The following is a 68379-nucleotide window of genomic DNA, read 5'->3' on the forward strand; positions in this document are numbered from 1 at the left end:
ATATACTTTAGGCTCATATTTGTTTCAAAACATTCCCACCAAAGGCTAAGTATCACATCGCTTAGCCTACATGCTAACTTCACCCACTTTATATATAAGACTATTTATTATCCTTTAACCTCGCTTTTAGTGGTTATGCCTTCACGCTGCAGACTCCAAGGGTGCAAATTTCGTGTTTCGATCGAAATTCGAACTTACGATACAGCATGGTGCGATACACGAATGCACTCGTGATTTATGCGCAGCCACGCAAAACCCTAACCCGCTCGCAAAATAACCGCAAAAGTGCCGAATTTGTTCTTAAAAAGCAAGGCTTGCACGCCTCAGTCATCCCGTTCTTGCTTCTGCTATGCATAATCTAGTGGTGTGTCATGCCAAATTAAAATACTTTCATTATTACAACTTTGGAAAATTATCAAAAAACTTGGTAATCCCATTACCACTAAAATAGGTGGCTATGTTAGATTACCAAGTAGATGGTAATTTGAAACATTTTTTTTGACACATATGCCCTTTATTTAAAAATAATAATTTTCATATTTTATTTGTTGGATAAAAAAATTAAATTTGAATAACATTATTTTTCGAATATATTCAACTTTGAATTTTTTTTATCCAAAATTTTATTTTGCTTTAAATTTAAACTTGCACAAAATGATAAACACAAAGGTATTTTGGAAAATTTAAAACATTACTAAGTAATATCAGTTTCCAACCAACATGATTATTATAAATTATCACAATATTTTTGGACATATAACATTCCCAATCTTATTACCACGGTAATCTTATTACGTAGTATTATGTCATTACCGGGAAACAAATTACTCCAAAATGCTATAATCAACCACCAATGCACTTCATTGTTAGAAAAATTAAATTAATCGAAAATTGTATAAACATATATATATATATATTGGCATTGTATATGACTATGTAGAAAAGAATAAATGTTGGTTATTTCCAATCAGCTAATTGTTAGGCTTAAATATTCTATAAATAAAATTAGGATTATTGCCTTAAAACGTCGTTAAATTTGATTTAAGGAAAAGAAAACAAAAGATAATTTTAAATGTAGGCGACTCCACTGGGGATCGAACCCAGAATCTCTGGTTCCGTAGACCAGCGCCTTATCCATTGGGCCATGGAGTCACGCACCTTCTTAGTGTTCTTTATTCAAATTTTTAATCAAATTTAAAAGGTCCAAGTTGCACAAAAAAACTAAAAGTTTTATAAGCATCTTAAAGTTGCTACCCATTTCAACGGTAGTGGCAAACCCAGAAACTACTTTTTTTGGTGTGTTTTTTTAAGGCCCATACATTTACCATGCTTAATCATATATAATTACTTTTTATCCTTGTACTGTTTTTTTTCTTTATTATATCTCCTCTAGCAAGCTCATCACCATGGTTGGCCAAAGTCGCTATCCAATTTTTGGCAAACATAAGGCCGTGCAAGAGCCATATGTGTGATTTGTCAGGGTACAACCTCAGCCAAGCTTGCCTAAACCATAATAAACCACTTGTATGGCTTGCCAAACTTAATTTGGTTGAGTTTTCGGAATCTCTCTCAATTAGGGACGGAACCAGGATTTGATGGTAGAGGGGGCTGAAGCCTAAAGGCAAAACAAAAAAATAAAAAGTAAAAAAATAATCTACAAAATAATTATTTTAAATGAAGAATAATGTGCTAATCTAACCAAAATTTGAATACACGTATTAAAAAAATATAAAGTATAATTTAAAATTTTGTTATTACCGATAGAAAATATATGAGATTTTTCGATAATTCAACTAATAAGAATACATCTCGAAATTTGATAAATATGGTAAAATTGATCCTCCTCACTACTAAATAACCAAACTACATGCTTTATAAAAAAACAACTTTTGTTGTTTTCACTCTAGCAGATATATAGTGACATTATAACATATATGTATATATATTAGCTCTCATGATCGATTCAAACTTTTTTAAATTAGTAAAATTTGTATATAAGATTTATTTTTATTAAAATTTTGAAATAATAGTAATTTTTTTAATTTTTAAAAATAAAATGTGAAAAAAAAAAATGCAAAAATTTGTATATAACATTTATTTTTATTAAAATTTTGAAATAATAGTAATTTTTTTAAATTAAAAAAACTAAAATGTGAAAAATTGCACTGAAAGTGATTTGAAGTTGGGTGGATCAAAAGATCCACAAACCCTATAAATAAACCCACTAACCACTCAAACGACATCCTCACTGCAGATTTTATATGTCCAAATATCAGTATTTTTACGTGAAATTAAGTATAGAAAAAAATCGAAAACTACCGAATGTTATATTGTTTTAAAAAAAGATTTTTTCCGTGCTGGGGAGCTTTATGCCCTAGCTCTCTCTTGGTTCCGCCTCCTACTCTCAATTATGTGCTAAACTCGTCCTACTAGACTTAAACTGTAAACTCACTCAATTATACATAAAAAAATTAATTTTTTTCTTTTTAAAAAAATTAAATTAGATAACTTTAAGTCCATATCTTAGTGACTCGCTCAAAATGGACGAGCATGGACAACCTGTGTTACTTGTCAATATTAACAAAATTAGATAGTTTATTTATAACACATTCAATCAACCAATCAACCATGGTTTACAACTAGCTTAACTAATGCTTTCAAGCAACAAAAACCCAAAGAGTTTTATAATTTAATTATAAAGTTTATGACTTCTACAGGGGCCTATTTGCAAAATTTGACAAATATTTTCAAAATAAAGTACTAAAATGCACAACATTTCAGTTAAAGACAATTACGATAACAATTTAATTAATATTATTTAATTAAAAATACTAATGATCCATGCCACGCATGCCTTAATTACAATTAAAAAAAATTAATTAATTAAATAAATCACCGGCCAAGTCAAATTAATGCTTATCCACGACATCTAAAATTGACAGGAACCTTCCAGAACTTCTAACAAATCTGAAACTAAACCCAAATTCACCACAAATGAAACCCAGATTCACTTCCAGCCAATCACAGCGCTGCATTTGATAGACCCTCTATCCACCACAAACTCTTGATGCTCTCGGACACGTGTCGTTGCCTCACCCACCCCACTCCACGTGGGTCCCACTAACCCAACTACGTCTTGACACGTGTCCATCTCCTCACCATCCACCCATTTTACTCTCTTTCTCTCTCTTTGAGAGTGCGCTTCTGGAAACCTCCGCAGCCCCCGATTTCTCGCCGAAAAGGGTGAAAGATCGCATTTTTTTTGGGAGAGAAGCGAAGACGACGACGTTGTTCGAGGGATTTAGGGTTTGGCTTTTGGATTTTTTTAGGGGTTTGAGATGTTAAGCTTGGATCGTGAGCGGTCTGAAGGTTCAGCGTTGGAGATCATTTGCCGCTTTGAAGATGTTTGATTGGAACGAGGACCGGGTGATCTTTCTTTTTTTCCTCAGTTTTTTTATTTTTTTATTTTTTTCTTGTGGGTTTTTGCGTCGTTTTTGGGATTGATGTGGTTTTTTGATCCTTGTGGGATTGGGGAGTGAGATTGGTGGTTTATTTAGTGTTTTGCTTGTTTGAAATTTGATGGTTTCTTATATTTTGAGCTAGATCGAAGGAGAAATTAGGGGTTTATAGATCATCCGAAGTTAGAACTCGGACTTGGGCTTTGATTGAATTGAAGATAGATGCTTGTTTATTTTTTGTTTTCATTCTTTTTTCTTTATCCTAAGAGACCCAATTGATAAGGTGGACCAAAGACTCAGTTTTGGATTCTTTTTGTGGTTTTTTTAATTTGATTCTAGGTTTTCTAAGTAGATTTATAAAAGGAAGTCTTGGCTGCCTGTTGATGAACAGTTAAATTTTCTTATATAATTTCTTTTGCTCATAGTCCTTGGTTGAATTCTTCTGGGCACAAATTAGTGAACTCTCAACTGAAATGAATCAATCTAATTGCTAATGTTATTGAAATCAGCCTCGTTTGCATCCTCTTTAATTTCAGGAAGGAAACTAACTAACCTGGTTATTTGATAATTTTTGTAATTTGAATCTACAACTCCTTCAGTCTATTGATATCATAAGATAAGTGGTATCAATTCAAAGGAGAATTCATTTTCTGTTGTCAGTGGTAAGTGGTAAATGGTAAGTGGTAAGTGGTAAGTGGTAACTATGGTTAGACTATAAGGGAAGGCATGAGGAGGTTCGGATGAGATTAGTACATCTTCTAGACTCCTAGTTCAATGAATTCTTCTTTCTCTTGGTGTTATGTGCTAGGTGACTAGGCAACCTTTTATCTATATCCATATATATATATATATATAGTTACTAAGGGATATATGTAAATGTGGTCTTTGTATCATATGATTTTATGCTTTGTAGATATACATAGTATCTATGTCTAGAAAATATAATCATATGATCCAAATATTTTAGTTACCACATATTCTTTTCAATCCTAATGGATGTATAATTTAAATATATGACCTTAGTTATGATAAAATGTATTAAAATAAAATTCTATTGGTTTTGCAAAATAGAGAATAGATAAGGTATATTTCAAGGTTCTGATTAACCATACCGCCATGAAGCCGAGACATGGAGTAATAGGATTGTGGGAAAGTGGAAAACATTTTATAAAATCAGGTTTTGAACGTTATCTAGAAACAGGAAAAAGTGTCATGTTTTTCGGAACATTGTTTTCTAAAATGAGTGTGCAAACATGTTTTCCAAAAAAAATTTCATTTTAATTGAAAAAGAAAATGAAAAATATGCTTGACACACAAGCCTTAATTTTATCTTTTCTTGTTATCCTGATTCACTCAACATCCTAAATTCTGCTCTTATATCAAACCCTAATTTATTGATTCCAGCCTGCCTGGAGAGAGTAAACAACTTGTTATAGAAGTCACACGACAAGGGTGTATTCTGCTCTCTATAGGACCCATACCTCTGATGTGGACAAGAAAGTCCATGTTTCTAGCTGATTGCAAATACATTTCTGAACTTCTAAATCTTAGTTCGCAAATCATTTTCTGCTAAAATTTTCAAAACCCTTATTAGAAATAGTAGCCAGCTTTCTGAACCTATGCCCTGTGTTTTTTTTTGCCTTGATCATTCTACCTAATACAAGTAAATCAATTGCACTTTCAACTACTGAGAAAATTTGATTCATGCCTTGCATCATTTTGGCACTAGTAACTGTTCTCTACTTTCATTTTCCAACTGTGCTCTACAAATTTCAGTGGGTACACGAACAATGCACAATATGGCATGCATAACAACTTAAAACATTATCTCACTACCAACTATTGTCACAGTATAGTTCCTTCAATATTAAGGTGTTTATGATATCAAGAATTGTGGCCTATCATCAGGCTCATCTTCTGATGAGCAGATCCATGGCTATAGTGAAATGATCATATTTAATAAACAAATGGCCCAGTGAGAGTGTTTCATAAGATAGTAGCAAAACCTCATTTTGTTCAAATTTTTCAATTTATAGAGAACCCACCATATCGCGATAATGTATTATTTGTTATGCTCAAAAGCATGTATGTGTCTGTTATTCTAATCATCAATTGGATAGAGTGTTTAATTTTGTTGGAACAACTCATTCTAAACATAGATATATATCCAAATATTTCTTCACTTCATGGCAGTTGAAATGCTATTGTGACCATTTGACTAAAGAGAAATTATATTTTGTTCTACATAAATATAAAGCTATATTACTAACCGGTAGAATACCATTCTTACCTTAGTAGTTTTGAACTTCCTCTTAAATATATTTCTTCAACACCAAAACAAAGTCATGCATGGAGAGCAGCACGAGAAGATCAGATTGAAGACAGAAGGAGAAGACTGTGGTGCATCAGGCTTGGGGTGTTTTGGTTTTTCCTCGTGTTTGTTAATTTCATTGGGGCATTACAATGCCATTAGCTGCATTATTAAATTACGCAAGAAATTGTAATTTATTCATGCCTGATGGTATGTATTATTGCCAACTTCTTTGTCCCACAGCTCGCACTATGGCTGCACCCGGCTGTACTCCTGAAGTGCTTATCCAGATTGAATAATGGACATTTTTTCTCTCATGGCTGGCTAACACATGGACCATATTAATTGATTATTCATGTAAACTTTTTGGAGAAGATTTGCCAGGTTTTGGCCACTCATTCAATATTTAGATTTATGAAAATAGATATAAATGATTAGATAGTTAATGGCATGTAAAATATTGTCAAGGATTTGCTAAGTTATATGAAAAGGTTTTTTTCACGCTCTGAGATAACCATGAAATTTAACTGGTTTTGTTGTTATGTTTTTGGTCTTTCATCTTGAAGTAAGTATTTATTACGATGTCTTGCTCTTCCCTTTCAGGTCGGGGACACAATATGGGGTGAATTTAGTGAGAGTGAAGACCATATTGTGCCTTATCCTAAAGAAGGTGAAGAGGACACATTGCTTATTTGTCATGATTTTGGCAAAAAGCAGAAGAACGAAGGGAGCACAACTGATATAAAGTCTGCACAACAAACTTCTGAAGACAAAAGGGATTTACCTGGATGTGATTTTGAAAACAGTTCTAGTTGCAATGCAAATAAAGAGTTTTCTGCTCCAAGGCTTGACTTGGACTCATGGCCTGATTTACCTTCCATAAGTGCTGCACTTAGTAAAGGGTACAATGATGAAAATAATGAGAGCTCATTGCAGGCTGGATTAATGGACTTTTCTGAAGCATCTAACTTAAACAGTGTTAGAGGTAACACAAGAATTTTTGCGATTATGTTTTGTAATCATCATACGATCTATTTATCTCTAAAAGAATCATGTAGTTTCTCAACTCGTGGTACAGTGCAGCTAGAGGGCAATCATGAACTCTTCAATAATGAGCATGATGATAGGGAGGATGACAGTTTTCTTGATTGTGATTGGGCTAATATGGGAGACTTCGACGATCTTGATAAAATATTTAGGTAATGAATTCTGCCTTCCAACTTTATCAACAAAATGCTTATGTTTGCCTAAAAGGTATCTGCGGCTATTTTCTTGTAGTCTAAAAACCTTAACAATGTATTTTGAGCACTTCATCCTCACAAGTTATGATGTTGCAGAAGCAATGACTCCATATTTGGACATGATATTGGCAGTAATGCAGATGAATTTCTATCTTCATCTGCAGATGTTATTAGTGGCACTGCACAGTCAATTCCTATGCCAGTAAGTCACCCAATCAGAAACTAATATATTATGGCAGCAGGACAAACTTTAATGAATTTTCATGGAAAATGTTACTTTCTTTACCAGTGACAAATAATGCTAGTTCATGTGGTCTACAGGATATTCCTATGAGCAGGGACCAGCCGTCTGATCAAGAATTTCCATATGCTTTTAGTGAACATTCTGATGGGATTAGAAAGCCAGAAGAGAAAGATGCAGCTTATTTATACTGTTACATGAAGTGTTCTAAGATGTTCATCCACAGTCTACATTTCCTTATCATCTTTGGCAGACATCTGATATTACTGTGAAAACTGAAGAGCAAATGGTATCTTCATCCAATCTGACTAATCACTCTTCTGGGATTCAAACTCAGCCATCAGACAAGGTATGCATTTAGATATTGCTGGTAATGTGATGTCATAAAGATGGGAAGAAGATTGCAAGTCTGTAAGCTCTTATGAGCTAGATGCTAATAAACCAAAGACCACCTTAGAATGTTCCAAAAAGGTGTTCTAGAAGGGTAGGGGTTTGGTTTTATTGAGGCTTTAGGGTTTTCCTTAAGAGCCCAACATCATTATTGGCAACATTATAGTTTAAGGTTTCCACTGCAATCACATGTTTCTTTTTGATAACTTGAATTCAGATTAAGATATAATTTTTATGAAACAAAATTCATGAGAAGCCCTCTTTTTCTTCTTTTGGCTATCTTCTTTGTGTTTGAAACATTTATCTTTTGATGGAAACATAATACAAAATCTGCAGAAAAATTGTGTGCATATTCCATAAACCTCTTATTATTTACAAGACTATATATATATTGGGCACGAACTCAACGAAGTAACTTATTAGTTAATGAATCAAACTAACTAGATAAGGATAAGGTATTGAATTATATAGTTGAACTTCAATGTCATATTTTCTTAAACTAGCACTGCATGTTGGTTATACAACCCTGACAACTTTGCTCTGTTTTCTGTTGCAACTTCATTTGTTGTTATTTGTATGATGCTTCTGAAATGCTATTTCAGTGATACTCCACACTTGGACCTCATTATTTCAGTTTTAAAAAGTGTCACATGTTTATGTAAGATATTTTTGGTAAGGATTTGTGTTGTTTTTTTACTTGTTCTCATGACACAAAAGTGCAATATATGTTTTCAGGCGGGTAAGCAATCAAAACAGGTGAAGCCTCGCAAAAAAGCAGAGGATAGAAGCAAGAATAATTTTTCACAGAACCTGAACGGTGCTTGGTCCAATAGAATCAGCCAAAGCCAACAATTTCCAAGTCCAAAAGCGCATCCTTCTCTGTTAACTTCTGTGCAAACTTTCCAGCATCCAGCTATCAGTCAGCAAAGGCAGGGCGAGTCTGAACATATGGGGTACCCAATCTCGTCCAGTCAGTTTATGTTTTCTGGATATGGATTTCCGGCCTACTCATTTCCGGCGATTCCTGTGCTTCCATGTGCGCCAGCTGAAAGGAACCAGATGGCACCAGTAGTTGTTGGTTACAAATCTAATGTGGATCAATCTAAAGGTCCCAATAGTTCAGATAAACTGCCAGATAGCTCAAAACCATTGACCATGACACCTCAAGAAAAGATAGAAAAACTAAGACGACGGCAGCAGATGCAAGCAATGCTTGCTATTCAGCAGCAACAGCAGCAATTTGGTAAGCAAATCAGTGGTTCAGACAGTCTGGCCTCTCAAGCTTGTTCGCAGAAGAATCAAAATCAGGATGCTTCAACAAGTACTATTGGAGTTGAAGAAAGTGCAAATAAGATACTGTCATCAGAAATAGAGCATGCTTGGTGAACTGGATGAATCGAATAGGGATATCCTTGTTGATTGATGATCAGTCCCTTGAGGAAACAATTTTTTTATCAGCTTCAAGATGCTCTGAGAAAGGTTATAGTCAATTATTTACGTAAAATTTGTTTTTGTTAGAATTTGAAATCCATTTTTCTTATATAGAAAAATGAAGTTTTATACTTCAATGCAGCTTGACACAAGAGTAAAACTTGGCATTAGAGATAGCTTGTTTCGTCTGGCCAAAAGTGCTATGGAAAGACAAAGTGCAAGTGATAGAAGCAGTACTAACAAAATCAACAGAGAAGATGATGAGGTTGCTGCAAAAATATAGATGGGAATGGTCAAGACAGGTTTGTTTATACAACATTTATTTTTTGTTTTCTCGCCACTCTAAATGCATCTGAAGCCATGCAGCACCACTTCTCTTATGGATTGTTCTCAAGCTACATTCACCATCATAAATCCTGGAACCTTTATGACATGCAATTCTAGACCGATTGAAGTTTAATTATGTGCATATGGTTATGGTTATATGTAGCATATGCTATTTATGTTTGCAGATACTTTTATGACTTTTCTGGCATTTGTTTGCCCAATCAATCGATGCAGCTGTCATGAAATTGAATAACATGCTGTATAAGTAATGCTGGTATTTAGATAGATAGAGTAATGAGTGAATAATCATGGTAAACAAAAAAGGTTTTATTTAATAGAAAAATATGTTTGTGCAAACTTAAGGGACTAGAGATAGTTTTATTAGGGCTGAGTTAGTTGAGTTGATGTGCATGAGCTAATTAGTATCTAAAGTTGCAAGCTTATATTTGTAGTTCAGCCTAGGATTTCTTGCCCTTAATTTGTTAAATTTCCTCAACCAACTTTTGTAAATGAATTATTTGTTCAACCTTCATCTATAAGCTAGGTAAGCTTTGAACTCCTCTTGTTTGTTCTAGAAGAACGTTAGACCTTTAGCCATCCTCGTTACATTCTTCAGAGCTACCTTGAGAAAGCTCTAATTTCTTCAAATTTTGGTATTATGTTGTTGCAGTGAAGGTGTCTACCATTTGCTGTTGTAGACATATTGAATAAGATGATGACATGAAGTGCTCTTCATGCCATCTATCAACTTTGGCCCGATAGTCTGCGTATATATAACCTTGATTCATCAGTAGGCTTGTAATGTGTACCATTCAATTATGTTCTTTATAAATGCCTTGGAATTCTCTTTACTGCTTAAAATTTGGACACTGCATGAATTGGCAGCAAACTTGTGTTATTATTCCAGCTTTGCATGAATCACACCGAGCATGCTTTCAATTAGACTTTTGTAGAGATTACCATCTGCTGCTTTAGGTCCAGTTTTTCTTTTTGGATCTTTAGTTACCAACCAGGGACCTATAACTTTTTGTTCATTCCTTTTGAACTTCTTTTGTGTTAAATGAACTCCAAAGACAGCAGCAATGAAGAGGAGTCGAGGAGAACCTCGCTCATTCACATTTTTAGAAACTCAAAATCACAGTTCATCGATTACAATAGAGTCTGTTATCTCAAGAAAGAAGAAGATGGTTAGTGTTACCAACATAACTTGAAAAACATTATTTAGTGATAAAAAACAAAAGTGCCTTAATTATTCAACATTTTTATCTGGGTGTTTAATATTTTGAAAGCTGCTCTTTGTGACCCCTTAAATGTAAATTTTATTTCTTAGTTCTTGTGTGGGAGTAGTTCACTAAATCAAAAATCATTCATCTCAAATTTCATCATAATATCACCTTTCCACCATTTCTTGTATGATTAGATCATCAACTTATAAAGAAATGGGGAAAGGTGTTGCTAACTTGGGTAATGATGTTTATAGTTGTTCAACTTTTGTGGCTCTTGTGCCGTAGAACTATGAAGTATTTCCCATGTCATGGTGCTTGCTTTTTAACCCGTAGAGTGTTCTCCTTAAGATGTAGTTCTTTGTCTTTGTCGTGCATAACAAATCCTCGTGGTTGCTCTGCATAAATCTCTTCTTTAAAAATACTGCTTTGGGAATGCCAACTCACATCTGGTTTACATATTCTACTCTTTCTAAACTGGTTCTGCTGGTTCTCTTTTAGAGCCAAACAGTGCAATCGGAATAAAGTGTCATCAGAGCTCTTGTCCATGGTGGTTACCTTGTGCGACTAATGTCTTTTTGCTTTTTGTATGGCGTCTTTAGGATTAAGCCTGTCTTGGAGACCCATTTGACTGCAATGGTCTTGCATTCACCGCTTGTTTGTGTATAGTGGACACACATGCATTACCACGCATGTGTGTGTGTTCTTATTCCTTTGTGTAGTGCTCTTTTCCAATCTTTTTCTTTAGAAGAAACTTTATAAATTAATTTTTATTTTTCCTTCTGTTTTCCCTTTTACCAATTCTGAATCATCAAACTCCATGTGATGGTTGGTTATGTTTTTCTTGCGGTTGAAATTGTTGTTAACTTGATACAATCGCCCTGACTGATACAGTCCAAGATTCGCCCCTTTTCCTACTCTTCAAGATTTATTCTTTTTGGTATGGAAAAATGAATATAACATATTGAGTGGAAGGCATTATGATGGTTTTAGTTGAAAGTTTTTCACTTCAATCCTGTTCATGAACCTTGTTCTGAAAAACTTTATTGGCCATTCATCGAGTATATAATTCTGTGTTGTGATAGATGATTGGAATATTTTGGGAAGTCTTTCCACGTTTAGGATGTACCTGTCATCTCTCCATTTTGTCCAATCTTTTTTTTTTTTAGCTCATAATTCTTCTATGGAGAACTTTGTAGCATCTTTTTCTAATAAGATTCCTGAATTTCTTTGAAATTTTGAAAAATCTCTGAAATTCTTACATAAAGTGCCAGCCAAGTTGTCCTTGAATAATTGTTGCTGTAGAGAATGAACTGTCTGTTTTACTTGATTTGAGGAGTCCTTATTGGCTCAGAAGGACGTATGAACCATCTGTCGCAGTTCTTTTGACTCACCCGATGTTCATACTGGATTGCTTTTGTTTTCTCTGACAACTTGGCAACCTTCACCCCAATTTACTATCTTTGATTCCTTGACATGGTGACTATATTTTATTGATAAAGATCCAGATTGTCTGCAACCTTTTATTTCCATCAGAGCTATCACCCATTGTCCTATATATCTCCACCTCTGTTTGAGCAGCATGGCTCCTAATATATTGAAACAGATCATAATAATTCATTTTTACTCCCATAATGCCTGGTTTTCCATTCTTTTTATTGTATATAGTTTATAGAACTCCAGTAACTTTATCAGGCTATCAGCCATTTTTACCATATGCAAAATGCAATAAAATTGTCCCCACTTAGGTATTAAAAATAACTTTTTGATAAATTTGGCACCTTTCTTTGTTTGTCATTGTAGAAGAAAGTGGAGTATGAGTGTAGTGGCTACCCAAATTAGGCACTAAGGAAACTAGTTTAATAAAATCCCGTATACTGTTTCACAATGCTTAACACACTACAGCTATGCATGGTTAGACCACTGTGATGTGATCCTAAAAGGATTAGCTTAGAATGGCAGTAGGTCTGAGAATAGAGATCAAGTATTCGTAAAGCTTTATCGAAAATGTGCAAATTTTTAGTCTAGTGCATGTCACTGACCACCAAAAAGGAAAAAAAAAAAATGGTCAGCAGAAAGTGGAATATGTAACAAATCTACATATTGCATACTGAATAAAGTTTCTGGGCCTGATAACAGCTTTAGTACGTTCTTCATACATGGATTATTTCTTGGCAATAATTTCCTCGATTATGCATCCATTTGAGATTTTTATAATTCTGTCATTTCTATCATTTGAGACATAGTCGTATTTGATTTCTTATCAAATCTTCTACAAATGATTAGCTGTCTTGTGCTACTCTTGCAGATCAGCAAGGTTCTCAGATACAGAAACAATTACAAATCCAATAGATCGAATGGTGGCCCATCTTCTCTTTCACATACCATCAGAATCAACTACAAAAACCAATGACAGATGAGCTCCGCGTTCACCCTACACTTTGCTAGCACAGGTAAAGGCATCTTCAGAAGTTTTTGTTAACCACTTGTTCCAGAGCAATATTTCACCAAAGTATAAAGTTTACATTATTTTCTTATTGCTCAACTATATCTCCAGTGTCATTGAGCTACGCCAGGAAGCATATCTGAAGAACAATCGAGAGAATGCTGAAGAAATGGAGGTGGAACCTTCACTGTAAAGTAAGATGTATTGAGAGAAGTTTTTCCATTTCACTTGGCATCTTGGCATGCTCATATAACATACCTGCCAAACTCTTGTTCAGACTGTTTTTCTGTTAATGAGTTTTTTTTTCCATCTCAGGGTGGCTGATCGGGTAGTTCCCCGCCATTCACATCTTCCAGAGCCCGGTCAACCTCCTGATACACTGTAGTTTCATGTCACATATTTCTACAACTGATATATTATATATGTATATCATGCAACTGCTGCCTTGTAGCGAATACGAATTCGCTAAAATGTTTCAGATATCTGTGCATAAAGCAACAGAAATAACCTCGTATTTTTGGCCTTGTATCAATGGGGTGCTGCAATCGGGATATACTTCTGAACACCGATGATTGTTAGAGTTGGTTGGTTTGATGTACTATGATAAATTATTCTCAACTCATAAACACGGTCCTCGCGAAGTATGTCAGGGCTGCTTTCTTTTGACTAAACTTTATGCAGAAATCCTCAGATATGTTTAGTTTTGTTAATTATTGTGGAGGTGGTTGTAGCTACTACTAGCTTCAATGAATTATGAACATAATCTAACATTTCTGTTAATCTATTTTTGTTTGTTTCATTTTTCGTCTTTTTAATCACAGTTTAATTACTATTATTTTCCTCTTTGTCTGAATTTAATGCATGTAATGACTTCATTTAGTAAGCTCAGGTTTTGCATTCCAGAATGTGTTTTTGTACTGATGTGTCTCCAGGGTTTTACTAGTATTCTTGCTTTTTTCAAATTTGCATCTCTCTTTGTCCTCAGTTTTGCATGTAATGACTTCATTTTAGTTGAGTTCTATTTTAAAGAATTGATGTTTCAATAAACCTCAAAGTTTACTTCAATAATGTTAGAGGAATAATAACATTAAAGTATAAAGGTATTAATATCTTTTGGATTAAGTTTAGGAAATTTTGTTTTTACTTAAAAGACAATTGTGTTCCAATTATATTTTAATGTGGAAGAATATTTTTTTTTAAATTTGGATATTACATCCTTTCCTTTATTAAGTTATTTGCTTGTTTGGATTATATTTGTAAATGCAATCTAAATTTCAATGCTATAATATTCCTCCTCTTGACACAAAAAGGTAAAACCCGGAAATCACACGAAAAACATGTTTTCGAAATCTTAAGAAATTATTATTATTATTATCATTTTATTAAGGGGTGAGACAAAACAAAATTACAATTTTAAATTGAGAAAATTTCATGTATAACCCTCGTAAAATATGAAATTACAAATATATTTCTGAAAAAGAGCACTTACAAGCAAAGTAAAATTTATATATAAAGATAATTTTCCTTTCTTTGGGATTATCAACTTCTTTCTTTCCATTCCTCATTTGTAACTCCATTCCATTTGTCTCTTCCTTTTTACATAAGCGAGCCAAGAAAGGAGGATTGCTTCTCATTTCATTCTAATTTTTTTTTTTTTTAAGTATTCTCAATTTCAGCCTTCCTCAATTTTTGGTAATTGTGTGGGCACACATGCAACTATAATTTGTTTAAAGGATAAATAAATACACAGTTTCCTGTTCTTCTCGGAGTTTAAGCCTTCAAATTTCTAGCCAGATTTGGCCCAGTGGAGATGTTTGAGACAGAAACAAATTTGATGGGAGGCCTAGGCCTAGGCCTATAGAAATGTGATTTAATTATTTCAGATGGTCAAAGATTTACAGACAACTAATAGAGCCAGAAACTGTTCAACAACATGCACATGCCCATGCCCATGCCCAGAGTAAATATCACTGCACATTTAAATGAAGCTAAAGACCATAACTGAAACCTTTTTACAATGTCTTTTCTGCAGAGCAAGATTTAACACATGGCAAGCAACATTAAAAGCTACGACAGACAGTAAAACAATTTTTCCCAAGTTAGATTTTATATGGCACTAAAAATTTTCATGCAAAACAGATTCCATTAGATTCATGTACATTTTCTCGGCATTGATCTAGCTTTACAGAAAGGCCATCATCAGTCATCACATAACACAACGGTACGAGACATGGTTCCCGGTTAGTTCTCCATCATAGGTGACCTTCACCACCTGCCCCTTCTCCAACCCATAATAACGAGCAATTGCATCGGTTAGAAGCATGCGTGGCAGCTACAGATAGAGGAAGTGAGTGATTATTTTTCCTACTTAATCAATAACCAAAAACAATAGTTGCAAATATGCCAGAATAGTTAGACAAATCGTTGCCACTGTAACAATTAGATTGCATGAATGTTGGCGTACGCTATTTAATTTTATTTTCTATTCTCATGTTTGCCATCCCACACATGATTCAGATCAAAGATATTCATGATGTACTACTAGTGGTAGGCAAATAATTAATAATCTCAGGTTGCTAGTCTTAGTTTACAAAACAGCAAACGTAATATCTGCATTCCACATATGAATGACAAACTACCAAGATTTTTCAGAGTTTTTTCTTGATACCAAATATTTTTTAAGACTATCTCTTATTGTTTCCCTTGAATAGAAACATAATTTTAATGTTTAGCAAAGATTAGTGAAACATATCAAAAGCAAAGAATCTGTCCAATCTGAACAACTTGTTCGCCACAAATAAGATTACATATAAACTACCATAGTGCATGCCTCATTTAAATATCAAACATGTTGTCGATATCAGCATCCATTCAAAATATCCATGTTCCACACAATGTTTACTCCATAAATACACACAAGAAGCTAAATATAAGCACAAATAAATATATGGACAGTTTCATTACTAGAGTTCACATGAAACTTCTAAGACAACAGAGAGATAATGTTACACACAACATTTTCCGATGTTAAAGTCAAAATGAAATATTTTGAAATTTATCTACAATGCAATTATTTTCAATAATGCAATCTTCTAAAAGAGGGAAAAGATAACTGAAGATGCAATGGAAATAAAAGCTAAGAAGGATTGGATAGCCATGCTGAGTTCCAAACTCTAGACAAAGACAAACGCTACTAAATTACAATTTACAAACAAAAACTGTACAGTTATGACGATGCTTTTAACACTCAATGAAATCTTCCACTAAAATCAAATCAACGCTTCAAAGGCAAACATTCTAGTTAGATAGCTGGAAGTGGAAGCTTTGCAGTAAAGTAAAGAAATTAAGAGAAAATTGAGAAAATAAAAATAACAGATTATATAATACAGTGAGGTAGAAGATACTGGAATAAGAAATAGGCTATTGTAGCTATTTAAGAATGGGGGAATATGCAAAAGACAAGAAATTCATTAAAAATTACGGCACTAGGAGTTACTAATATCTATGAACAAATAGTGATATTTAAAATTAAGTGCTGACATAAGAAATGATATATTTTTGATTGAAAACTTGAATTACCTGGCTTTCCTCTACATTGTATTTCTTCAAAAGCGCTTGCTTCTCTTCTTCAATTAGTACATCATGCTTTGGCTTCAGGACATGCTTTGTGATATTAACCAAAAGTTCGGTAATCTAAAGCACAATGCCATACATGAGAAATCAGCTGTAAACAGTTAAACATATAACTAAAAATTAAGAAGTGAGGGGCTTAAAAACATGGTGCATGGCCTTTTTAGCCTTGAATGTGACCTTATTTGGAATTAGCTAAGGTCTAATTCAACATAGATCAAGTCACATGAGCTTTAGAAGATATTACTTGGACATGAAATTGAGCACAATAAAGTCAACAAATACCCTAATAAAATCAAATAGTGAACCATGTCCTCAATGTCATAGGAAATTATGTACATTTTTATTTCTAAATGTTCCTTTTTTGAGTTTATTTCATTGACAAGCACTTTCTCAACCTGCTCCAGCTCTTGCTATTTGTTGCTAAACATATGCTTTATGCCAATAGCTGATTGCCCACAAACCTGCCATGCTCCTAAGGAATTCATGATTTCAGATCAAACCTCTAATTATCAGTCAGAAAATGTAAATGTTCTTAAGCAATTGGATAAACCCGTTAAAGTATACGCACAAAAGAAATTTAGCTATCAAGAAATCCTCATCAGAGACGGTGAAGCCTGAAGTGGAAGAATGGAGTATCATAGTTTCCTAAACCAGAATTTAGTTACTTGAATCCAAGGAATACAAGAAAAAAATAGGAGTTTGTTTATTTGCTAGATCAGGAGGGTGTAAGTAGAATCATATGAATAAAACTAAAGATTAAAGACAATTTGCTCTTTTCCTTACTTGCAGAATGTTGTTGAAAGTGGCTACTGGATGATTCTACTTAACGGCAGGAATGGTAATCAGGAGGCATAGAATTTCAATAAACAATTCTCTTGTTCTGGAAGCTAGTTCACTCCATAAGGACTTTCTTGGCTTATTTTGATAAATGCCATCGCTATTACAAGACCGAGACATTCACATTAGCTTTATAACCAATCATAGAATTACTGATTAGTACAGTACTTTATTTATTAGACTCTCTGATGCATATTTATTTTCCTTAGCTTTATAACCAATCTTAGAATTCATAAAGTATTATTGTAATTCATACATCAGAGTCGTGATCTGATTTGACATCTTCATCAGTAAACCTCCCGCAATTAGTGTTATTAACTTCATCAGCTTCATCAGAGTCGTGATCTGATCTGATTTGACATCTTCATCAGCTTCATCAGTATTATTGTAATTCATAAACATTCTGAAGATGAACGAATGCAAACCTCCCGCAATTAGTGTTGGGAAGGCAAGACCTTTTTGTTGATATACCTAAATTATGTATATTAAATTATAAACTAGTTGACGCCCTTTCAGCTACAAGTTTGTTCATTTTCTAGGAAAGAAGCGCAAAGGCTTCAGCAAGAGACAAATTCAGACTGGTATGAAATCAAATATTGAAAATGAAATTATATGCAATGTGTACTCCTAGCATGAGTTACAAGTAGTGTAACACATCTAATCATGTGATGGGCAAATGAAATATCAAAACATCTTGTTAGGAAAAAAACCCAAAATGTCCTAAAGCGGATTTTAAAAATGATACAAATATAAGAACACCTACAAATGAGGAAAAAAAATTGTCTGAAAATGTAATCATCATGGGAAAACTTACTTGAAACGTTTCAACTTTAAACCGGAAGATCTCCTTTATGGCATCCCGCGCTTTTGATGTTGCCTTGCTTTGCAAGACCAATATTAGTCTCGTCAAATTTTCTTGAATAAGTTGATTATAAATGCCACGTATAAATGGCAACTTCACTTTTTCAGGTCCACAAAAGATTACAAGAATCTAAAACAGAGAAGATATAAGATCAGTGCATTATAATGAACAAGATTATCAACATGAATTTGCAAAATAGTTCAAGGCACTTCCCATCTCCATCTTCACAACCAAGACAAGATATACAATGGCCCTTTGCATGTTAGAAAACTCAAAAGAATTAAAAAAACACACGAAATCACAATAACAAGGATGATTAGAAACGCCATAATATGCACTTCTATGACAAGAACAGACTTTTACATGGGTGTGTTTAAATCTTGAAAATTATAAGAAAAGAAAAGAAGTAATGGGAACTCATACATATTCTTTGTTATACTTATCAATCAAGTTTTGCTCATTCAACTGAACACAAGAAGACAAATTCCAATCTCATTTGTGTTCCTTTCTTTTCCCTTCTCTTCTCTTTGAAAAGAAAATGGCATGAAAAATGTTGAAAGAAAAATGAAATATAGAATTATCAATGTAGGTTCTTTCTTGTACTAATACATATAATTCTGTTCATTCAAATTTCAATTTTTTCTCAAGTTCTACTTAAATCCAAAGAAAAAAGAGCATAATGAAAACGTTAAAAGCAAAATAAAAACAAAAATTTATCAATACCAAAAAGAAATCTTTCCACCACCCGCTATAATAGGAGAGTCAGTATTTAATTCTCCTCCCAACTCCCAAGTCACAAGGAAGATGTTTCCTTTGGTTATGCCCTCAACCTAAACACAACCCTGAAGGTCAAAATAAAACCCTAAAAGGGTCATCTTTTCTACTTCCACGATTGAAAACACAGCGAGAAACACTGAAAACATCACTCCAGAGTTTGAAATTTTTCTAAAGAACAAACAAAGACACAATAAAAACTCAAACAAACCTTGCAAAACCACAATCATCATGTAAAAGCACTTTGCCTCTAAATCTAGTACAACTCCTTCCGATTCAAAACACCACCAGGGTTTCACCTCAAATCAAACAGAAGGAACCAAAAGAAAAAGTGAGGAGAAACGAAATGCAGACCTTGTTGGAGGGTTTCGAGATGAGGGAAGCCGGGATGCGTAGGCGATCAAGTCCGGGCTTTCGCCATAGGTTTCACGGAACTCGGAGAGGGTCATCGCCATCTGGGTCACAGACACGGCGTAGCCACGATCGAACAACATCTCCAGCAGGGTGCGGCGAGCCAAAAAGAACCGATGGCTCTCCATGCTCCCTCGATCGACGTAAGAGTTCAAGCAACCCTCGATCTCCATCTCTCTCTCTCTCTCTCTCTCTCTCTCGCTCAGTGGAGAAGAAGATTGGAGTGAACCCTTTTGTTTTGGTAGGAAAGAGTAAATTATGTAGAAGTCCTTGTTATTTTTATTTTAATTTACTAGTCCTTGTGCAATATAGGGTTACAATCAAACCCGAGCGAAGCGAATTTTGTTATGTTCAAACTAGCTTGATACTATTTAAACTGAGCTTGAGTTCAAGCCAAGCCTATTTTTAGCTTCCTTTTGTTGAGCTTGAGCTTGAATCGTTAAGAAAATATCAAGCTCGAGCTTAACTTAGTAGGTACAGTATTATAGCTTCAATGTACGTATGTAGGGTTATTTTCTTTTGTATCAATTTGAGCACCTCACTTTGATTTCCATTCAACGGGAGAGCACTGAGACAATTTCATTGAGAGATTGCTGATGTGTGCACCGGAGTGCATGCGTGGATGGCATTTCCTACGTCGGATGAACATGTACCAGTTGGATAACTTATCCGTGTGGTGTCTCTCTTTACCACGTTGGATGCCACATCAGCCAGCTTCTTAAACCCTATCCCTCTCCTGATCATCCCCTTCTCTCCCCTTTCTTCCCTTTTGCTTTGCCCTAGAGAACGCCAGCCATTCCCCTTCCTCTTTGCTTTGCCTGCCAGTCATCCCTCAGAGTCCTTTGCTTTGCCCTAGAGAACCCCAGCCGTCCCTTCAGTGCTCCCCTGATGAAATCCTCTTTCGGACACCTCAAGATTTGGGAGGAGTTTAGATATTTCAAATGTTTTCTGAATTTATTTTTTGAGTACATTCTTTTTGGATCATTTTTGTATAGAAATTCATGAAGTTAGTTAGTTGCTTCATTTTACTGTAATTTACTTTTCTTTCCAGATTGTTTGTAATAAATTTATTGGTTGCTATTAATAAAATTTAATTTTGTGTTAATTGTATGAATGATACATCAAAAACATTTATATTGATGGTATTTCAATTTAACTAATGTTTTACATCATAATCAGTATTAATTGAAATGAATCAGAAACAATTACAATGATGGTATTTCAATTTAACTGATGTTTTACATCATAATCAGTATTAATTGAAATGAATTAGTAGTTGTTTAATGAACAATGAATCCAACATGACGTTCAAGGTATTTATAATAATACCAAGTTAGTATTTCCTGTAGTTGTTTAACAATTAGCATTTATAACAATCAACAATTGTTTAATTAACACATTTATAACAATCAGTAGTTGTTTAATGAACAAATTACCTTGAGAACTTGATATAAAAATGTTGGGAACAAAATTTGCCTTTTTCATTCATACTATGTTAGTATTCTTGAAAACAAAAATAGAAATGTTTACAATATCAAAATGCCAGTAGCTTGTCAATAGAAACTATAGATCCCTAAAAATAAGGACACCTTGTAACATTCTTCTATATAATTTTCAAGCATGTCTTGGTTGTAGTATAATGCAGAGATTGCATGAGCATAGGGTACTCCAGTTAGTTGTCCCTTTCTACAAATACAGGTTTTTTTTCTATTTTGCCCACCACAAATTGCCCATCATTGCCTAGGACTTGGTATTGTGCACCTCCTGACCATGTTGTGCTATAAGTAAAGCTCAATGCCTTTGCCTTCTCTTATTTTTTTAGTATTCTAGGACAATTCTCACAGCCACATTTTTCCATAGCATCTCTTTTCTTTTGAATTCTGTACATCAACTTTGTTCTAATACTTTTATTTAATGTTACTGTCCCTTTGCTCCTAGCTCCAAGTATTAGACTATTAAAACATTCATAGAGGTTATTCAAGAGCATGCCACATTTAAAACTATGTCTAAAGTGTGCCCTAATCCAATGTTGAGGTGCTATTTTTTGCAGGAACCTATAAGCTGCAAGGGACATTGCCTTAAGGTTTCCATTTCTTTATTAAATGAAGGTATGTAACTAGCCCTTGCACATTTCCATAGTTGATCTTTAAGGGCTTTTCCTTTGTAATTATGTCTGAAGTTGGTGCGTATATGTCTAACACAATATCTATGTTCATTATTGGGGAATAGTTCTTGTACTGCAGGTATCAAGCCCTATTATTTTGTGCCACAATATACAAGACACAAGGATAAACAAGAAGACACCAAAAAAACAAAGCAAACAATAATATGAATCAGATACTTCTTACATTTTAAAACCTATATTGAATTAATTGAAGAAAAAGTGTTAAGAGAACAAACCTTCTGCCTATCACTCATAAAAGCCCAATGGTGGCTGTTGTTGATTTCCAAATCTGCAGCTAGCAACTCCAAAAACCATCTCCAATTATAATTGTTCTCCCTATTGACCACAACCCATGCAATGGGATAGATACAGTCATTTGCATCTATCCCCACAGTTGAGGGTAGTTGACCTCCAAACAAACCCTTTATCTAGCAACCATCTATTGAAATTACTGGTATGCACCCTACCAAGAACCCTGCCTTCAATGGAGACAAGCAAACATATATAGCTTCAAAAATACCTTCACTGCAATTGAATCTGATAATAGACCCTGGGTTTGTCCTCATGAGCTAAAGCATGTACTTATACAAGCTCTTGATTTGCTCATGGTTATTACCATCTAAAATGTTGTTTGCAGGACAAAAAGAAAAACAGTGTAAACAAATCAATAGTAAATTGTAACATACACTAAAATAAGCAATGACAAGAAATAAATATAGTAGTACTTTCTTACAATTGATTTTTCCCTCAATGCTTTTAGTTTAGTGATCTTAACCTCCTGATTTTTCTTTACAGCTTGAATGATGCCTCCCAGAGACCATGAAAGATCTGCCCTGAATTAAGTCAAGTAGTTCTGAGCAATCCATTTTGCACTCACATGCCTTACATTATGGTCTCTAGTGCACTCAAGTTTGAGAATCCCAAATTTAATTTGAACTTGTCTTTATCTTTGATCATGCCAACAAGTAGAAAGGGCAACTCTTCTTACAAATTGCCTTGCATCTTTTTTTATTACTAGGTCTGAAATTCATAACATATATGTTCTTAATCCCATAGTTCCTAACAGCCTCCTTAAATTACTTAAAGTTGCTGAACTTCATTCCAACTGTGAAATGTGGATCCTTCATGTCAATTTCTTCTTGGAACTCTTGAGTATTTTGGTTTGCTTTGACCTACAACTTCATCATCTATTGAAGAAGCTAAATGTGAACCTTAGCCAAATTCTCCATAGTTAGAGTTAGGTTCTTCTTCTTCATGAACATGACATCCTGCTCATAATCCTTCATTTCTTGCCTGTGTAACCATCTCAGGCCCATTCACATCATCATTGGCCTCATTTATGCCCTGTTCCTCATTGTGAAAGCTATATTCTGAGTCATATAACTCACTCGCTTCATCATTTATTTTTCATGTTGTGTAGGAGAAGCATCTTGCATATCAACATTTTCTTCCATAACTTATTCCTCAGCATCGTTTCCAGGAGAAGCAGCTTGCATATCACCATTTTCTTCCACAACTTGTTCCTCAACATCTTGTATTCTTGAAGCATCTTGCATATCATCATGTTTTTCCTGTTATCTAGAAGAAGCATCTTATAGATCAACATTTTCTTCCATAACTTGTTTCTCAGCACCGTTTCCAAGATAAGCATCTTGCAAATCACCATTTTCTTCCACAACTTGTTCCTCAACATCTTGTATTCTTGAAGCATCTTGCAGATCATCATTTTTTTCATGTATTCCAGACACCCCCTCACCACTATTAATTGCACCTATGTTGGAGACCTTGGCATATATAGTTATCAGCCTGTTATGGGAAGCATTTAAAGCCATCTAAGGCATCTACATCATCTTTTATTTCTGCCAAACTCAAGCCATTACCTTTAAATCGCAACCACCAAAATGTGCAACCATCTACTTGCAAACCCAACTCCTTGGCCATGCTTAACATTTCTAATCTAGACATCTTATCAGGGCAACAATAATCAATATTGCCAAAAAGCTTTATGCATTCCCACTTATGCAACTCACTAGTTGTGTAATACAATTTTATTGTGAAGTAATCACTGCTAGGTGCTTAACCATAATTTTCCCAACAATAATTAGCATGGACACAGATATAGCAATATGTTGCAACTTTATTGTAGGAAACAAACATGTCTACATGTTACAACCATCTTATATTAAATGCATTAAAGAAAGTGAAAGATAGTTTTATTTGTTTTGGTAGTTAAAAAAATCATGGATGGATTTTTTTTTTCTGATTAAATCCTCATACTAACATGCATTATAGTAAAATTTTATGGATAGTTGTTAAAGGTTTTTCCATCCTCAAAGATGATATAAGATCCTCCTTTTACCAAGTCTTACTTATTTGTTAAGTTAAGAACTCATTCAATGTATATGCAATTAATTGTGATGAATTTAGTAACAAAGGAAGTCATGGATAACAAAAGAACCTAATTAAATCAATGGAGAGGAGCATTTAAATTTTGTCCATACTTCAGCTTTCATTCTAAATGCCAAAATCATCCTTTTAGCTTATACTAGTTTGGTAAGACTTACATATATTCTGATTTTTTTTTCTTGTTCTTCCTACATGAGCCAGATATCCAATGGAAATCAAGTAATGATAAAGTTCATTAACAATCACCATTGAACACTACAAAAACCATAGCCTTTAAAGGAAAAAACAAATCAATCAATATACACAATCACATTTTGCAATTACTCTTCAGCATGATTTCAACTATAAAAATCATAGCCTTTAAAGGAAGAAAATAAACGAGCACAATTCACTATAAACAATCATTATACACTAACACATTTACACAAGCACCAATGATCCTAACATTGATATAAAATTCTAATTTCATGACAAATTACCAAACGACTTACGATAACTTGGTGATCCTAACTCCAGGGGCCTTATCGCCCAATTGATGTCCATGATGTAGTCAAGAGACGCAAATGGTGGTTGATATAGCCAGTGAACCTAACTCCGAGGGATGGTTGGCATTCTCTATGCCAAAGCAAAGGATTCCAAGGGATGGGCGATAAATGGCTGCCATTCTCTAGGGCATTCTCTAGGGCAAAGCAAAGGACTCCGAGGGATGGTTGGAAGGTAAAGCAAAGGGGAAGGGGAATGGCTAGCGTTCTTTAGGGCAAAGCAAAGGGGAAGGAAGGGGAGAGAAGGGGATGACCGTGAGAGGGAGAGGGTTTAAGAAGCTTGTTGATGTGGCATACAATGTGGCAAAGAGAGACGCCACACGGATAAGTTATCCAACTGGCACAGTGAAGAGGAATAAGGCTTGATGAGCCTACATGTATATTGAGAACATATATATAAGAATACAAGATTGTATATGCCTAAGCATATTCCTAGATCCTTATATGTACAATTGGCTAAATATAATTATACCAAATATACAAGTGACCAAATATAAATATGACAAATATACAAGATTGAATAAATCAAGGATACCAAATATAGACACTAACATCCCCCCGCAATCTAAACAGGAGCGGATTGAACGTTCAGATTGGAGCGAAATTCAGAGAATAAGATATTTGGTAAACCCTTGTTCATGATATCTGCAAATTGAAGAGATGAAGGAACATGAAGAACTCGAATAGCCCCGGCAGCTACTTTTTCACGCACAAAATGAAGGTCAATTTCAACATGTTTTGTGCGCTTATTTTGAACTGGATTGGACGCAAGAAAAATAGCACTAACATTGTCACAAAAAAACCAAAGTTGCAGATGGTAGTTTATGACCAAGCTCCGACAACAAAGAATGGAGCCATGAAATTTCAGTTACAGCATTAGCAACAGCCTGATATTCAGCTTCAGCACTTGATCGAGAAATAATAGACTGGCGTTTGGAAGACCAAGAGATGAGATTCGGACCAAAATACACACAATAACCAGAAGTAGAGCGACGAGTGTCAGGACAACCAGCCCAATCAGTATCAGAATAAACGACCATTTTATCTAAAGATCCTGGGGAAAGTAAATGGCCATGATCAATAGTACCATTAAGATACTGCAAAATCCGCTTAACAGCCTTCATATGACTAGTCCGTGGAGCATGCATTAACAAACAAACTTGTTGAACAGCAAATGCTAGTTCAGGACGCGTGAAAGTAAGATATTGAAGTGCACCAACAATGCTGCAATACTCTGTAGCATCAGAGAGAAGATCACCTTCAGTTAATGATAGTTTACACTTTGAATCAACTGGTGTGGAAACTGAGTTGGCAGTAGACATGTGACACCGATCAACAAGATCTCGAGCATATTTAGATTGAGAAAGAAATATACCCGAAGAAGAACGAGTAACAGATATGCCCAGAAAGTAATGCAAGTCACCCAAATTTGAAATAGCAAATTCTTGTTGTAGATAAGTGATGATGGATGATAATAAAGATGTAGAAGAAGCCGTGAGAATAATATCATCCACATAGAGAAGAAGAACAGCCATATCGTCGCCTCGGTGATACACAAACATAGATGAATCTGATTTGCTATTAATGAAGCCCTTGGAGCATATAAAAGAGTTAAATCGGTGGTACCAAGCACGCGGAGCTTGTTTGAGGCCATATAAAGCACGATTGAGCTTACAAACATAGTCTGGATGGGTAGCACTGATGAAACCTGGAGGTAGCTTCATAAAGACAGTTTTTGTAAGAAAACCATGGAGAAATGCGCTTTTGACATCTAATTGATGAATATGCTAATTTTTTGAAAGAGCATAAGTAAGAACAGTATGAATAGTGGCAGGCTTCACCACAGGACTATAAGTATCACCACAATCAAGTCTAGGTCTCTGATTGAAACCTTGCGCAACAAGGCGAGCCTTATACCTTTCTAAGGAACCATCAGCTCGTTGTTTAACCTTGAAAACCCAACGAGAACCAATGACATTAATATTAGGTGGTCTAGGAACCAAAGTCTATGTCTGATTTCGAGCTAAGGCAGTAAGCTTCTCTTGCATGGCTGCTAGCCAATATGGATCCTGACATGCTTCACGTACAGACTTAGATTCCTGAGGAAGAGCATTAGAAACAGTGCCATGTAAAGAAAATTAACTTTGGGTTTTCTGGTTCCATCTTGAGCTCGTGTAACCATAGGATGACGTATGGATAAGGATTGGTCTTGAGATGAGGATTGGGTGTTATTTGTTTGGGACACGGGTAAAATAGTGGGATTAGGATTAGGCACATGTGTAGAAAAGGATGGTGAAGTTGTGGGTTAGTTATTAGATGAAGGACAGACATTTGGACCTGCCGCTGTGGTACCACTATCTTTAGAAGGTAAGGTTATGCAAGAAGAAGGGCGATCTCAAATAACAGAAGGAATAAAATCTTGTGGATTTGTATGAAAAGGAGTTAATGAAAGCCCTGAAGAAGAAAAAAGACGATGAAGAATTAGCCAATGGAAAATTGTTTTCATCAAAAACCACATGTCGGGACACAATAACTTTGCGAGAATGTAGATCATAATACCTATATCCTTTATGATGTTGTGGATATCCCAAGAAGACACATAAAGTGGATCGAGGAGATAATTTATGTGAAGCTTGAGAGAGAAGGTTAGGATAACAAGCACAACCAAATACCCGAAGATGATTATAGGAAGGTTGTTTATGGTAAAGAGTTTCATATGGAGTTTTATAATTGAGTAAAGAACTAGGCAAGAGATTAAGAATATGGTTAGTTGTGAGGAGTGCTTCCACCCAAAAAGAATGAGACATAGAGGCTTTGTATGAGGAGAGTATGAATCATATTACCAATGGTACGATTAAGACGTTTAGCTTTCCCATTTTGTTGTGAAGTGTATGGACAAGAAAAATGAAAATGAATACCACTAGTTCAGAAAAAATCCCAAAAAGAAGAATTAGAATATTCAGTACCATTATCACATTGAAACATTTTTATGGTGACATGAAATTGATTTTTAATGAGAGCATGAAATTGGAGAAAGTGGGTGAAAACCTCATGTTTGTGTTTGAGGGGATAGACCCAAGAATAATAAGAAAAATCATCCAAAAACGTGAGAAATTAACGATAACCACTATGTGAGGAAACCGGTGAGACCCATATATCATAGTGTTTTAATTCAAAAGAAGAAGAAGTGTGAGACTTAGATTGATCAAATGGTAGGCGAACATGCTTTCCTAATTGACAGGCAAGAAATTAAAGAGTTTTGAAAAAGATGACAAACACATGTATCTGAAGTTTCAGATTTATTACAAGAAATTAAAGAGTTTTGAAAAAGATGAGAAAGCACTTTAGAATTTGCATGTCCTAAGCAACGATGCCAGGTGGAACCAGTGACACGTACAGCAGCAAGACCAAATGTGTTTGGTTGGTTGATGGAATTGCGAAGAGGATATAGGCCATCTTGGCTAGAGGAGCTGAGAATGTCGTGCTTCGTTTTCAGCTCCTTAACACAAAAACCAGAAGGAGTAAATTCCACAACACAATCGTTATCAGCGGTAAGTTTTCGAATAGAAACTAAATTTTTAGTAAGAGCAGGAGAAACAAGTACATCATTCAAAACAAGATTACGAGAACCAATCGGGATAACAGAAGACCCAAAGAATTTAATCAGTAACGCGGCACCATTTCCAACACAAATCGTGTCAGGGTCATAGTATGGCGAAAGAGAGCAAAGCTTACCAGGATCATTCGTCATATGAGTGGAAGCGCCAGAATCAAAGACCCAACTATCAGTGTTGGATTCATCAGTAGGAAATACAGTAAATTCCTGTGGACCAACATCAACTTTTGGGACCAAAGGACAAAGTCGAGCCACATGTCCAAAACCTCCACAGGTGTAACATTGAACGCAATGCTGAAAATGTTGAGCTCCTATAGTATTTGAAGTAGGAGGTGGATGACCAAGAATGCCTGTAGAAAAAGAACTTGGAGAAGTATTATTAGTCCTTGGTTTGAAGGGTTGAAAGTTACCACGTCCACCTCTATAGCCAACACGACCACCGCGTCCATTGCGATTGCCAATACGCCCACCACCATTAGGGAGGGATTGAGCCTGAGCAAGGAAGGCTTGTTGAGAAACAGAAGAAGGAGATTGTTGTTTTTGAAGTTTGGATTCTTCCATAAGTAAGAGAGACCGACATTCCTCAAAAGTGGGTAATGGTTGTCGAGTGATAAGGACATATGTGATAGGATTATATTCTGAACCAAGGCACATGACAATTTGCATGACAAGATCACGATTGGAAACATCATCTCCAAGAGCAGTATGGCAATCAAACAACTCTTTGAGTTTATTAAGAAAAGCATTCATGGATAAAGTTCGTTTTTCTAAATGATAGAACGCTTGACGAAGAGACACAATGCGAGACTCAACATGGTCTCTAAATAATTTTTCAATTTTCAACCAAGCATTTTGAGCACTGAGAGGCTTACCAGGAGTAATAATAGATCGTAAAATATCACAAGAAATAGTGGACTGAATCCAGGAAAGAACAAAATTATCAATTTGCAACCATTGTGCATACCCTGCATCATCGATGGAAAAAGGAGTGATAGAATCTTCAACATGATCATAAACTTGATAACCTTTCAAGACAAGAATAAATAATTCACGCCAAACTAAATAATTAGAAAAATCGAGTGTTTTTGGAATATGTTGACGAATATTCAATAAAGAGAATGCAGGATGAGGAGAAGATGGCATAACTCTTGTGGACATAGAAGTAATGCCAGAGGGTGAAGGAGAACCAACAGTCGACATTGGAGAAGAAGGAGGACAAGACAAAAACAAGAGAGCAAAAATTTAAAAACTAGGCTCTGGTACCATGAAGAGGAATAAGGCTTGATGAGCCTACATGTATATTGAGAACATATATATAAGAATACAAGATTGTATATGCCTAAGCATATTCCTGGATCCTTATATGTACAGTTAGCTAAATATAATTATACCAAATATGCAAATGTCCAAACATAAATATAACAAATATACAAGATTAAATAAATCATGGAGACCAAATATAGACACTAACATTCTCCAAGCTATGGAGATCTCTCAAAAGGATTCTTTTTTTCTATTCTGTTTTTTTAACTCTACCTTTCTTCTCTTTCCACTTCTTTGAGCCTTCTTCTTCTCTTTCTTTTTCTCTTCTCAAAGCTCTATGTTCTTTTGTTTTTTCTTTTTTTACTCTCTATCTCTTTTCGTCTATGTTCCACAATATCGCCAACTCCCCATATGTTGTGAGAGAGGATTTTATTTTTCAAAACTTCAATTCAATTGTTTTTTTAATTTTCAATTTTAAACATTTTTTTTAATTTTGAATTTCAAAACTTTTTTAAATTTAAATCAGATCTTTTTATTTTTTTATTTTCTCTATTTTTTTAAAAAAATCTTCATATATTCTCGCTTTCTTTGGTACTTCCCACGTGACAATTTTTTTACTTTTTTTTTTATTTTGGACCTCCAATATTTTTTTATTTAATTTTTTTTCTTCTATACTTGTTTTTAAATTGTCTTTCTTTTATTTATTATTTTTTTATTCAAGTTCTATACAAACAATATCATAAATTCTATTATTATATTAATTTATTCTCCCTCCGTCCTATTTACTTGGCCCTTTTGAAAAGCTTTTTTTTGGTCTTTTTTTCATGTCTATTTAGAAAAACTATAAATAATTAAATCATTTTTTTTTTTGCAACTTTACCTTTGATTTTTAATATGCTACTCCATTTTTTAATACTTTTTTTTAGAAAACTAAAACACTATGTTGAGAAAGAAAATAAAAGATACAATTAAATTATAATAAAAAATTAATGAAATCTTGACGGGTTTTAAATGAGGGTAGTTTTTAAAAATTGATATAATTTGTTATAAATTTAAGACAATAACTAGTCTTAATTTATTTTCTTAATGGTTGTGAATCGGTTAAAAAAATGGGCAACTAAAAATGACCGAAGGTGTACATAATTTGGAAGTTTTATATAAATATAAAAATAAAATTTATAATAGATTTTGGAATAAAAAAATATTATCTGGAATAATATGAATCCCGCTGACTCTGATCAGATTTGTTATTTAGCATTGGTATTAATTAAAGTTGTTAAACTAATTAGCTATCACTCATATATTTTAAAATTTTATTCATTGGTATTAATTAAAAATGTTGAATATCTTTTGTCAGTGTTTTGTTCTCCCCTGCTTGTGGTTTTTTAATCTATTATGTTGTCTCTTATAATTGTTTTTCTTGTAGTTTATTTAATATATGAGTTTGCTCACATTTAATTTTTTTTTTTTATCTTTATACCTCAAATTCAATTTGAATTTAATGTAAAATTTTTTTTAAACTTAAAAAAAAAATTGAATTTTAAAGAACATTTAAATAATTATTTATATAAGAAAACACTAGTTTAAATTATTAAAGTGTGACAAATAATCTATATTTTGTTCTACTTATTTTTTATTTATAATTAAGTATAAGTTCATTTTGATGAAAGGTTTTTGGTTATGTCAATGTATATTTCTATTTCAAAATTAAGGTGTGCAAGAGGCATAAATTGTTAGAGAGGTTCTAAGTAATATATTTTTTTTTAATGTTTTATTAAATCATTTAAATAATACAAAGTGGTTTTGCTAAAATTAAAATCATAAACAAAAATTTACATACATAAACTTCGTGTGGTTGGGTACCGCAAAGCGCAAACTATAGAACAATAAACTATATTGATATAGATTGATTAATTCAATTATTTCTACAATTTTTTAACTAAATTATATTAAGATAATCTAGTTAATAAAAATAAATTATTATCTTTCTTTTCCAAAACCAAGAAAAACATAAACACAAATTTGTTCCCAAATATTATAAAGCATTTCATTTGAAAGTAAAAGTTGTTTTCACTCAAGCAGAGAACAAATACATTACTTCCAACATTTAGTCTTAGATAAATATAGAGAGCAATAAAGATTTAACATACTTTGAGGATTTTATAATGGAATATAATCTTATTATATTGTTATCATAGACAGTAGAATGAGATGCTTTCAAAAACAAGCTTTCTTATAATTATTTTATCTTCTTAATTGATATGGTTAATGGAATAGTTTAAATTTTTTTTGTTTTATATTTTATGCAATTTTCACTTGGATGCAATATTTTGATAATTTTGTATCAAGATTTTCATTATGTCGTATTTATTTTATTTATTTTCTAAATTATCTAAGTAAATAAAATAACTTTTTCTATATTTATGTTTCTTATAATTTATTTGAAATGCCCTAAAAGTCCTTCCATATTTTACTTATTCACACATCTTCCAGCCAAATTTGGGTATTCTAAAAAAGGTCCATTTTTTTTCAAACAGCTTACATTTCAGTCATTATGTTATAAGGTAGCTGACGTTGACTAAAATGACCTTGAATTTTTTAAGCGAAAACGCATAATATCAAACGGAATGTTCATGTATTAAACATCAAAAACAAATATTAAACAAAAAAGGTAATATATTAATTGAAACTTAAGGTTAAACAAAAAATATACTTATTGAGTGAGGTGTACATGTTGTAAAATAGAATAAACTGACGGAGTGAGTTGGAATGATTGAAAAAGAAGGGACTGTTTGGAAAATTCAAATGTTAGATGGTTTGTTTGGGAAGTTTTCAAACTTTCAGAGACCTATAATTTATTTTCCCTATCTTTTAATATTTTAGTTAACTCTACTATTTGAAATGATTTTTTCTTATTTAATAAAATACTAATTTTTTTACAATATTAATGATTTTCTTCTAATGCTAGTATGTTTTACACTATTTTTCGCCATGAGGACTCTAGGTTAGTTCTCTTTGAACATCTACACAAAAATGTTTCCCATTTCAATAGTTGTGATCTCAACTTTTCAACCTTACTGCCCTATGGTATTGCCGAAAGCATCTGAGAAGGTGTATCAGAATTTGCTGTGGGAGATCAGGTTCATATTTTATTCACTACACAGTGTCAAACCAACAGGCCAATGGCAGAACCATATGCATGGAGGGAGGGGGGTGCTAAAGGTGAAGGTAGAAAAAAAACCCAACAAAGCAATTGTCTACATTTTAGCATAATATAATAATACAAATTTTAATTAAAACAACCATAATTCAAATACACATATAGGAAAAAGCATAAAGCAACTATTTTTGTAGATTTAAACTAGAACTGCTGCCATGACCAATGCTAATACAGGACATTCGTGGCATGGGACTAAGTGGAGGTAAATGCATTCGACGAGTTTGCATTTTCTAAATACGTTGTAGAATCACTTCATTATCGATAATTGTAAAATATCTCCTTCTCAATATAGACAACCAAGCTATCATTCATCCACTCATCTCCTATTTTATTGCATAAATTAGTCTTCACAAGATTCATTGCAGAAAATACCCTCTCAACAGTAGTTCTTGTAGCTGGTAGAACTAAAGCCAATTCAATAAGGCGATAGACGAGTGGGAAAATAGCACTTTTATCTGTGTAAAATATTTTTTTCGCAAAACCTCCGAAGTCCCCAATATTTGCAAAATCATAATCATATCACACATTATAAATAAAAGTCATAAGTTGATCCTCAAGTATCATGCGTTTAGTCATTGAGAAGTCTTCAGGATAAAGCTCTGCTAGACGAAGTAGCTTGTGAATGTTGAATTTGGAGAATGTGTCACTTGGATCAAGGCATGACACAAGAATAAGTAACTCTATGCTAGTTTTTGGGAAATGGTTTTGCATTTCTTGTGCAATAAAATCAATAACCTTACATTACAAAAATAGTAAAATCAATAACAAAAATATCTAAATAACTAAATTAAAGCTATTTATAAAAATATTATAAATAAAAAAATACCTCATAGAAAATTTGGACTTGATAATGGTGAAAATGAGTAATGACTTGTTTATCCAGCCTAGAACAACCACAAAGTTTCATATTATTTTCCCTATTAGGCACTGGAATTAAGTTTCACTCACAAAAAAGGCAAACCTCCTACAAGAATTCTTCCCATCCTGCCTCTTTGAAGTCTTAAAGCTAAGCTTTCATAGTTTCAATTAAATGCATAGCTTGAATAATATTTTGATCATTTCATTGTAAGGCAATTGATAATTCATTTTCTATCCTCAACAAGCACCTCATCAAATACATCATAAATACAAACTAATAACTCTCCATTTTTTCTATCAAGCTTGCCACTAAACCTATATTATCATTAGACGTACCATCATCATGCATGTTTTGTAGTACATCTAACATTGAAGTCCACATCGATATTAGTCAAAGAATGGTAGTGCAATGTAATCCCCACCGAGTGTCCTATAGATGAGCTAAGCTGATTTTTTTATTTTTTCGTCTACTACTGACTATCTGTACCTTCTCCAACTGCTGAACCAATCTATCATGATGATGTTGTCAAAGTTGGATCATAGTAACATATTGGAAAAAATCACTTACAATCCAATTGTCTTTAGCAATAACAACAATCACTAGCTGGAGTTGGTGAGCAAAACAATGGATATACCTTACGTATGGATTTTCTCTTACGATAAGTGCCTTCAAACCTTTGAATTCACTATACATATTTAATGCCCATCATATCTCTATACTCTTATCTTGGAAAGAGACAACCCATGTTTTGCAAATAGGCAATCAATGGAATTCTTTAAAGAAATTGTAGAGGTTTCAGTCATATGAACCATAGCAAGGAATCACTATATCATATGTGCATCACTATTCAAATCTCACAAAACAACTCCCATTTGCTCCTTCATTGAGACATCTCAGGCTTCATCAATTATAAGAGAAAAATAATTATCTCTAATATCATCAATAATAGCATGTGTGATCTCCACTACACGAGCATTTCAAAACTTTTTTTGAACTTTTCGAGAAGTCATTTGATTGTTTTCAAGGGCATTTTGATTAACTGCCTTCCAAATCTTTTCAATTAGTAGGTTGTATCACCAGAACAATTCCAGAAAATTGCCCTTGTTCAATGAACTTGAGGACTTATCATGTCCACGGAAAGGTAGGCCTTGCCTTAATAGAAAATGTCTCACAATACTATTTTAGTGAATGCATCTTCTACTATTCGACCTCCCTTACTTGGTCTGAAAAGATAACACCAAAAACAAAACGTTTCATCTTTGGTCACACTATAGTCTAACCACGAATGTTGTTTAAACCAAGCATCTTGAAAGCTCTTTTGTTTACTATTTTTTGAGGCAAATTATGGACAATTGGTTGACAGGATCCTCCAGTTAAATACTTCCTTCTAACTTGATTACTAATCCCAATTTCAAAGTCTTCAATCAGCTTCCATAGCCTTGGGTAACTAACAATGTCATCAGAAATGAATCCAAAATTGATTCGGAGCCTGATGGTGTTTAACGAGTATATGATAACTTTCCACTCCGTGGTCATTTAATTAAAAATTTATCCATGTCCTATAATACACAATCTCAAATTTATAAATAAATATTCAATTGTTTTAATTTTACACATAAATAAAATATTACAATATCAATAATTTTATATAAAAAAACACTAGTTTATCAATTTAAATACTTAATTCCGTAAATGTCTTAAACTTATAAAGAATTAAGAAATATGCCAAATAAACAAAATTATACAAATTCATACATAAATGACGTTAATTTATACTTTGGTATAAATAATCGTTTACATATTATGGTTATAATTAAAGAAACTAGTGAAAATAATAATTTATCAAAATTTAATAATTTTAAATAAATAAGTATTTAATTATTTAATGTCAAAAATATAAATAGCACCTTAGGCCTTAGTTGAAATAGCAAACTTTTTCGTTCTTTTCACAATCTTTCCCTTTCTTCAGTCCTGAGGTTTAGTTTAATTAGAATTTCAAGACTCACTCACATAAATTTATTACTTATAAATAAGCATTTACATATTAGGGAAATAATTAAACAAACATGTGCGAATAATAGTATATCAAAATTTAAAAAATTTTAAATAAATATCCATTTTCATATTTATTGTAAAAAAAAATATAATTAGACTTAGATCCTTACTTGTAAAATGTCAGCTGGACTTTGCTTCTTTTCTTAGTCTCTCTTTCTCGTTACACTTTGAATTCTAATTAGAATTTAAACACTTACTCATGTTTCTCAAATTCCACCTCTCCTTGGTCATTATAAGTAATATTCTGTCAGTGTGTCAATGTGTCATGTATGTATTATACTTATATATAACTTGCCTCACTGTTTGCATATGAATTAATAGTAAGCATGTGGAAAAAATTACGATAATAATGAATATTTATTAGCTATAAGTATAATTTGATATAGAATAAATAAATAATTAGTAGGTTAAATGTGATTACAATTTACAAATCGCTGCTTGTCTCATTTGTGGCCATGTGATGTAAATGAACATGTCAAACATTTAAGGTCGAGATTTCCAATAATGAATGATGTGATCATGCACCTTTCTTTCTCCATGAAAGCTATTAACTAAATCAATAATTAAGCATTCAAAGTCTTAAACCATTTTGTTTTGCTTCATTAGCTTCATAGCTTGCTATAGTTCCTGATGGGGGTTTTCATACTTCGGTGGGTAAAGGGGATCTCACTACTGTCAAGGAGGGCTGAAGCCCCCCTAGGCCCCGTTGGTTCCGCCACTGCTCCAAGTATTATGTTTATGAGAAAAGCTGCATGTGTTAGGCATTGGTATTGGAAAGAAAGGGTGTTATGCACTCTGATCAAATGCCTCAATTTTCAATAAAAGAAAAGCATGTATATTATTGTGCAGTTTTGAGCTTTAGTGAGTACACCATAGTAATTGTCCATTAAAAATCAATAGAACTGAACCGATGAATAGGGTGTGTCTTCTTAATTGTCCAGTAGCAGCAGGTAAAGTTTTAGGCACAATATCACTTATTGATGTACTTACTTGTCATTCTTTTCACAACACCAAAATAGGACTTTAGTGGAGTTTTTGAAGTATTTAGTGACATTTAAAATGTTGCTAAATACCGAAGTCATGTTATCAAGAAGTGATAGTGAAATCCCCAATGAAAATCGCATTGGCAATGTACTAGTAATTAGTAACACTTTTACAAATGCGGTTATGTTAGTAGCCCTTTTCTAAACAAATGCCGCTATTTTAGTTGTGCTTTTCATAACTATGGTTTTTTGACTCGGACCAGACCTACCGGTTTAACCAGGTTCACCCAGACTCGACCTTAAGACTGGTCTGGTCCACCCCCAAAACTAGAAATCTAAAAAACCCAGTGTTGAACCGGTGATTCTGGCAGTCGGACCGGTGAATCGGTGAACCGGTCTGGTCACCACCCCAGTTAACTTTTTTTTTTATAAAAAAAAAATCAGTTTTCAAATTTCAAGTTTTAACTTTTAATATAATATACTTATATAATAATTTCAAACTATTGTAAGCACTCAAACGTAAATTTTAAATTCCCTAAATTGTCTAGGATCCAAGTTCATATATTTAAGTGGTTATTGATGTGTGTTTTATGTTTATGTTATGGAGATGTGAACATTTTATGATTATGGACACCTTAGTTCCTTTGTTTCATTTTATGTTTTGATTTGTCGAGATTTGAACAAGTTCAGGTTTACGTTATTTTTTGAACATTTAATCATTTATATGTTTGTACATTGTGGATATTTTATTTATATATATGTTTTTTTGCAAAGTTATGGTTTGACCTTTTGATTTGTGGAGATTTGAACAAATTCATGTTTTTGTTATCTTGTGTACTTGAATATGTAGCATGATTGCTTTATGCTTTAAAAATCTGGTTTTTTCATTATTATTCAACCATATTTAAATTTTTAATCATATATAATTGAAATATAATTTAATTTATAATAAAATAATTGACCCGGATTCATGCCGATTAAACCCCTTGACCCCTGACCTTTTCCGGGTCAAAGCCCATTTTGGTTCTGAAAACCTTGTTTATAACAAACACCAGAAACATAGTGGTGTTTTGGATAACATTTAGTGGAGTTTGTTAGTAAAAAAAATGCAACTAATTAGTAATTCTCCAAAATTTTTTTTGCTAATTTAGCTTTTTTTTTAAAGGTCAAATTCAGCAGTGTTTATATATTGAAGTGGCGCTAATTTTTTTTTTTGTCTTTTTTCTTAATTTTCTTTTCTTCTTCTATTTCTAAGTTTTTTTTCTATTTTTTTTTTTCTAATTTGCTTTCCCTTCTCTTCGTCTTCTTGCTCCTCTTTTATTCTCTTTTTCCTCTTCTTCACTTCTCCTAACTTCATCATCGTCATCATCTTCATCTTCTTCTTTAAACTTCTACTTCTTCTTCCTCCTTCACTTCTTTTCTTCTCCTACCTTTGTCTTCATTCTTTTCTCTTCCTCTATCACCTTTCTTCTTTAGCTTCCTTTTCTTCCTGGCCTCTTCCTCTTTTTCCTTTTCTTCCTGGCCACACACTTAGGTCTATTTGGTGGCTCATCCTAAATCTTAAAGCAGTGTCTATTACATGGACTTTTTCACAATCCAAATATGGCACCTTACTCTTTCATAATCTCTGTAGCTCCTAATTTGGACACTTTCCAAACTTAGACGTTGTAACTCCTATTGTAACCAAGCTTGTAACACAGCCCTCCTCTTGACCTTGATTGAATCATAGCTTCTGTTGCAAGACAACTTGCAGATTCCTCCAGCCCTCCTAGTTGTGTCCAAATCTGAATTAATGTAGTTGACTCCTCCTGATTTTGACTACCAACAACTAGATCACCTCTTCATATCCTATTGGTATTGCTTTCTCAAGGGTCGCATCCCACATGGCATGTTATCACCATACCAAAGATAGTTCTTTAATGATCTTTAGAAGATGTTCAAATCTTCTATCAAACTTGAACTCTAAGTCATCAACATTTGGTCTTCACAAGATTCTACACTTGATCTTCATTCATCAAAATTTGGTTCTCATAATCATCAAGTTTCCAAACTTGATCTTCATTCATCTATGTTTGGTTCTTCAGGATCTTGTCTCCAATTCTTTCCATGAATAGCTGTGTCTTTAAATAGCTCCACCCATAATTAGCTTTATCTCTCCAAATCTGATTTTCAAGTTGCCTTGCTAAATATAGACTGTGTTTTCATTTGGTCATACAGCAAATTGGGCTCTTTAAAATATCTTGTTCCCTAAGTGAGATCTTGTCCTCTAAGTAGTTGCAACCCAAGTTGGATCTTCTTGCCAAACATAGATTGTGTCTTGATTTTGATTTGTACTTCACATAGTCATTGTTTGCTTTCACTTCAAAACACATCTTCTTTGCATTTCATAGCTCCTTCAAGTGTTGCCACATCGTCTTGCCATGTCATCATGCTTTGTCATATCATCTTCAATTGCTACATGGTCTTTAAGCTACGACACTCCCTTTAGGGCCACATCACACCTTTTCTCTTTTCCCCCTCTTCTCCTCTTATTCGTCTTCTTCTTCTTCTTCTTTTGAACCAACAAAAAGTTCTATTAAGAGATATAATCATTGTGCATTCATAGCAGAGAGAAAGTCATAGTTCTTTAACATCAGGTTCATCAAATAGATAGAGCACAACTTCAGATACACCGAAAGCCATGTTAAGTGATTGTAAAGGGTTTGTAAATGCTTTAACAAGGGTTTCTTATTGAATAAAGAATGCATATGATGAACACAAATGATGATTTTTAAAGAAGTACATCACTATTTACAAGATCATTTGTTAGACCTGTTCAAATGTTTAGTGATAGGCTTGAAATCTTGAAACCAAAGTGTACAGCAATATGAATTTGTATAAATCAAACACTGTTGATTTACATTCAATGATTTCCTGATCATTTGATTTGAAAATAGACAATTTGTCTTCATAAAAGAGACAATGCTATTAAAAATTACAAGCTTTGTTCATAACAAGTGATACATGTTTCCAAAATTTGCAACTGTTGCACATAACAAGCATTGTAATGTTCCCAAAATTTACATACTTTGCACATAACCTATTAACTCTATTAACTCTTTCATCAAAAAGAAAATGCTTTTCACACATTAAAAATTTTTGGCACTATCATATGCTTTACCACATCTCACTTATGAAGTCATATCACTAGGAAGCGTTAAAGTAGAAGACCCTCCATCACTGGGTGGCACCCATACTTTCCTTTTCTTAAGGGCATCAACATAGGAATTCTTGAACAACTGGAGTTTTCTTCATTTGAGTTTGGTCTACTTAAACCACACGTTAATTTTTCTTTTGTAGGGTGCCTTGGTGGGTAACCAACATTAGAACCCTTTTTGTCTCCCTTGGTGTTCAATTTATTCCTTCGTGACCTTCTCTCAGTCATAATTGCTTCCCTTAGAGAGGCCTACTTATAGTGGGTCAGTAACATAGAATGTCCACATTAAATTTAGGTTAAATCTCCAATCCTAATAAAAAAAGAGAATCAGTGCTGCAACACATTAAACTCAACTATGACATAAGGTTTACTGCAACATGTTCCTGCCATGAGGATACCCTATTTTAGCATTTCTATTCAAGAGATCAACCTTACAATATTCAAAGAAGACAAGTAGGTTTATGTAATATAATTGGTTACTAAGTACAAAATTCAAAGAAAGATAATAATAAACCTGAACAAAATGTTTCTTAAGAACTTGAGGATTAATGGTAGCCATGGGATCATTACGTTCACCCTTAGAACCATAACAAAATTAATTAAACTCCTTCAATTGAAAATGAACCTAATTTATTTAATACTGAGAAAACTCACATCACTTGCCTTATTTATTCCAGTTAAATGTCCATTGGGCTATCCATTTGCTCCTTTTTTCTCCCCCTAAAATGAGGGCAAATATGTTTAAGACAAACAAAAAAAAAGCAAATCTCAAAATATTTTAAACTAAACATACTTGTACACCATAAAACCTCTTGTTTTAGCTAGGCTTTTCACAAATACTGCACTTCATTATAATCCCTTTCTTACATACCTTGCCATTGTTTAAACCTATATTCTCCTCATCTGTCTCTCTCCTCCTAAGAAAGGGCTTCTTGCCTCTCTTTTTGTTTATTGGCTCAGGTGGGAGCATGAGGGTCTGATCACTCTTGGGCCAATAATCTTTGTCTTGTGTTGGCTGTGAGATATAAAGATATGTTTTTCTAGATGATGAAGACTTTATAACTCTAATCCAGGTAGTTCTTTGCCATGTCTTTCTTATAATAAATTTCTAAAATTTCATGAATACAAGGAATTCTTGCTAATTGTTATTTCTATTGTTGTAACTACTCTCTTTAATCTCAACCTCAAATTAGCCATCTTTCCCTAACACTTGGTATTTGTCCCCTCTAGACCATGTTGACATGTACATGATACTCATTTTCTTCAAATTCTTTAACTTTATGAGAATCCAAGAGTAGTACATGGTTTTACATTTCTCTTTTGCACTCTTTTTTTAATGGATTTTAACCATTATATTTATTTTAACCATTTTATTCATTATAATTATGTCATTGGTTCTAGCTTCTAGAATTGCACTAAAAGCATGTCATACTTGAATTGAGTTAGATGTGAGACCAACTCCACTGTTTTGGCTCTACATTGTTCATGTATTGATATTCACCTGCAGACATCTCTTTTAAAGATTCTATTGCCATCTCAAATGCTGGAATGTAGCAAAACCTATCACAGATCCATAATTTATCATTAAGGGCTTTACTCTTAAAGATTTTCATAAAATTGGTGTGGATCTACCTCACACAATATCTATGTTCACTATAGGGAAATAAATCTTTAATTGTAAGCATGAGGCCTTATATTAATATCCATTTTATACACTACAACCAATGAATAAAGAAAAATGTGACATGCACCAACAAAAAAAAAACATAGGCATTAATAATCAACGAGCAACCATTTATACTTCAATTTGGGAATAAACAAACTAAGTTGAAATGCACTTACTTTTTATCTATCAGTCATGCATGCCCAATGGTAGCTATTAGTTGTCCCTAGGTCTTTTACTAGCAACTCCAAGAACCATTTCCAATTCTCACTATTTTCCTTGGCCACCAAAGCTCATGTTAGAGGGTTGATCAAGTCAATTCCATCTATTCCAATAGTTGAAAGTAATTAGCCTCCACATAGACCCTTTAAGAAACAACCATCTAGTGAAATTATGCACCTATAGCCTTCCAAAAAACCAACTTTGAGTGGACCTAAACAAACATATATAGTAGCAAAAACCCTTTCATTACATCTAAACTTGACTGTGGCATGGCATGAGTTCTCAATAGTTCAAGCCAATAGTTATAAAGCATGCGAATGTGAGGTTTAACAAAGATATGTGAGAATTGGTCAGGGATATATCATAACCTATGAACATACTGATAATATTTAAGAAGAAAAAAGAAAAGAGAATTACCTAATTAGAGCATTGCATTTGGCCCTTAATGCTTTAAGCCTACTTATATCCGCCTATAGGTTAAGCTTGACAGCTTGGACATTGATAAGCGTCTAAATATGCTATATATCATTGATACATTTTGTACACTTTCATGCATTTTTCGCAATACTGATGTTCGGTTATGCTTTTTTTGAATTAATTTTATTTCAAGACACCAGAAGATCATTTAGAGGTTAGAGAGTATTTTTGAAGTGTTTTGGAGGACAAATCATTCATATTTGAAACTCACACATGTCCCCAAGCACCAGGCATGAAGGAGACAAATTCAAAGATAGAGCACTAATTAATTACTATAGCAATAAACCATGTGACGGCATAGCGCCCACATAGCCTAGGCAGAGGCCCATACATGCTACCCTCTTGTGGTTACACAGTACATGTACAATCCCTGCCCTTCTTCCCAAAGTTTACAATTTTGAGCCCTAATTAAAATCCCTTAGAGCTCCATGAGATGCATGCTTAGCCGCACACTTGGGAAAGTACAAAAGGTAAACTTAAGATTATTGGAAGAGAGCTTGGCCATTACGTGTCTCCATGTGCTCCAAGAAGGTGGAACTCGAGGGGAACATCAAAGTGATTGACGACACGCATCCGGTGAGATTTTATCACCACTATTAGTTGATGGAATAGAGAGTTTCCAATTAACCTTTACATTATTTATTTGTATCTCTTGCTTTCTCCTCTTTTGATTTTGAACGAAAGTGCAAGGGCCACCAGGCTCTGGTGAACCTTGGAAGGAAACTTGTATAGATGATTCTATACTTTTTTTAATTGATTGTTAGCTTGCTTTACTTTACTTTCAATCTATTGCTTTCATATTCAACCTACAATGGATGAATTTTGTAGATTTGGATTGTTAAATAATGCTCGTAGAGTGGGATGCTTGCATGTGTTAGGTCACATATAGATGGAAGAGGGATTCAATATATCGGCACGCCAGAGGCTCTGGGTGTTGGTAGGCCCCCATAAGTATTAGGGTTTAGCTCTAGCCTAGAGAGCACTAGGGCTATCCTAGCAAAGACTCCTTGCCCCAATGACATTGTACGGGTATCTTCAAGATGATGGAACTTGTTTGGGATTAGGGTTACACTACAAAAGTTTTGAGGTAGTCTAATTTAGAGTGTAGCATAACAAAGCCTAACCCAAAATCATATTTTAATTCCCAAATTCATCCATGCTTGTTCTTCTCTGAAGGGTATCCTTGCCCAAGGCCTTCCTTCTCGTTGGTATTTGTTATCTTAATTTGTTTGTGTCATGTCCTTTAGCCTATTCTTTACTTTCTTATTTTTCTATCAAACAATCACAATTGTTTGGTAGATTAGATAGTGTAGTCAAATAGAAAGTAATACTAGCTCTTGTAACCTCAGAAAATGTGACATCTTATGCTTGCGTGAGGGGATTATTACTTGGTGACTCGTGCACTTGCTGGCAGAGATCAGTGTGATCAATTTCTAATGACATGCATCGTGACCATCAGGTAATGCCTACAACCTTCCGTAAAGGGTCAATCGTAAACTGCTCTAAGTAATTATGTACTATCCATTGTGCAATCACCTGCCTAATATTATGATCCCTAGTGCACTCATGCCTCGAGTTCTCAAACTTAATTTGAATAGTGGTCTTGTATTTAAACATAGGAGAAGCATACATATACCAAGGGTAACCTTATTTGCTAAAATCCTTGCACTTCTTCTTGTTGTTAGACTTGAAATTCATGGCACACCTATTCTTTATGCCGTCATCCTAATAGCTTCCCATAATTGTTTGAAGCTTCTAAACTTCATACTAATCTTAAAGTCAAGGTCCTTCATGTAAGATTCTTCAGTAAACTTAGCATAATTGAGCCTTGCAGGATCTAATTTTTCCTCATTTGTGCTAATGCTTGATTATAAGCCTTCACAGTCAAAAAATTTAGAATCAACATATTCAACATTAATTTCAACCTCACTATCCATTTCTCTGGTTTTTTCTTCTGCATTAGCATTAGGGTTTCCCCCTTAGGCTTTTAATTAAAAAAATGAAATTATCATATTCAACTTTAAAAGAATAATACTCTAATCACTAAAGATCATCTTAATTCTCTAATTAATCATGGATTAGTAATATAACAAATTATTTATTTAAAATGTGTATGAGAAAATGTTGTACAAAAATGTTCAAGTAATGATATTTTTACAAAATAGGGTTCAACAATAGCTTTCTTGAATGATATGAATGGCAAGTTAACATTCATGTCAGAACCTACGTCCTCTCTTTTGCTCTTTCTTTCTCTCTCTCTAAAAAAAGGGCTTGCTTTCCCTTTATCATCTAAACCTGCAATCATAATTGACAAACTAGAAACACCCTCCATGAACCAACAATATACATCAATGCTTTAGGGTTTAAGATATAGCGGGGTTGTGGGTTATTGTTTAGGGTTTAGGGTTTAGTATTTACAGTTTAAGTTTTTAGAATTTTAAACATAGAATTTTATCGTATTTGGGTTTAAGATTTTAGGGGTTTAGATAGAGTTTAATATTATTTTATAACTTTTAACGTTTAGAAATTTATACAGATTAAATTTGAAGTTTATGGAGGAAAAAAGAATGACGTGTATGATGAGATAGACGCCAAGTCGGCATGCACGTCATTTCGGTAAACCTATTCAATAAACTTAGTATGTATATATAGGATTACTCAAAAGTTAACTAGTTTTTAGGTTTAAAATTAACTATTGATTTACATACTCGTATGAAACACAAAGAATGTATCAATGGCATTATGCGCTCTTACACAAGGTTATTGTACCAATATTTTTTTATCAGATTTAATAATTTATATTGATATAATAAATAAATATTATTTTATTTAACCAAACTAAATTAACATTAAAAAATTTCTTAATGTTTGTTATTTACACTTAACTAAATGGGTCGACAAAGTTATACATGATATTTTAAAAAAACATAAAATAAGACACTATTTATTTTCATTAACTATAATATTGTTAATTTAGTTTGGTTAAATGATTTGTAGAACTAATCAAATTATTTAAGATGATTTCTGTATATTGGTTAATTAGTTTATGTTGCCCAACTAACTTTTGTTTTATATAATTGAACATTTTATTTATACAAATTTCATAATGATTAAGAAAATTAAGAGGGGATTGAATTTTTCATTCATTTTATTTGTTTTGTGTTTTCCTCCTGAAGTATCATACATATATATTATCTTATTATATCATTTTAGTTATCATACATTTATTTGTTTTATAAAAGCACAATATTGTTTTGAAAAGCGAGGATAATTCTCATACAAATGGGGCACATGAGTTTTGTTATCTCATTTGACTCAAACTTCTGAAATATATATATATATATATATATATATATATATAAATATAAGATAATATATCCAAGATGATATAGGCTTTGTCTAACTTAATTTTTTTATTTTATTTTATAAATGCTTAGTTTAACCAAACCTACACCAAAACATCTAAGCATTTAAAAGATAATCGATAAGACGGATAGTAATAGTGATGGAATTACAATGAGGCAATATAATTAAATCTTAAAGTTTATTGATCGCAGTTTTCTCTACATTTATTATAAAAAGAAAAAAAAACTCAAACTATACAATCTCTCTGTCACTCACAACGAAATGGATATATTTAATCAAATGAAATTAAAACTTTATTAACGGTAAAGATTTATTATAACGGCAAATAAATAAAACACATAAAAAAGATGGTGGTCCTCCATTCTGGTTTGACCTTTAATAGGGCCGATCGGTCAAAAGTAATGGGTCACAAATAAAATTTAAATTATTTTCAAGTGGTTACGGCTTCACTCTAAACTCTGTTTTTAAGTTTGGGAAGGGAAGTAGTGTGAATAGTTTTCTGTCAACCTCTCATGTAATGCAATTAGACATAATCAAATATATAAGAGAAGGAGACAGACGTAATGGTTACCCAGTTCAGCATAATCTGCTTATGTCTGGAGGCCAAGCCTGGAGAGAACAATCCACTAAGAGGTAAATAATGAAGAGTACAACACTCACTCTTACTCACACACAATGACAAAGATTAATGAAGAGTACAACACTCACTCTTACTCACACTAGGATCTCTCACTTATGGCTCTACCTAAATATCAAAGTGGGGTATCTTATATAGACGTTTCTACATCCGTAACACTTCCTCTTTTAGACTCTCTGCGGCTTTCTAACTTGGACATTTTCCAAAGTTAGATGTTGCTGTTAGGACTATGCCCTCGAATGCCAACAAGAATACTTGTATTAGGGCATTTGATTTGTATTATACATTCTTATTATTATTAAATAGGAATTTATTTTAATGTTCATATAAATCTTGTGATGCCATTTTAATTAGTATTGAACATCACAGTCCGTTTGTATTAAATCAAACATTCTACTCTTTATAGGATAAATAGTAGAGCGCTAAAAGGGTTTGGTACTTATATACTTATATAGTTCACAAATCGGAGAACCTTTAATTGGGTATTAAAGGTTCGTAAGGATTTGTATGACATATACTTTGAAAAAAAAATGCTATTTGAAAGAGTGCTAGTTGAATACTATGGAATAGTAAGCATATGTCATAAATGCATCACTGGGATTGGTGTATTTGAACATGACTCACAACAATCCAATCATATGGGTTTTGCTCTTTGACAGTTAATGATTAGGATTGTTGGTTATGATCGTATGACTGGACCTTGGACCTAAGGTATCATGATCACAATGCATTTGTGATGTCAAGTTTGTTACTAGAGTCATTAGGCTCAGTTTACCTTTTGGTAGGGCCAACCTCAAAGTGTGACTATGCCAAGTAGCAGTTGTGAATGATTACCAAGAAGGAATTCATTCTATCGGAAGTAAACGAGTTAGTATCCTATGCAATTATACTAATGTTAGATTAGAAGATTCTGGCCAAGGCAATCAAACTAATCGTATGAGACACGAAGGGTAGTTTGATAATATTACTCTACTATGATTATTAGCATACGATCGAATATAATGAGTTTGACAATTACCATGGCTATTACTTAGTTGGGATACAAGAATGAAGGGTTTATTGATAAGTGCTTGTGCAATAAGAATGCGAACTATTCTTTTCTTATAATGAGCATTACTTTTATCAGGTTGTGAAGCTAAATATTGAGAAAAGAAGCCAATGTAGATCATGAATGCACTATTTGATGAAATCTTGGGAAGGAACAAACGCGAAGACATAAGTCAGGCTCAAGATACGAGAATGTGTGCCAACCTCCAGGTATTCAAGCAAGGATAATGATGTGGAGGGACACAGAGGCAGTCACATTCGAGTATCCCGATTTCTGCATTGATAGCAAGATCTTCACCAATGAGGCCATTTATTGAAGAAGCAATGCGATCTACGGCGTAAAAGTGTGCCTGTTTATGTTACCTCGATGAAAAAGATGGATTCCGGAGTGTTTCTGGATGGTATTGTAGCAGGTACTGTAGTTAAATACTGTAGCAGTACTGGTTACAGCCGATTGAAAATGAGATTTCCAGAGAATCCGCACGGGCATGTGGAAATTCCCCACGCCCGTGTGGATGCCCGATTCCAGCCTTTTTAAAGCCGCAATTCAGCCTGATTTCAGCATCCTTCTTTCCATATTTTCTCTAACTTTGGAGAGGCTTACAGCTAGGGTTTAGAGAGGTATTAGCAAGGCTTTTGGAGGCGTTCTAAGCCTTCGATACCGCAATTCTCTTGGAAGATAGCTATTGGGGGAGCTTTCGTCTGTACCGATCCGGCAAGGTATGCCATAGGCTTGACAAGGGACCTTTGAAGAAGGCACGGCCACTCCACAAGACCATCAACATGACTATCGAGAGGGTTTTCTTGTGGACTATTTGATTTTTACTTGCGATTTTACGATTGATTATATCTTGCTCCATGGAGAGCTAAACCCCTAGTGGGTACTTGGATTGGTGAACCCTAGGATGTATTGTTTCATTAAACCTTTTATTATGCTTTCCTTAATTGATGTTTTAATTGAGTTCCAATCTTGAATACTTGATTGTTTGAATAATCCCTTAGAGTGACACTAGGATTGAGAGTTTACTTTGGTAACCCTTGTGAGTGAGTGACACACTATGAAGGTTAGACAAAGCTAGATTAGAGAGGGTTGAGAGGGTGAGTCAAGATGTAGCGGAGCCTCCCTTTTCCCCTCCGGTGTGATTTATCGTACCTCTATTTCCTCGAGTTCTTTGCGGTCACAATAGAGTGAAGTGCTAGAGGATAAACTCCGCTAGGGCTTAGTTGCACGAGTGAGAGAGTGAAGCGTTGAAGTGAACTCTAGTATCTGGGGCTTAATTGTGACTAGGAGCCTTTCACCTGAACCAAAGAGTTAGGTCTACACATAGGAATAGGGTTTATCACTTGGAATCCCTAGAACTCCATGCAACTTTATATTGTGTGAGGTGTTGAGACTGTTCGATTTCTCCACCGAGGCATAGTATAGAGTTAGTCATGGTTGACCTTAGATTTGGGACCATGTATTGTAGGATCTCCACGACTCATTAATACATTAGGTAGGAAGCATAATACTTGGTTTTGCACTTGGAACGATTATCCTAGCCTGAACAGTATCCGAGTACCCCACTTTATATCGATTGCCTTTCCTCTCACTTATTTGTGCTTCTCTTTCTTATTCTTTTATTCTTGTTTATATCACACTTTATCAACACAATCATTGTTCATCTTCACTTGGTTAAGTAACAACTTAAGTATTTTTATTCCCTACTCATTGTGAATACGATACCCCACTCATCTGGGAATTTATTACTCGACAAACCTGTGCACTTGCTGGTCACACGAAAATGGGTGTTGTCATTTATACACATATGGTAATCATAATCGGAAAGGTTCATAATGATCTACTCATTCATGTTCAATTGGGTTACGACATGGGGCCACAGGGCTGGCTAGGTGTCACCCATGTCCTATGGTATCCTCGCATTCCCAATCGGAACGAAACTAGGGAGTCAGGCTTAAAGGGATAAAGAATCAGTCTCATTTTGAGTGTAGAAGTAAAATTGTTAATTTACAATTTTACTTCATAAGGATGAGTGAAATTGTAAATTATTCTAGTGTTTTTGTCTTCAGTTTAAATTTTGATTAACTTCGATAGAGTTGAATAGTTAATCAAAATTATAATGACTAAAAGACAAAAGTGGTTTTTAGTTACATCAGGACTAATATTTCAAATAGAACTTCTATGATAATGTCTATCATATTATGAAGGTTCATATTTTGAATAGGACTTCATAATTGAATAATGGTTATCATGTTTTATGAAGTCTCTATAAATATGACTTCTCTCTAACCCTAGAGGTAATTAATTAATTCTCTAGTGAGAAAAATCCCCAAGCCCTCTCTTCCTCTCTAACCCTAGCTGCTATTTAGAAAAAAAGAGGAGATTGTTTCTCTATTCTGGCCTGTGACCTAGAGGTGTTGGACATCTGTTGAGCGCTAAGAGATCTACAACAATCCGAAGGACAAATTCGGCACATCAAACGAAAAGTTTCCAATATTAAGAGGTAATTTTTAGGTCTTATAATTAAATTCCGGTGTTCATTAAAACAATTAGATCATACCGTAAAATTTATTTGGTGATTATTTAATTTTGCGATATTATCTAACAATGGTACCAGAGCCAGGCTAATTATTTTAATGAACATTAGGTTTAAATCATATAATTGGTGATTATAATTTGATAATTATATAAAATCAAAATATATATGGTAAAGTAAAATTAGATTTTATTCATGATTCATGATTATTGATTTTATAGATTAGGGTCCATTGATTTAGTTAATATTTTTATATAAATAATAATGAAATAAATGAATTAAATAATCAAAAGTTGAGTTAGCTACGACGTGTGCTGAGCACTATATAAATTTGATTTATTTAAACAATATATATAATAATAATAATAAATTGAAATTTGTGTGGGTGCCATGCAATGGTTGCGTAGTGCTGCATTGGACAATCACTATGCATTGTGAGGACGGGCCACACATTGATATGCTATTTTGTTTTGTTATTATTATTATTTTTATAATTATTTTATTATTTTATTATTATTTTATTCATTATAATTTATTTTATTTTAAATAAAATTGGAGCCACACCAATGTGGAATATATGATTGTTTTATTTTTGATATGTTGAATGGATAGATGGCATACGATCATGAATTTTTGGGTTTTTTATATTTATTTTATTTTACGTTTATGTATTTGGGTCATGTTGTGTCCAATGTAATTTTCATTAATTTTTACAAAAGTTAATTGTATCTCGGATGCATATTTGTAAATTTTAGAGAAAATATAATCAAGTGACTCAAGAATACAAGAGTCCAAGAATAAGTTGAGCAAGAAGCACGGCGTGAAGTCCTTTTTTTGTATGGAGTGTAAAGCCATGCAATAGATTAGGATTTTAGATCAACCTATTAAATTGGGTTAATCTTAGATGTTCATAATCCCATGTATGTGTTGGCTTGAATGTGTATGTATGTCATATTTATTATACATGTATGTTTGATGTAATGTGAGACCTAATTAATAACATGCAAAATAAATTCTCCCAAAATAAAACACTAAATTGAAAGGCATGGGATGTCCTGGCTCTCCACCAAGCTTTGGGTGATTAGAGTTATGAGGGTGCATGATATCTTCCCTGTATGCGGGGGTCTTGTATTCGCTTATAATTTTAAGAACCTTTAGTGCAGTGGATGCCGCCAATCAAAACAAATTCCTTGATATGGCTCATAACCCACTATAAAGTATAACTTGAGTATAATATAAATAAACTAATAATCTGGTATTTATTTTCTTGCAATTTATTTCTCGATATGGCTCATAACTCACTTAATATTTTTCTTGAGAAAAATTCCCTTACCGGGCCATATTATGTAGATTGTCTCAGGAATTTGACGATAGTCCTCAATTCAGAGCAAATCAGGTACATTCTTGAGGCTGATTTTCCTACCAAACCTTTACCCGAGACGAGTAAGGAAGAACAAGATATTTATCTAAGATGGCTTGAGGACAAATTGTGAGTGAGGATCTATTATTAGCCTCTATGAGTAGTGATCTGCAACGCTCTCATAAGAAGATGAGTGATGTGAGATAGGTACTAGTGCACTTGCAGGAGCTCTGTGAAGAGAATAGCCGGATTTCTCGGTATGAAATATCGAGAGGGCTTTTTAGGCAAAGATGAGTGAGGGTGATGAAGTTGGAGAACATGTTCTTAATATGATCTCTATGATTGAGAGGTTGGAACTCTTGATGACTACAACCTTTAGGTTGATCTCATCTTGCAGTCTTTCCTGATTCCTTCTCTCAGATTATTGTTAATTTTAACATGAATGATATTGAGTGCACACTGGTGGGTCTTCTTAACAAGCTAGTGAGTACTCAGTCTCAAATAAAGACTAAAGGGAATGATGTTGTTGCTTTGGCTATCTCTACTTCTAAGCCCTCAAAGCCCAAGAAGAAAAAGATGGCCAAGAAACAGAATGCTTTGGCTCCCAAATTTGTGGGAGGATTGGGTAAGAAAAAAGGTAAGGCCCCTGCGGTTCATGAAGGTGAGAGCTCGAAGCAAGGGGCAAGTGTTTCCATCGTGGTGAGCCTAGTCATTGGAAGCGGGATTGCCCACAACTCAGAGCAAGTGGCTCTACAGGTATGAAATAATTTGTTTTTGAAACAAATTGTTAAATTTTAGTACTTTCTATTTATTGGATTTTTTATTCAGGAGCTAGTGCTCATATTTTTATTATGAATTAGGATCTAGAAAGAAGAAGGAAGTTGGGTGAATGTGAGATTATGATCAATGTGGGAAGCGGACATAGTGTCGTAGCAACTCACATAGGATCTACTTCTATTCTTTTATATTCTAGACATGTTTTAGGTTTAGAGGATTGTTTAGTATTACCAAATGGGTTAAAGAACATTGTTTTTGTTACAGTGTTAGTCATAAATGGATATATCTTTAAATTTGGTGAAACTAATTGTGATATTTATTTTGGAAATAAAATAGTGGGCAATGCTTCTTTACTAAATGGATTTTATTATCTAAATGGTCATAATAAATGTGTTGTAAATGCTATCACTAAAAGACATGGTAGGCATGAGATACATCAAAAACTTGTATGGCATTTGAGATTAGGTCATGCTGGAGAACAAAGGATTCATGAGTTGGGGAAAGATGGCCTCATAGTTCCATTGGGATTGAATTCTTATCCGACATGTGAGTCTTGTCTCTTTGGTAAGATGACCAAACGCCTTTTAATTGGACATCTTAAGAGGGCATCATAAGTTTTGGATTTAGTGTACACAGATGTTTGTGGGCCGATCAACGAGATGACTCTCGGTGGTTTCCACTATTTCATAACTTTTACCGATAACCATTCTAGGTATGGTTATGTATGCTTAATAAAGAACAAGTCAAAGGCATTTGACATGTTTAGAAAGTATAAGGCTTTAGTGGAAAATCAAACTGGTCATCGTATCAAGACACTGTGATCGGATTGTGGTGGTGAATATATGAATACCAAGTTTGACTTGTTCTTAAAAGAATATGGGATAGTTTCACAATTAACACCATCAATGACTCCTCAATTAAATGGGGTAGCTGAGCATAGGAATTAAACCTTGTTGGACCTGGTTTTTGGTATGCTTAGCTACACGGACTTGCCTATTTCGTGGTGGGGTCATAAGCTTCTCATTGCTGTCGACATCTTGAACATATGCCCCTCTAAGTCCATCGCTAAGACCCCACATGAGATGTGGAAGGGAAGGAAACCAAGTTTTAAACGCATTAAGATTTGGGGATGTCCAGCCTATATCAAGAAGACTAAGGTTGAAAAGTTGGAGGTTAGATCGACGTTTTGTTGGTTACCCAGAGGATTCAATGGGATACCTCTTCTACCTGCATGATGATCAATGGATTATTGTAGCATTACAAGCCCACTTCTTGGAACACAAGTTTATTCGAGAAGGTGGAGCGGGTAGATTGATTGTTCTAAATGAACAAAATGAAACATCTGACGAATCTATTATTCAAGAACAACGAACCGAACCTATTGTGACACAACCACTATTGTGATGATTTAGTAGAGTATGGTTATCTACTACAAGGAAAGCATAATTTGTATGTTGTAGTAGAAGGAAACTATGGAAATGATCCCTCTACTTATGATCAAGTAATGATGGATGCAGACTCTGCTATGTGGCAACTTGCTATGCGAGATGGATTCAATGTATTTGAACCAAATTTTTACTCTAATAGATTTCCCTAAGGGATAGTTCCTATTGGGTGCAAATGGATCTATAAGAGAAAGATTGGTCCAGATGGAACGGTAGATACCTATAAGTGCAGACTAGTGGCAAAAGGGTATAGTCAGAAGGGGTCATTGACTATGAGGATACCTTTTCTCCAGTAGCTATGAACAAATCCATCAGAATTTTTCTTGTGATAACCATATACCTAGATTATGAGATTTGTTAGATGAATATCAAGAATGCTTTTCTAAATGTATACCTCGAGAAGGAAATCCACATGGAATAGCCCAAGGGTTTTGTGTTTAAGGCTGACTCTCATAAGGTGTGTAAGCTTAATAGGTTTATTTACGGACTTAAGCAGATCTCTAGCAGTTGGAATCTTCATTTTGATGAAGTTGTTAAAATGTTCGGTCTCATACAAAATTAATATGAACTATGTGTCTAAAAGAAGATTAGTGGGAGTAAGATATCATTCTTGGTATTGTATGTAGATGATATTCTGCTTATAGGGAATGATATAGGCATTCGAATTCTTTCAAATCTTGGCATTCAAGCACATTCTCCATGAAAGACTTTGGAGAAGCTACATATATCCTTGGAATTCGCATCGACAAGGATAGAGTGAATAGAAAAATGGGGCTTTCCCAAACCCTTTACTTAGAGAAAGTGTTGAAGTGTTTCGTGATGGAAAAGTCTAAGAAAGCGCTTCCACCTGTGAGGCATGGAATCCATCTCTCCAAGTCCATGAGTCCTCAAGTTGAGGAGGACAAAAAGGAGATGAGTATGTGATAAGTGCTTGAGTAGACATATTTCTCTATATGTTTTACATGTTTTGAGCATCATTTTTACCATGATTTATGTCTCATATAGTGTATTTAGTGTTCTTTTGTGAAACTAGGGTGGGAATGCCTTGAAGGAAGAAAAAGAAGCAAAGATAGGTTATAAAGACACATTTTAGGAGTTCTTGTACAATCCAAGGATCAAGACACAAGAGGAGCTCATGTACATGGAGGTGTGTGCCAACTTCCAAGAGGATTCAAGCCAATTTGCTAGTTGGCTGGGCACAAAGGCAGTCATATCCCCTTGTCCCTACTTAATGTGAAGAATGCATGACCTTCCAAATGATGATTCGATGAAGAAAAGTATTATAACCTACCACATGGATGTGTGCTAGACTATGTGGACTCAAGAGAAGAGTTTGTGAGCCGCATTGATGAAGAGTACTATAGCAAATATTGCAGTAATTCACGATAGTAGTACTGTGGAAAAACTCCATTCATGCGACTGCGTGAAAATTTCATGTGGTCTCGTGGAAATTTCTGCAGGTCACGCGGGTGCTTGAAATCTTATGCGGTCACATGGAGGCACATGACAAACACGGTTTGTGCTTATAAATAGTTATTTTGCCCTATTCTTTGACATCTTTTTTACGGCTCTTGATGGGTGAGATGGCTAGGGTATGGAGAGGAGGTCTATATGGCTTAGGAGGCGCTTCCTCACCAGCTATGATCGATTCCTTTTAGTCATAGCATCAAGAAAGCCACCGGCGACCTAAGCTTCGGAGTGGATTCCATTAAGATGTCGAAGCTCTCCATCAAGCCCATCAGTTAATATATATGGCTTTTATATACTTTCATTCATTGATGGTTAGTTTTGTATATTGTTTCATGGAGAGCTAAACCTCTAGAGGGTATTTGGGCTTGTGAACCCTATCGTTTGTGGATTTTCTTTGTGTTTCTATTTAATCTGAGTTTGGTTGAGTTTCAATCTTCTTTACCTAATGCTTGCTTGCCTGATTGATCTTATGGTTATTTGGTTTTCATGTTTTGTTTACCTTGGTGAGAGACAGGTCTCCATTAGGGTTAGAACCTTAAGATTGAAGAGGGTTGAGAGGGTGAGTCATGAGATAGTAGAGCGTCCCCTTTCTCCTCTGAATTGGTGTATTCTATCTCCGTATTCCCTAGGCTTTATGCAACCACATTTGGTGTGAGGCGTGAGATTAAGTGATTTCTCCATTGGGAACATGTAAGGGGTTAGGGACTTTTCACCTAGAGGTCGGGTTAGGTCTATTCTTAGGAATCAGATACACCATTTGTAATCACTAGAGTCTATTAAGGTCATATGTGGTGTGATGTGTTGAGATTGAGCGATTTCTCTACTGGGACCTCGTAGGGGACTAGTATCGGTGGTCTCGAGGTAGGGATCGATTGTTCTTGGATTTCTACAATTCAACCTATCCATTCTAGAAACACCTATCAAGTAGCATGTCTAAAATTTCTTTGGTGCTATTGCTAGAGCATATTCCCTCCACCTTTTAAGCCTTTCTTCTGTGGTGATATCAATATGATGTGTAGTAAAGAGGCTTTGATTCCATTGATAGACTCTAGGCTTCCCAAAGTGAACAAGATTAATCCTTATGTAATGTTGAGCTTGGATAGGATAGTCTTGATAACTTGGAGAAATGTTCAAGATTTCAAGCACCATAAAATACAGGGGATGGCTATCCATCATTGAGTTGATAATATGTTTTAGCTTCCATGTAAAATTTTCCAGTAATTGCATCTATTTTACATCAGAAATAACCAATTTTTTCAGAAGTCCGTACTGAAATAATGTGTCTGGAGTGACTATAAGGCTGCCATCTTGTAGGGTTTCCTTCCATTATGAGATATTAACAGTTGCCTGGATGATGGAATACCCTTCAGCGCATGTACAAGCCTGAGTATCAGGATGAGTTGGACCTTTATACTTCGTTAAACAAAAGCTAAGTCCATTTTGTTTAAGAAGTGAGGATGACACCATGTTTAGTAATGATTCTACCATAGTAATACACATAACATGTTTTTCATAGTAGAACATTTTCATGATAACTGTTTTTATTGGGCTCTGTATTTCTGGAAATTTTTCATATTTTTATTCTTTCATTTTCATTTCTTTTTCCCATACATTTTTCAAAATTTCCTTCTCAATTTTTTCTTTTTCCTAGTTTTCATGATAACTGCTCATATTTTTGTTTGTTGTAAGTCAAGGAATGCATCTAAAGATTTTGGGCGTAGGCTGGGATCACTCATTTGGGACTTAAGATTTTTGGAGTGGAGGTAGTCGCAAAATTGGGTAAGGATTTTTGGGATAGAAGGATGATGATTATTAGCCCACAAGTTGTCAATATAGTTTCATTCTTGTTGTCTAGTGTGCGGTTTAATGCTAGAATTAATGACATAGGGGATCCTAATGGATATATAACAAGGCCAGTGTGTTTGTTTTTGAGGAGTTGGGTCTTAGTACCTGGAAAGGTTGAGCTTTTCGCTAGAGTTTGCTCCATCCTACAAGAACACAAACTTGAATAAATATCATAGTCTTAATTATTTATTTACAAAGGCAAGGTTACTTAGTTGTCACATTAGTGCATAACTCAGAGGAACTTACTGGTATCTGTAATCCCCATTATGGCTAAGCGTATGAGCCAACTAAGGTTTTGTGAAAGGAACTTTGCTCCCGCATTAGTGAAGATTCAGAGGAACTTACTGGTCTAAATATCCCCATCTATCACTAAACGTATGGATAAGCAAAAGTTTATACTTACTGTGCTTTACGTAAGAGAGTTCTCTCTACAGTATATGCTCTACAAAAATAAAAGTATTAGATAAATCAAGGAGGTTTTTCAAGAACTTGTTCTAGGAAAATACATCTAGATAACTTATCTTCAAGACTATTATCTTTACCTTTGATATGCTGAAAATTTACCTTTTAATTACCATTTAAAATCCTATCTTTTAATGCTAAGCATCTACGTTGACTAATTCTCTTACTTTTTTATTTTCGAAGAACTTAACTATTGCTTCGCAATCTATTCTAACTAGAATTTCTTTTTTATTTATAAGAAATAACCTGAAGCTATCTAAGCCATATCCTACTGCTAATACTTCTTGGTCTATGCTATGCGTCGGCCCTATTTCTTTATATTTACCACTACTATACCTACAAATTACTTCTTCTATCTTAGAAGCATATTTATTGGGTTTAGCCTAAAGGATTGCACCCCATCCTAATTCACATCCATCTGCTTCCACTATTAAGTAATCACTATCTAAACGTAGTTTTAAATCTGGTAAATCTTTAACTATTTCTTTGATCCGATTAATTTGCTTATTATTTCTACATTAAATTTCTTTACTCCTGTTAATGAACTTTTACTGTAAAGAGGTCCTATCAATTTTCCAAAATTTCTGATAAAGGTCTAGCATAATTAACTAATTGTAAGAATTGTTGTAAAGCTTTAACATCCCTAATTTGTGGTGTGTCTAAAATTTTCTTAGCTATATGTGGCTGCAACTTAATTTGACCATTCCCTATTTCTACTGCTAAGAATTCTATATTACTCCTACAAAATTGAGCCTTACGTCCACTGATTACTATCTCATTTTTCAAAAATTCACTAAGAACAAGTTTTAATTGTCCTACATGTTGTACCTTACATTTGCTATGAACTAAGATGTCATCTATGTAAACACAAATGTATTCTCTATATTTTCCAAAAACATAATCCATTTTTCTTTGGAATATACTAGGTGCATTTTTTAAACCAAAAGGCATAACTAACCATTCAAAATGTCCTAAGGGACAGGTAATTATTGTCCATTCTATGCTACTTGCTATTTTTACTAGCCAAAATTCTGACTCACAATCAAATTTACTAAATATCCAACTATTCTAGATTCCATTAATAAGTTCTGATTTATCTGGGATATCGTAAGCATCATCTACTGTGTTATAATTTAACCTATGGTTGTCTATTACCATTTTACTTTTGCCTCTTACTTGCTCACTATGTTTATTTACTATAAAAGCTGGACTCCGATGTCTACTAGTACTTCTTCTAATTACTCCTCATTTTTACAATTTTTCTATATGCATTTTGTAATGACTAATGTATTCATTGGTGGACTCTATCTTTTTATTTTGTATCTTAAATTCAGGATCTTTTAATTCTAACTTACATGTGATTTTATTTTTAATCTAATGTTTCCCTGGATTTTCTCCTTTGATTTCCTCTTTTTCTAATTTACTAAGTATGTCATCTATTTATAAATTCCCGGACGAGATTAAATTATAAATAAAAACTGGATCTACCATCTATCCTATTGGAGGTTCTAATGTTAATTCATCAAATAAACTACAATTGCTAAATACTTCTAATGTTTTGTTGATTTTCTCACTATGATTTTTACAATTATTGCAAAAACTAAATTGAGATGTTTTATCTCTTTCTTTGAAGAATTTAGAAATAAAAGGCAAAAAAGGAACTCCTAAAAACCTAATTCCCAAAGAAGTGATTGTACAACCATGAAAAAAGTTAACTAAAATATTTAATCCTATGATAAACTTTGTTTTTCGTAACTAAAAATCTCTTAAACTAATATTACCTTTAAAGTGTAAATAATTAGTGAGGGTGCTCTCATTTTTAAGGAAACTAATTTTACAGGTTCTAATTGTTTGGTGTAAGTAAAAAGCTTTCCATCCATCTGTTCCTCCTTATATTGATGTGAGGGTGATAAATGCTTGATATAAGTTGGAGAAACTAATTTCTCATTTAAAATTGTATTTGAACATCCTGTATCTATTAAGCCTATGACATCTAACTTCCAATCATCTATCTGTATTCTATAAGGGATTCTTATACTGTAAATAGGGGAGGTTGCTTGGTAATGTGTTCCTATGGATTTATTATCTGGAATATCTTTTAGCAACTTATTTTCATCTACAACTTCCTCTACCACTTTTTCTACCAATTTATCTTCTTGAATTTCTTCAGTTTCCCTAAATCTATCAATATTTGGAATATTTTTTAACAACTTATTTTCAACTAAAACTTCCTCTACCACTTCTTCTACCAATTTATCTTTTTGAATTTTTTTTATTTTCCCTAAATCTATCAATATTAGCCAAAATGGTTCTATAAGTATCTTTTACTTCTTCACTGATTCCTGGGTGATTTAAGAGAATTGATCTATCTAACTCCATGTTCTAACTTTTCTAATATCTCATTCGAATTCTTAATAACATTTTCTAAGTACAGAATTCATAATTCTAAAGTCTCATATCTATTTATTCTAGTAAATTTAACAGAAAAAGATTCAGGTGGTAATTGGTCTTTCTCTATTAAACAAAACTTACAACTTTCCTTAAGACAAAGGCTATACCTATATTGTAATTTTAAAGAAGGATATAGATTACAGAAGTTACAGGGTTTATCACTACTGCCACTATTTTTTAATCTAGTTATGACAACACTCTCTATTCATCTAAAAATATCAAATCACAAAAATTATCTATGTCGAATTCTAGGTTATCTAATTCTGCTTCAGTAAGCAAAAAGTCTAACCGATTTAGAGAGATTGATGTTTCTGGGGCTATATTTTCTTTTTATGTTTTCTTATGCATGCAATTGCATCATTTAGTCTATCTAAAAATAATCCTTGAAATATTCTAATCTTATCATGTGTTTTGATAATACTTCTTAATTTCTTAAAGACATATTCTAATTCGTTAATTTCTTCTATAATTTTCTGTGGGTTACTCTTATCTATTTTGTGATATTTAACTTTATGATATGCTAGAGTTTTTTTTTCACATTCTAAATAAGCTATCATTGACTTTATTTGGTCTAATTGATCTAAGTCATTATTCTGCCAGTCTCTAAATTTCCTATTTGATTCTAAAATTTCTCCTACAAACTCATTATCTTCTAAATCGCTACTTATTTCTTCCATATCATTGGGATCTATATAACTAATTATACTATAAATACTTTCTGTATCACTAACATACTCATCTACATGAAGCAAATCTTCATTTACATAATCTCTCAAAATTGATTCTTTATTATGATAATTTTTTCTTTTAGTACAATCTCTAACCAAGTGATTAGTGCTACCACATGTAAAACAACTAAGTTTGTTTTTGTATTCCCTACATTTATCAAATTTCTTAACATATTTTTCTTTATTCAAATTGGGCTTCCTAGAACTACTTCTCCTAAGATGATATTTCTTTTTGGACTTGAAATTATTTTTACTAAATCTATTTCTAGGTTTATCTACTTTATCATATCTCTGAGGTGTATAAATATTCCTACAAAACTATATTCTCCTTTTCCTTTAAACTGTTTGGCTATTTGGATCTCCGTGCATTTTTCAACTAATTGTTCTACAACAAATTTAATCCTAGTTTAGACATTATCTAATTGTGGTGAAATTTATAACTCCTTATACTTCTTATGAATTAGAGTTCCTAAAGGATTTGGTAACTTCATAAACAATTTATCTCCTATTGTTTTGTCATAAAAACATCCTGCTATGTAGCTGTAATAAATGAAATCTAATAAGAAAGGTTTTATGAAGGGCTAGTTTTTAATCTTTATTTGTTCTAACTTTCTAATAGCCTCTACTTGCTGTTTATCACAATTAGCATTCGGTGAATCTCCTAAAAGTGATAATCTAATATTATTGAAAAAATTATAAGGATTATCTCCTAATTCTAAATCTCTAGCAAAATCTTAAGGAAAATTTACTTTATAAGATTCCCACAGGGGCCTTGTTATTTCTCCTAAGAATTTCTATAAATAACTATACATTTCTATTGGTGTTCTAGTATAATCTAACTCATCATATTTCTTACAAACCATTTGAGTCCATATTTCGATGATTGTTGTCCATTTTTGGGGGTCATGTGCTGTCAAATTAAGTAGCCTACCATCATCAATTCATAATTTGTTATCTATTGTTTCTAATTCTAATCTTTTACCTCTAGATTTATTCCTATCATTAACATCATTTTATGTGTTGTAACTACTGTAGGGGATCTTACTTGGTTGTCCACTAGGTGTCGAAACTGAAGTTCCATACAAGGGTGTACTACTACTACTACTACTACTTCCTACGGGTTGTGCTATAGTTGGATTATTATTGGTCCCTACTCCTGATTTTATAAGTTCAGAGGGTGTTATTGTATTTGCATTTTCTATGATTTCTGGAAGGCCATAAATCACGACTAATTCATTATTTTCATTTAATTGTAGCTTATCTATTTATAACATGTGTCCTTTTTCTATCATTTCTATTTCTAATCTTAATACTTCTTCTTCTAATAAATTGATACCGCTACCTATGATTACTATTTTTTCTGGAAGTATAATCATCTATGCTTCCAAATTATATTTCCAAACTAGAATTTCTATCATCTATTTGGGTTTCTCTATAATACCAAACCTGATACTATAATCATTGTTTCTATCTTTATTAATTAATGAAGTTTCTTGAACTACCATTTTCTTCTCTAATCCATTGCTAAGATTCCATCCTAACTCCTCTACTAATAATTGCACAAACTATTCAACTAACATCCAACTTATACTTAGTGGTACTATTATCTGTTAACTTCCCTACAAATCCTATGCTTGCCAAAAAAAATTACTATACTTGACTAAGTCTTCATATCCTCTAGCTTGAATTCCTATATCTATTAAATTTGAGTCTCTTATACTGTTTGGAAAATATGTACTACAATAGAATAAACCTGAATTACAACTCATATCTACCTCTACGTATGCTATTAAAGCATTTCTAGCATATGACTGCCATCCTTTATCCATTAATGTTATGAGAACTTTGCCTGGTACTTCCTTTCTAATCAATCCTCTAATCCGTAATGAATTAAATTTTTTTTTTCTGATTTCTTAATCTTTCTAATACTATCTATACTTACCAAAGGGATTCTTACTTCATTAGTTGTTACTTAAATTTTTTCTTCTCTATTTATCCTTACCACTCTAGTTATCCTTACCACTTGGGTGTTAAAACTAAGATTACCTGTTTTATATAGTACTTTAGGATTCAAAAGTTCTATCTGGTGATTATGATAAATTTTTAAATCTTTCTCCACATCTATTACTTCTTCTAGTGTTATACTTAACCTATTTTTATTTTTTAATGTTCTATCTAAGAATGAAGGTTTATCTATATAACTATCTTCTTTGATTATGTTCCTGGATGTACTTGCTAAAGTTCTACTTGTTCCGCTAAAAAGAGTAATATTCATTTTTTCCCAAATAAAATGCTATTTTTTTCCTTCTTTTTAATATTATTGCCATGATTATCTCCTAATTTTAAATTATTAATTTGAGTCATTAAAGAGTCTATTGATAAGTGCTTGTGTGATAAGAATGCGAAGCATTCTTTCCTTATGATGACCATTACTTTTGTTAGGTTTTAGCGCTAATACATGTGTATTTATGTACTTTTATGCAGGTTGGGTTGTGAGGCCGATTATTTGTGCAAGAAGCCATTGTAGATCATTTTACGCATTATTTGGAGGAGATCTTGAAAAAGCTCGAATGCGGAGACATGAGTCCAGTTTAGAATACTAGAATGTGTGCCAACCTCCTTGTATTCGAGCTAAGGCAATGATTCAGAGGGGCACGAAGGCAGTTACATCCTAGTATTTCGGCTTGTGCATATTTAGCAAGATCTACACTAACGTGACCGTTTATTGAAGAACCAAGACGATCTACAACGTGGACGTGTGCCCGTTTACGTTACCTCGATAAAAGCATGGATTCAGGAGTATTTCAGGCCGTTACTATAGCAGCGTACTGTAGCAATCATTGTAGCAAAATTACTGTAGCAGGCACTGTTCACAGCCGGCCGAAGAAGGAGCAAAACAGAGGAGCCACACGGGCGTGTGGAAATTCCACACGCCCGTGCCTTAATTCCACAGGCCCGTGCCTTAATTCCACAGGCCCGTGTGGAATATCCATAGGCCCGTGTGGAATCCCGATTCCAACCCTGTTTAAAGCCGATTTCACCCCCGATTTCAACATTCTTTTCTCCATCTTTTCCCCAACTTGAGAGAGGGTTGTGGCTAGGGTTTTGAGAAGTATTGGCTAGGGATTTGGAGAGGTTCTACGGCTCTGACATCGTCATCTCTTTGGAAGAAGGTTGGTAAGAGAGCCTCCGTCGGATTGATTCGGCGAGGTGTATCTTATACCGGACAAGGGGATCTTGCGACGAGTAGAGGACTGTCCACAAGACCATCGTCATGACTATCGAGGGGGTTTTCCTATTGATTGTTTTCTTTTACATTTGATTTCATTATTGTTTGTATTGTGCTCCATGGAGAGCTAAACCCCTAGTGGGTACTTGGGTATTTATGAACCCTAGAATGTATTAGTTTCATTGAATCTTTTTATTATACTTTCAATTAATTAATGTTATTGTGAGTTCCAATCTTGAATATTTGATTGTTTGAATACTCCCTTAGAGTGACACTAGGGTTGAGAGTTCATGTGGTAACCCTTGTGAGTGAGTGACACACCACGAGAGTTAGACAAAGCTTGATTGGAGAGGGTTGAGAGGGTGAGTCGAGAGGTACAAGAGTGTCCCCTTTCCCTTCTGGTGTGATAGATTCTACCTCCGTTCCTCGAGTTCTTTGCGGCCATAATAGAGCGAATGAGCTAAGGGATGACACTCTACTGGGGCTTAGTTGCGAGTGCAACATAATGAAGCGTTGAGGTTATTTTAGCATCTAGGGCTTAATTGTGGTTAGGGACCTTTCTTCTGGACCAAGGGTTAGGTCTACAATTAGGAAGAGATTTATCACTTGGAATCCCCAGAGCTTAATGCAATCCTTGTTACGAGTGCGACGTTGAGAGGTTGTTCAACCTCTCCTCCGGGACATGTAGAGGATTAGGCTTGGTTAACCCTAGATTCGGGGCCATGCATTAAAGGATGTCCCTGATTCACCATTGCATTAGTTAGGAAGCATAATAGAGATTTCTTGCACTTGAAACGATTTTCCTAGGCGGATCAATACCCGGCTGCCCCATCTTTATCGATTGCCTTACCTTCTCCTTTACTTTTGCTCTCTTTCGGGTTGTTTTACTTTTTGAGAATTGAATCTTGTCACACATATCACTATTCATTCTTTCATATAGTTAAGAAGCAAATTAAGTATTTTTATTCCCTTTTCCCTGTGGATACGATACCCCACTCACTTGGGATTTATTACTTCGACAACTCCGTGAACTTGCAGGGAGCCCTGTCAAGTTTTTGGTGCCGTTGCCGGGGAATAGGCATTTAGAGATATTTGCACTTTTGTTTCCTTAGCTATTCCTTTATCCATTCTATTTCATATTTTCTTTTCTATCATCATTCTGATTTGTTTTCTTTTCTTTGTACAGCTTCAGGTTGATGACCTGAGTGAATCCCTCAATATTGATTGAAGGAGATCCCGAGCTTGAAAGAACATTTAGAAGAAAAGGGAAAGGACCTGTGGAAGAACAATCTAATCGAGCTGATTTGGAAGTTGAAGGGTCAGATAATATGGCAGAACATAATGAGCAGCAGAAGACACTCTCTGATTATGCTAGACCCTCAGCAGAAGACCCAATTACAGCTCAGAATTTTGAGCTAAAGCCGGCGTTCATCCACATGTTGCAGCAATTCGCACAGTTCAATGTTTTTGCCGATGAGGATCCAAACAGTCACATAGAGAACTTTCTCGAGTTATGTCATATGCTCAAGATAAACGGGGTGACGGATGATGCCATCAAGTTGAGAGCCTTCCCATTTTTCCTAAAAGGGATAGCAAAGCAGTGGCTACACTCATTTCCTAGAGCCTCGATTACTACATGGGAGGAGATGGTAGAAGCTTTTCTAGCCCGTTATTTCCCTCCTGGAAAATCCGCAAAGCTTAGGAATGAGATCTCATCCTTTGTACAGTCGGAATTAGAGTCTCTATTCGAGACATGGGAAAGGTTCAAGGAGCTCCTAAGAATGTGCCCACAACACGGATTCCCAGAGTGGATGATTGTTCAAACTTTTTATAACGGGTTGAATCCGAGTACACGACAACTCTTGGATGCTGCAGTAGGAGGTAGCTTAGGTAGCAAGACCCCCGATGAGGCCCGTCAACTTATTGAAGAAATGGGTTTAAATTGCTACCAATGGAATGCCAGGGAGAAGAAAAAGGTAGGCGATCTTCGTGAGATAGATGCAGTAACTTCATTGGTGGCGCATGTAGAATATTTGAGTAAAAAGTTAGATCTTCTAACTTCAAACAGAGTTGCGGCTGTGAGTACTTGTACCGGGTGTGGTGGAGGACATGCTCCCTCCGATTGCCTGATCTCTATTGGTGATGCATCTTCGGTTGAGAACGTCAATTTTGTAGGTAATGGCATGAGGACTGCAGGAAACCCATATAGAAATACCTATAATCCAGGTTGGAAGAATCATCCCAATTTCTCATGGAGCAACCAAGGTCCACAAAGGCCATGGGGCCACCGGGTTTCCAACAACAAGCCCTGAACGTGGAAAACAGAGTTTTAGGTTTGGAAACCCGAATGAATGATTTAGAGAAGGCCTTGACTAGATTTGTGCAATATTCAAATACATGGTTTGAATCAGTTGAGGCTATACTTCGCAATCACACCGCCTCTTTGCATAACCTTAAAAATGAGGTGGAGCAGATTGCGAAGTCTCTCTCGGAAAGGCCACATGGAAGCTTACCGAGCAATACCGAGACCAACCCTAGAGAGCATGTGAAGGCGATCACTTTGAGAAGTGGTCGTGAGATTGAAGGTCGGCTTCCGGATAAGAAGCCAAAAGAACACGCACCCGAGGTTATAGAGGTTGAAGAAAAGGGAAAGGACCTGTGGAATAACAATCTAATCTAGCTGATTTGGAAGTTGAAGGGTTAGATAATATGGAGAGTTTTCAAGTCAGAAATTGATCCAAGGCATACGGCCTCAATGCTGCCCTAGATTGACCCCGGGATGAATACTGTAGCCAAAGAAGAGAGTAGTTTGCTTGAAGGCATACTGGCTCAATGAGGTGCTCATTGAGCCAATATGGATACTATTATGAGTGCAAACGGCCTTAATGAGGTTCTCATTGAGCCAGTATACCACCTCAATGGGCCAGTATACCATCCGTATGGAGGCCATTTTTGGGTCTATAATTGGTCATTTCTTGGGCAAATGAGAGAGACTTCATCTTGGCCTCTTGGCCCGCCGCCACCACACATTCTTGAGGCATTCCGGCCATCTTTCGGCGATGTTACTTGTGGGAAACTAGCACACATTATAACCAACTGGGAGAGGAGCATAGGAGAAGGAGTTGGAGTGAAGATCTAAACCACCATTGTATCACCATTCAAAGCTTCATCCATTCAAGGAGATCATGACCTAGAGGGGGTTTTCATTACTTCTTTTATGTTTTTGTCTTCCTTGTATATTGTATAAGTGTCCCTTATCATGAGGGATTAACTTATTGTTGTGTTTGGATTTGGATGAACCCTAGGGTTAATCTTGTGTATGAACTTGGGATGTTGTTCTTCATTTAATTTGATTTTTGTTTGAGATTCAATCTTTCATGCTTTGATGCTTAGAATTACATGTATGGCGAAATCTGTAATTTTATTATGAGTTGTTGCATAGATGTGACCTACTCATGTGTACTAGATCTAGGAGAGATTGAAAAGGGATACTTGTGCCTATACGCCGAGAGATCGGGTGTTGGTAGCCCTCTATTGCTAGGTTTAAAATGAAGGATAGTAGGTTTACTCCTATTAGAGAACTCCTAAAACTTAATGCGATCATAGGTGTTTTGATCCGGAAGAGATTCCTATTGACATTCGTATGGGATTAGGGGTTAGTCACCGAGACATTGGGGCTAATCTACTCACGAGGTCTCTAGGTCTCAATCATCATCAATGCATCTTTAACTCATCCTAGTTCGGGACTTAATGACAACCCTAGGTGGATTCCTTCTCCAAACACTCCCTTTTCATGTTTGATACTCCCTTGTTTGTTTACATCCGTGTGCTAGTTACCCGGCCATAGATTAGTTAGTTTATTTTATTTTATTTCATTTGTTCTTCATACTAAGAATTGTAGGCTAGATAATAGACGAAGAGTGAGTAGTAATACTTCCTTGGCCCCGTGAAATACTACGACCCCTGTGTCACTCATAGAGTATTACTTGGAGATTCTGTACACTTGCGGGCAATCAATCAAGTTTTTGGCGACCCCTGTGTCACTCACAGCGTATTACTTGGCAATCAATTGTAAGCTAGTTAAATGATATTCTCTTCATTTTACAATATCGGACTATATTATTTCTGTCATTATTTGTACAAATATATATTATTTATTGCACACTGAATATAAGATACAAATATTATATAGAAAACTTTCTAGAAATACATTACTTAAACATAACTATTACATTATTACATCATCAGATATAGCCGAGCTGGCTATTCAGGCGAACCCCATATGTAAATCGGGAATTTTACAAAGTCAGCAACTTGTGGGAACCACATTTTACAAAGTCTTTCACAGGTGGGACACACCTTTAATTCAAATATGGGAGAAATCTGCACTCAAAATTTATTTTGACTCACCCAATCTTAAATCAACACGTGGCAGTACGGACAAGGAGTGGCCATCCGTGTAATATTAACGGATGGCATTTTAGTGTTAGTTCCTATATATTGTACACACATACACCAATATGATAGGATTTTGAGGAGCTCCAAAGTGTGTAAACCCATTATTTACGAGATTGCCACTCTTCGTTTCAATGAGCTCCTTCTCGAAGATGCTACATCCAGATTCGGGATATTTTACTTTTGCAGACTGTAATTTCAATTGACATTGTCATTACTTCGTCTTTGGCATATTCTTTAGTGCTTTCTACTCTATTTCCTGGTTCCATCATGGACTCGCAGCTGCTATCGCTTACATTGGAGTCTCATGTTTCAAAGC

At 34.2% G+C, this 68379-nt stretch overlaps 1 protein-coding gene, 1 long non-coding RNA gene, 2 other non-coding genes and 1 pseudogene across 4 annotated transcripts; 2 read left to right on the forward strand and 3 right to left on the reverse strand.

Moving 5' to 3' along the window:
* Nucleotides 1–1079: 1079 nt before the first annotated feature.
* Nucleotides 1080–1152, reverse strand: TRNAR-ACG. Its single transcript has one exon. It is a non-coding gene; the product is annotated as a tRNA-Arg (tRNA).
* Nucleotides 1153–3318: 2166 nt separating this feature from the next.
* LOC120253860 (protein LNK2-like) lies at nucleotides 3319–9355 on the forward strand. The gene is made up of 8 exons (XM_039262076.1): nucleotides 3319–3426; nucleotides 6373–6754; nucleotides 6848–6968; nucleotides 7107–7212; nucleotides 7332–7422; nucleotides 7464–7600; nucleotides 8377–9014; nucleotides 9187–9355. Exons 1-8 carry the CDS (start codon nucleotides 3403–3405, stop codon nucleotides 9353–9355), a joined length of 1668 nt encoding a protein of 555 aa, XP_039118010.1. The 5' UTR covers nucleotides 3319–3402.
* A 3861-nt stretch (nucleotides 9356–13216) lies between these two features.
* On the forward strand, nucleotides 13217–13600 carry LOC120253865. Its single transcript, XR_005534440.1, has 2 exons — nucleotides 13217–13262; nucleotides 13384–13600. It is a non-coding gene; the product is annotated as an uncharacterized LOC120253865 (long non-coding RNA).
* Nucleotides 13601–15026: 1426 nt separating this feature from the next.
* Nucleotides 15027–19801, reverse strand: LOC120253859 (annotated as a pseudogene).
* Nucleotides 19802–65299: 45498 nt separating this feature from the next.
* On the reverse strand, nucleotides 65300–65406 carry LOC120253866. Its single transcript, XR_005534441.1, has one exon. It is a non-coding gene; the product is annotated as a small nucleolar RNA R71 (small nucleolar RNA).
* Between the last annotated feature and the right edge of the window lie 2973 nt (nucleotides 65407–68379).

Source organism: Dioscorea cayenensis, unplaced genomic scaffold, assembly GCF_009730915.1.
Source record: "Dioscorea cayenensis subsp. rotundata cultivar TDr96_F1 unplaced genomic scaffold, TDr96_F1_v2_PseudoChromosome.rev07_lg8_w22 25.fasta BLBR01000230.1, whole genome shotgun sequence".
NCBI lineage: Eukaryota > Viridiplantae > Streptophyta > Magnoliopsida > Dioscoreales > Dioscoreaceae > Dioscorea > Dioscorea cayenensis.

Excerpts from the sequence above, each read along its gene's own strand:
- LOC120253860 (XM_039262076.1), top strand. The coding sequence starts at position 3,403 with ATGTTTGATTGGAACGAGGACCGG. Across the intron at positions 3,427-6,372 it reads TTGATTGGAACGAGGACCGG|GTCGGGGACACAATATGGGG; the intron begins GTGATCTTTCTT and ends CTTCCCTTTCAG. Across the intron at positions 7,601-8,376 it reads AAACTCAGCCATCAGACAAG|GCGGGTAAGCAATCAAAACA; the intron begins GTATGCATTTAG and ends ATATGTTTTCAG.